Genomic DNA, 72,089 nt, shown 5'->3' on the forward strand with positions numbered 1-72,089 from the left:
AGAATATCTCCGGTGTAGTTAGACACAATTGCCTGGGTAGTGAAACGGAGAGTATATCTCCGGTGTAGTTAGACACGATTGCCTGGGTAGTGAAACGGAGAGTATATATCCGGTGTAGTTAGACACGAATGCCCGGGTAGTGAAATGGAGAATATATCACCGGTGTAGTTAGAAACAAATGCCTGGATAGGGAAACGGAGAGTATATCTCCGGTGTAGTTTAAAAAAGAATGCCTGGGTAGTGAAACGGAGAGTATATCTCCGGTATAGTTAGACACGATTGCCTGGGTAGTGAAACGGAGAGTATATCTCCGGTGTAGTTAGACACGAATGCCCGGGTAGTGAAATGGAGAGTATATACCGGTGTAGTTGACACGAATGCCCCGGTAGTGAAATGGAGAGTATATCTCCGGTGTAGTTAGAAACGAATGCCTGGATAGTGAAACGGAGAGTATATCTCCAGTGTAGTTTAAAAAGAATGCCTAGGTAGTGAAACGGAGAGTATATCTCCGGTATATTTAGACACGATTGCCAGGGTAGTGAAACGGAGAGCATATCTCCGGTGTAGTTAGACACGAATGCCTGGGTAGTGAAGGGGAGAGTAAATCCCCGGTCTAGTTAGACACGAATGCCTGGGTAGTGATACGATGTGTATATCTCCGGTGTAGTTAGACACGAATGCCTGGGTAGTGAAACGGAGAGTATATCTCCGGTGTAGTTAGACACGAATGCCCGGGTAGTGAAACGGAGAGTATATCTCTGGTGTAATTAGTCACGAATGCCTGGATAGTGAAACGGAGAGTATATCTCCGGTTTAGTTAGAAACGAATGCCTGGGTAGTGAAACGGCGAGTATATCTACTGTGTAGTTCGACACGATTGCCTGGGTAGTGAAACGGTGATTATATCTCCGGTGTAGTTGGACACGAATGCCTGGGTAGTGAAACGGAGAGAATATCTCCGGTGTAGTTAGACACGATTGCCTGGGTAGTGAAACGGAGAGTATATCTCCGGTGTAGTTAGACACGATTGCCTGGATAGTGAAACGGAGAGTATACCTCCGGTGTACTTAGACACGAATGCCTGGATAGTGAAACGGAGAGTATATCTCCGGTTTAGTAAAAACGAATGACTGGATAGTGAAACGGAGAGTATATTTCCGGTGTATTTACACACGAATGCCTGGGTAGTGAAATGGAGAGTATATCTCCGGTGTAGTTAGACACAAATGCCTGGGAAGTGAAACGGAGAGTATATCTCTGGTGTAGTTAGACACGAACGCCTGGGTAGTGAAACGGAGAGTATATCTCCGGTGTAGTTAGACACAAACGCCCGGGTAGTGAAATGGAGAGTATATCTCCGGTGTAATTAGTCACGAATGCCTGGATAGTGAAACGGAGAGTATATCTCCGGTTTAGTTAGAAACGAATGCCTAGGTAGTGAAACGGAGAGTATATCTACTGTGTAGTTAGACACGATTGCCTGGGTAGTGAAACGGTGATTATATCTCCGGTGTAGTTGGACACGAATCCCTGGGTAGTGAAACGGAGAGAATATCTCCGGTGTAGTTAGACACGATTGCCAGGGTAGTGAAACGGAGAGTATATCTCCGGTGTAGTTAGACACAAATGCCCGGGTAGTGAAATGGAGAGTATATCTCCGGTGTAATTAGTCACAAATGCCTGGATAGTGAAACGGAGAGTATATCTCCGGTTTAGTTAGAAACGAATGCCTAGGTAGTGAAACGGAGAGTATATCTACTGTGTAGTTAGACACGATTGCCTGGGTAGTGAAATGGTGATTATATCTCCGGTGTAGTTGGACACGAATCCCTGGGTAGTGAAACGGAGAGAATATCTCCGGTGTAGTTAGACACGATTGCCTGGGTAGTGAAACGGTGATTATATCTCCGGTGTAGTTGGACACGAATGCCTGGGTAGTGAAACGGAGAGAATATCTCCGGTGTAGTTAGACACGATTGCCTGGGTAGTGAAACGGAGAATATATCTCCGGTGTAGTTAGACACAAATGCCCGGGTAGTGAAATGGAGAGTATATCTCCGGTGTAATTAGTCACGAATGCCTGGGTAGTGAAACGGAGAGTATATCTCCTGTGTAGTTAGACACGAATGCCTGGGTAGTGAAACGGAGAGTATATCTCCGGTGTAGTTAGACATGAATGCCTTAATAGTGAAACGGAGAGTATATCTCCGGTGTAGTTAGACACGAATGCGTGGATAGTGAAACTGAGAGTATATCTCCGGTGTAGTTAGACCCGAATGCCTGGGTAGTGAAATGGAGAGTTTATCTCCGGTGTAGTTAGACACAAATGACTGGGAAGTGAAACGGAGAGTATATCTCTGGTGTACTTAGACACGAACGCCTGGGTAGTGAAACGGAGAGTATATCTCCGGTGTAGTTTGACACGAATGCCCGGGTAGTGAAATGGAGAGTATATCTCCGGTGTAGTTAGAAACGAATGCCTGGATATGGAAACGGAGAGTATATCTCCGGTGTAGTTTAAAAAGAATGCCTGGGTAGTGAAACGGAGAGTATATCTCCGGTTTAGTTAGAAACGAATGCCTGGGTAGTGAAACGGCGAGTATATCTACTGTGTAGTTCGACACGATTGCCTGGGTAGTGAAACGGTGATTATATCTCCGGTGTAGTTGGACACGAATGCCTGGGTAGTGAAACGGAGAGAATATCTCCGGTGTAGTTAGACACGATTGCCTGGGTAGTGAAACGGAGAGTATATCTCCGGTGCAGTTAGACACGATTGCCTGGATAGTGAAACGGAGAGTATACCTCCGGTGTACTTAGACACGAATGCCTGGATAGTGAAACGGAGAGTATATCTCCGGTTTAGTAAAAACGAATGACTGGATAGTGAAACGGAGAGTATATTTCCGGTGTATTTACACACGAATGCCTGGGTAGTGAAATGGAGAGTATATCTCCGGTGTAGTTAGACACAAATGCCTGGGAAGTGAAACGGAGAGTATATCTCTGGTGTAGTTAGACACGAACGCCTGGGTAGTGAAACGGAGAGTATATCTCCGGTGTAGTTAGACACAAACGCCCGGGTAGTGAAATGGAGAGTATATCTCCGGTGTAATTAGTCACGAATGCCTGGATAGTGAAACGGAGAGTATATCTCCGGTTTAGTTAGAAACGAATGCCTAGGTAGTGAAACGGAGAGTATATCTCCTGTGTAGTTAGACACGATTGCCTGGGTAGTGAAACGGTGATTATATCTCCGGTGTAGTTGGACACGAATCCCTGGGTAGTGAAACGGAGAGAATATCTCCGGTGTAGTTAGACACGATTGCCTGGGTAGTGAAACGGAGAGTATATCTCCGGTGTAGTTAGACACAAATGCCCGGGTAGTGAAATGGAGAGTATATCTCCGGTGTAATTAGTCACGAATGCCTGGATAGTGAAACGGAGAGTATATCTCCGGTTTAGTTAGAAACGAATGCCTAGGTAGTGAAACGGAGAGTATATCTACTGTGTAGTTAGACACGATTGCCTGGGTAGTGAAATGGTGATTATATCTCCGGTGTAGTTGTACACGAATCCCTGGGTAGTGAAACGGAGAGAATATCTCCGGTGTAGTTAGACACGATTGCCTGGGTAGTGAAACGGTGATTATATCTCCGGTGTAGTTGGACACGAATGCCTGGGTAGTGAAACGGAGAGAATATCTCCGGTGTAGTTAGACACGATTGCCTGGGTAGTGAAACGGTGATTATATCTCCGGTGTAGTTGGACACGAATGCCTGGGTAGTGAAACGGAGAGAATATCTCCGGTGTAGTTAGACACGATTGCCTGGGTAGTGAAACGGAGAATATATCTCCGGTGTAGTTAGACACAAATGCCCGGGTAGTGAAATGGAGAGTATATCTCCGGTGTAATTAGTCACGAATGCCTGGGTAGTGAAACGGAGAGTATATCTCCTGTGTAGTTAGACACGAATGCCTGGGTAGTGAAACGGAGAGTATATCTCCGGTGTAGTTAGACATGAATGCCTTAATAGTGAAACGGAGAGTATATCTCCGGTGTAGTTAGACAGGAATGCCTGGGTAGTGAAACGGAGAGTATATCTCCGGTGTAGTTAGACATGAATGCCTTAATAGTGAAACGGAGAGTATATCTCCGGTGTAGTTAGACAGGAATGCGTGGATAGTGAAACTGAGAGTATATCTCCGGTGTAGTTAGACCCGAATGCCTGGGTAGTGAAATGGAGAGTTTATCTCCGGTGTAGTTAGACACAAATGACTGGGAAGTGAAACGGAGAGTATATCTCCGGTTTAGTTAGAAACGAATGCCTGGGTAGTGAAACGGCGAGTATATCTACTGTGTAGTTAGACACGATTGCCTGGGTAGTGAAACGGTGATTATATCTCCGGTGTAGTTGGACACGAATGCCTGGGTAGTGAAACGGAGAGAATATCTCCGGTGTAGTTAGACACGATTGCCTGGGTAGTGAAACGGAGAGTATATCTCCGGTGTAGTTAGACACAAATGCCCGGGTAGTGAAATGGAGAGTATATCTCCGGTGTAGTTAGACACGAATGCCCGGGTAGTGAAATGGAGAGTATATCTCCGGTGTAGTTAGAAACGAATGCCTGGATATGGAAACGGAGAGTATATCTCCGGTGTAGTTTAAAAAGAATGCCTGGGTAGTGAAACGGAGAGTATATCTCCGGTATAGTTAGACACGATTGCCTGGGTAGTGAAACGGTGATTATATCTCCTGTGTAGTTGGACACGAATGCCTGGGTAGTGAAACGGAGAGAATATCTCCGGTGTAGTTAGACACAATTGCCTGGGTAGTGAAACGGAGAGTATATCTCCGGTGTAGTTAGACACGAATGCCCGGGTAGTGAAATGGAGAGTATATACCGGTGTAGTTGACACGAATGCCCCGGTAGTGAAATGGAGAGTATATCTCCGGTGTAGTTAGAAACGAATGCCTGGATAGTGAAACGGAGAGTATATCTCCAGTGTAGTTTAAAAAGAATGCCTAGGTAGTGAAACGGAGAGTATATCTCCGGTATATTTAGACACGATTGCCAGGGTAGTGAAACGGAGAGCATATCTCCGGTGTAGTTAGACACGAATGCCTGGGTAGTGAAGGGGAGAGTAAATCCCCGGTCTAGTTAGACACGAATGCCTGGGTAGTGATACGGTGTGTATATCTCCGGTGTAGTTAGACACGAATGCCTGGGTAGTGAAACGGAGAGTATATCTCCGGTGTAGTTAGACACGAATGCCCGGGTAGTGAAACGGAGAGTATATCTCTGGTGTAATTAGTCACGAATGCCTGGATAGTGAAACGGAGAGTATATCTCCGGTTTAGTTAGAAACGAATGCCTGGGTAGTGAAACGGCGAGTATATCTACTGTGTAGTTCGACACGATTGCCTGGGTAGTGAAACGGTGATTATATCTCCGGTGTAGTTGGACACGAATGCCTGGGTAGTGAAACGGAGAGAATATCTCCGGTGTAGTTAGACACGATTGCCTGGGTAGTGAAACGGAGAGTATATCTCCGGTGTAGTTAGACACGATTGCCTGGATAGTGAAACGGAGAGTATACCTCCGGTGTACTTAGACACGAATGCCTGGATAGTGAAACGGAGAGTATATCTCCGGTTTAGTAAAAACGAATGACTGGATAGTGAAACGGAGAGTATATTTCCGGTGTATTTACACACGAATGCCTGGGTAGTGAAATGGAGAGTATATCTCCGGTGTAGTTAGACACAAATGCCTGGGAAGTGAAACGGAGAGTATATCTCTGGTGTAGTTAGACACGAACGCCTGGGTAGTGAAACGGAGAGTATATCTCCGGTGTAGTTAGACACAAACGCCCGGGTAGTGAAATGGAGAGTATATCTCCGGTGTAATTAGTCACGAATGCCTGGATAGTGAAACGGAGAGTATATCTCCGGTTTAGTTAGAAACGAATGCCTAGGTAGTGAAACGGAGAGTATATCTACTGTGTAGTTAGACACGATTGCCTGGGTAGTGAAACGGTGATTATATCTCCGGTGTAGTTGGACACGAATCCCTGGGTAGTGAAACGGAGAGAATATCTCCGGTGTAGTTAGACACGATTGCCAGGGTAGTGAAACGGAGAGTATATCTCCGGTGTAGTTAGACACAAATGCCCGGGTAGTGAAATGGAGAGTATATCTCCGGTGTAATTAGTCACAAATGCCTGGATAGTGAAACGGAGAGTATATCTCCGGTTTAGTTAGAAACGAATGCCTAGGTAGTGAAACGGAGAGTATATCTACTGTGTAGTTAGACACGATTGCCTGGGTAGTGAAATGGTGATTATATCTCCGGTGTAGTTGGACACGAATCCCTGGGTAGTGAAACGGAGAGAATATCTCCGGTGTAGTTAGACACGATTGCCTGGGTAGTGAAACGGTGATTATATCTCCGGTGTAGTTGGACACGAATGCCTGGGTAGTGAAACGGAGAGAATATCTCCGGTGTAGTTAGACACGATTGCCTGGGTAGTGAAACGGAGAATATATCTCCGGTGTAGTTAGACACAAATGCCCGGGTAGTGAAATGGAGAGTATATCTCCGGTGTAATTAGTCACGAATGCCTGGGTAGTGAAACGGAGAGTATATCTCCTGTGTAGTTAGACACGAATGCCTGGGTAGTGAAACGGAGAGTATATCTCCGGTGTAGTTAGACATGAATGCCTTAATAGTGAAACGGAGAGTATATCTCCGGTGTAGTTAGACACGAATGCGTGGATAGTGAAACTGAGAGTATATCTCCGGTGTAGTTAGACCCGAATGCCTGGGTAGTGAAATGGAGAGTTTATCTCCGGTGTAGTTAGACACAAATGACTGGGAAGTGAAACGGAGAGTATATCTCTGGTGTACTTAGACACGAACGCCTGGGTAGTGAAACGGAGAGTATATCTCCGGTGTAGTTTGACACGAATGCCCGGGTAGTGAAATGGAGAGTATATCTCCGGTGTAGTTAGAAACGAATGCCTGGATATGGAAACGGAGAGTATATCTCCGGTGTAGTTTAAAAAGAATGCCTGGGTAGTGAAACGGAGAGTATATCTCCGGTTTAGTTAGAAACGAATGCCTGGGTAGTGAAACGGCGAGTATATCTACTGTGTAGTTCGACACGATTGCCTGGGTAGTGAAACGGTGATTATATCTCCGGTGTAGTTGGACACGAATGCCTGGGTAGTGAAACGGAGAGAATATCTCCGGTGTAGTTAGACACGATTGCCTGGGTAGTGAAACGGAGAGTATATCTCCGGTGCAGTTAGACACGATTGCCTGGATAGTGAAACGGAGAGTATACCTCCGGTGTACTTAGACACGAATGCCTGGATAGTGAAACGGAGAGTATATCTCCGGTTTAGTAAAAACGAATGACTGGATAGTGAAACGGAGAGTATATTTCCGGTGTATTTACACACGAATGCCTGGGTAGTGAAATGGAGAGTATATCTCCGGTGTAGTTAGACACAAATGCCTGGGAAGTGAAACGGAGAGTATATCTCTGGTGTAGTTAGACACGAACGCCTGGGTAGTGAAACGGAGAGTATATCTCCGGTGTAGTTAGACACAAACGCCCGGGTAGTGAAATGGAGAGTATATCTCCGGTGTAATTAGTCACGAATGCCTGGATAGTGAAACGGAGAGTATATCTCCGGTTTAGTTAGAAACGAATGCCTAGGTAGTGAAACGGAGAGTATATCTCCTGTGTAGTTAGACACGATTGCCTGGGTAGTGAAACGGTGATTATATCTCCGGTGTAGTTGGACACGAATCCCTGGGTAGTGAAACGGAGAGAATATCTCGGGTGTAGTTAGACACGATTGCCTGGGTAGTGAAACGGAGAGTATATCTCCGGTGTAGTTAGACACAAATGCCCGGGTAGTGAAATGGAGAGTATATCTCCGGTGTAATTAGTCACGAATGCCTGGATAGTGAAACGGAGAGTATATCTCCGGTTTAGTTAGAAACGAATGCCTAGGTAGTGAAACGGAGAGTATATCTACTGTGTAGTTAGACACGATTGCCTGGGTAGTGAAATGGTGATTATATCTCCGGTGTAGTTGTACACGAATCCCTGGGTAGTGAAACGGAGAGAATATCTCCGGTGTAGTTAGACACGATTGCCTGGGTAGTGAAACGGTGATTATATCTCCGGTGTAGTTGGACACGAATGCCTGGGTAGTGAAACGGAGAGAATATCTCCGGTGTAGTTAGACACGATTGCCTGGGTAGTGAAACGGTGATTATATCTCCGGTGTAGTTGGACACGAATGCCTGGGTAGTGAAACGGAGAGAATATCTCCGGTGTAGTTAGACACGATTGCCTGGGTAGTGAAACGGAGAATATATCTCCGGTGTAGTTAGACACAAATGCCCGGGTAGTGAAATGGAGAGTATATCTCCGGTGTAATTAGTCACGAATGCCTGGGTAGTGAAACGGAGAGTATATCTCCTGTGTAGTTAGACACGAATGCCTGGGTAGTGAAACGGAGAGTATATCTCCGGTGTAGTTAGACATGAATGCCTTAATAGTGAAACGGAGAGTATATCTCCGGTGTAGTTAGACAGGAATGCCTGGGTAGTGAAACGGAGAGTATATCTCCGGTGTAGTTAGACATGAATGCCTTAATAGTGAAACGGAGAGTATATCTCCGGTGTAGTTAGACAGGAATGCGTGGATAGTGAAACTGAGAGTATATCTCCGGTGTAGTTAGACCCGAATGCCTGGGTAGTGAAATGGAGAGTTTATCTCCGGTGTAGTTAGACACAAATGACTGGGAAGTGAAACGGAGAGTATATCTCCGGTTTAGTTAGAAACGAATGCCTGGGTAGTGAAACGGCGAGTATATCTACTGTGTAGTTAGACACGATTGCCTGGGTAGTGAAACGGTGATTATATCTCCGGTGTAGTTGGACACGAATGCCTGGGTAGTGAAACGGAGAGAATATCTCCGGTGTAGTTAGACACGATTGCCTGGGTAGTGAAACGGAGAGTATATCTCCGGTGTAGTTAGACACAAATGCCCGGGTAGTGAAATGGAGAGTATATCTCCGGTGTAGTTAGACACGAATGCCCGGGTAGTGAAATGGAGAGTATATCTCCGGTGTAGTTAGAAACGAATGCCTGGATATGGAAACGGAGAGTATATCTCCGGTGTAGTTTAAAAAGAATGCCTGGGTAGTGAAACGGAGAGTATATCTCCGGTATAGTTAGACACGATTGCCTGGGTAGTGAAACGGTGATTATATCTCCTGTGTAGTTGGACACGAATGCCTGGGTAGTGAAACGGAGAGAATATCTCCGGTGTAGTTAGACACAATTGCCTGGGTAGTGAAACGGAGAGTATATCTCCGGTGTAGTTAGACACGATTGCCTGGGTAGTGAAACGGAGAGTATATATCCGGTGTAGTTAGACACGAATGCCCGGGTAGTGAAATGGAGAATATATCACCGGTGTAGTTAGAAACAAATGCCTGGATAGGGAAACGGAGAGTATATCTCCGGTGTAGTTTAAAAAAGAATGCCTGGGTAGTGAAACGGAGAGTATATCTCCGGTATAGTTAGACACGATTGCCTGGGTAGTGAAACGGAGAGTATATCTCCGGTGTAGTTAGACACGAATGCCCGGGTAGTGAAATGGAGAGTATATACCGGTGTAGTTGACACGAATGCCCCGGTAGTGAAATGGAGAGTATATCTCCGGTGTAGTTAGAAACGAATGCCTGGATAGTGAAACGGAGAGTATATCTCCAGTGTAGTTTAAAAAGAATGCCTAGGTAGTGAAACGGAGAGTATATCTCCGGTATATTTAGACACGATTGCCAGGGTAGTGAAACGGAGAGCATATCTCCGGTGTAGTTAGACACGAATGCCTGGGTAGTGAAGGGGAGAGTAAATCCCCGGTCTAGTTAGACACGAATGCCTGGGTAGTGATACGGTGTGTATATCTCCGGTGTAGTTAGACACGAATGCCTGGGTAGTGAAACGGAGAGTATATCTCCGGTGTAGTTAGACACGAATGCCCGGGTAGTGAAACGGAGAGTATATCTCTGGTGTAATTAGTCACGAATGCCTGGATAGTGAAACGGAGAGTATATCTCCGGTTTAGTTAGAAACGAATGCCTGGGTAGTGAAACGGCGAGTATATCTACTGTGTAGTTCGACACGATTGCCTGGGTAGTGAAACGGTGATTATATCTCCGGTGTAGTTGGACACGAATGCCTGGGTAGTGAAACGGAGAGAATATCTCCGGTGTAGTTAGACACGATTGCCTGGGTAGTGAAACGGAGAGTATATCTCCGGTGTAGTTAGACACGATTGCCTGGATAGTGAAACGGAGAGTATACCTCCGGTGTACTTAGACACGAATGCCTGGATAGTGAAACGGAGAGTATATCTCCGGTTTAGTAAAAACGAATGACTGGATAGTGAAACGGAGAGTATATTTCCGGTGTATTTACACACGAATGCCTGGGTAGTGAAATGGAGAGTATATCTCCGGTGTAGTTAGACACAAATGCCTGGGAAGTGAAACGGAGAGTATATCTCTGGTGTAGTTAGACACGAACGCCTGGGTAGTGAAACGGAGAGTATATCTCCGGTGTAGTTAGACACAAACGCCCGGGTAGTGAAATGGAGAGTATATCTCCGGTGTAATTAGTCACGAATGCCTGGATAGTGAAACGGAGAGTATATCTCCGGTTTAGTTAGAAACGAATGCCTAGGTAGTGAAACGGAGAGTATATCTACTGTGTAGTTAGACACGATTGCCTGGGTAGTGAAACGGTGATTATATCTCCGGTGTAGTTGGACACGAATCCCTGGGTAGTGAAACGGAGAGAATATCTCCGGTGTAGTTAGACACGATTGCCAGGGTAGTGAAACGGAGAGTATATCTCCGGTGTAGTTAGACACAAATGCCCGGGTAGTGAAATGGAGAGTATATCTCCGGTGTAATTAGTCACGAATGCCTGGATAGTGAAACGGAGAGTATATCTCCGGTTTAGTTAGAAACGAATGCCTAGGTAGTGAAACGGAGAGTATATCTACTGTGTAGTTAGACACGATTGCCTGGGTAGTGAAATGGTGATTATATCTCCGGTGTAGTTGGACACGAATCCCTGGGTAGTGAAACGGAGAGAATATCTCCGGTGTAGTTAGACACGATTGCCTGGGTAGTGAAACGGTGATTATATCTCCGGTGTAGTTGGACACGAATGCCTGGGTAGTGAAACGGAGAGAATATCTCCGGTGTAGTTAGACACGATTGCCTGGGTAGTGAAACGGAGAATATATCTCCGGTGTAGTTAGACACAAATGCCCGGGTAGTGAAATGGAGAGTATATCTCCGGTGTAATTAGTCACGAATGCCTGGGTAGTGAAACGGAGAGTATATCTCCTGTGTAGTTAGACACGAATGCCTGGGTAGTGAAACGGAGAGTATATCTCCGGTGTAGTTAGACATGAATGCCTTAATAGTGAAACGGAGAGTATATCTCCGGTGTAGTTAGACACGAATGCGTGGATAGTGAAACTGAGAGTATATCTCCGGTGTAGTTAGACCCGAATGCCTGGGTAGTGAAATGGAGAGTTTATCTCCGGTGTAGTTAGACACAAATGACTGGGAAGTGAAACGGAGAGTATATCTCTGGTGTACTTAGACACGAACGCCTGGGTAGTGAAACGGAGAGTATATCTCCGGTGTAGTTTGACACGAATGCCCGGGTAGTGAAATGGAGAGTATATACCGGTGTAGTTAGACACGAATTCCCCGGTAGTGAAATGGAGAGTATATCTCCGGTGTAGTTAGAAACGAATGCCTGGATAGTGAAACGGAGAGTATATCTCCAGTGTAGTTTAAAAAGAATGCCTGGGTAGTGAAACGGAGAGTATATCTCCGGTATATTTAGACACGATTGCCAGGGTAGTGAAACGGAGAGCATATCTCCGGTGTAGTTAGACACGAATGCCTGGGTAGTGAAGGGGAGAGTAAATCTCCGGTCTAGTTAGACACGAATGCCTGGGTAGTGATACGGTGTGTATATCTCCGGTGTAGTTAGACACGAATGCCTGGGTAGTGAAACGGAGAGTATATCTCCGGTGTAGTTAGACACGAATGCCCGGGTAGTGAAACGGAGAGTATATCACCGGTGTAATTAGTCACGAATGCCTGGATAGTGAAACGGAGAGTATATCTCCGGTTTAGTTAGAAACGAATGCCTGGGTAGTGAAACGGCGAGTATATCTACTGTGTAGTTAGACACGATTGCCTGGGTAGTGAAACGGTGATTATATCTCCGGTGTAGTTAGACACAAATGCCTGGGTAGTGAAATGGAGAGTATATCTCCGGTGTAGTTAGACACGAATGCCCGGGTAGTGAAATGGAGAGTATATCTCCGGTGTAGTTAGAAACGAATGCCTGGATATGGAAACGGAGAGTATATCTCCGGTGTAGTTTAAAAAGAATGCCTGGGTAGTGAAACGGAGAGTATATCTCCGGTTTAGTTAGAAACGAATGCCTGGGTAGTGAAACGGCGAGTATATCTACTGTGTAGTTCGACACGATTGCCTGGGTAGTGAAACGGTGATTATATCTCCGGTGTAGTTGGACACGAATGCCTGGGTAGTGAAACGGAGAGAATATCTCCGGTGTAGTTAGACACGATTGCCTGGGTAGTGAAACGGAGAGTATATCTCCGGTGTAGTTAGACACGATTGCCTGGATAGTGAAACGGAGAGTATACCTCCGGTGTACTTAGACACGAATGCCTGGGTAGTGAAACGGAGAGTATATCTCCGGTTTAGTTAGAAACGAATGCCTGGGTAGTGAAACGGCGAGTATATCTACTGTGTAGTTCGACACGATTGCCTGGGTAGTGAAACGGTGATTATATCTCCGGTGTAGTTGGACACGAATGCCTGGGTAGTGAAACGGAGAGAATATCTCCGGTGTAGTTAGACACGATTGCCTGGGTAGTGAAACGGAGAGTATATCTCCGGTGTAGTTAGACACGATTGCCTGGATAGTGAAACGGAGAGTATACCTCCGGTGTACTTAGACACGAATGCCTGGATAGTGAAACGGAGAGTATACCTCCGGTGTAGTTAGACATGAATGCCTTAATAGTGAAACGGAGAGTATATCTCCGGTGTAGTTAGACACGAATGCGTGGATAGTGAAACTGAGAGTATATCTCCGGTGTAGTTAGACCCGAATGCCTGGGTAGTGAAATGGAGAGTTTATCTCCGGTGTAGTTAGACACAAATGACTGGGAAGTGAAACGGAGAGTATATCTCTGGTGTACTTAGACACGAACGCCTGGGTAGTGAAACGGAGAGTATATCTCCGGTGTAGTTAGACACGAATGCCCCGGTAGTGAAATGGAGAGTATATCTCCGGTGTAGTTAGAAACGAATGCCTGGATAGTGAAACGGAGAGTATATCTCCAGTGTAGTTTAAAAAGAATGCCTGGGTAGTGAAACGGAGAGTATATCTCCGGTATATTTAGACACGATTGCCAGGGTAGTGAAACGGAGAGCATATCTCCGGTGTAGTTAGACACGAATGCCTGGGTAGTGAAGGGGAGAGTAAATCTCCGGTCTAGTTAGACACGAATGCCTGGGTAGTGATACGGTGTGTATATCTCCGGTGTAGTTAGACACGAATGCCTGGGTAGTGAAACGGAGAGTATATCTCCGGTGTAGTTAGACACGAATGCCCGGGTAGTGAAACGGAGAGTATATCACCGGTGTAATTAGTCACGAATGCCTGGATAGTGAAACGGAGAGTATATCTCCGGTTTAGTTAGAAACGAATGCCTGGGTAGTGAAACGGCGAGTATATCTACTGTGTAGTTAGACACGATTGCCTGGGTAGTGAAACGGTGATTATATCTCCGGTGTAGTTGGACACGAATGCCTGGGTAGTGAAACGGAGAGAATATCTCCGGTGTAGTTAGACACGATTGCCTGGGTAGTGAAACGGAGAGTATATCTCCGGTGTAGTTAGACACAAATGCCCGGGTAGTGAAATGGAGAGTATATCTCCGGTGTAGTTAGACACGAATGCCCGGGTAGTGAAATGGAGAGTATATCTCCGGTGTAGTTAGAAACGAATGCCTGGATATGGAAACGGAGAGTATATCTCCGGTGTAGTTTAAAAAGAATGCCTGGGTAGTGAAACGGAGAGTATATCTCCGGTTTAGTTAGAAACGAATGCCTGGGTAGTGAAACGGCGAGTATATCTACTGTGTAGTTCGACACGATTGCCTGGGTAGTGAAACGGTGATTATATCTCCGGTGTAGTTGGACACGAATGCCTGGGTAGTGAAACGGAGAGAATATCTCCGGTGTAGTTAGACACGATTGCCTGGGTAGTGAAACGGAGAGTATATCTCCGGTGCAGTTAGACACGATTGCCTGGATAGTGAAACGGAGAGTATACCTCCGGTGTACTTAGACACGAATGCCTGGATAGTGAAACGGAGAGTATATCTCCGGTTTAGTAAAAACGAATGACTGGATAGTGAAACGGAGAGTATATTTCCGGTGTATTTACACACGAATGCCTGGGTAGTGAAATGGAGAGTATATCTCCGGTGTAGTTAGACACAAATGCCTGGGAAGTGAAACGGAGAGTATATCTCTGGTGTAGTTAGACACGAACGCCTGGGTAGTGAAACGGAGAGTATATCTCCGGTGTAGTTAGACACAAACGCCCGGGTAGTGAAATGGAGAGTATATCTCCGGTGTAATTAGTCACGAATGCCTGGATAGTGAAACGGAGAGTATATCTCCGGTTTAGTTAGAAACGAATGCCTAGGTAGTGAAACGGAGAGTATATCTCCTGTGTAGTTAGACACGATTGCCTGGGTAGTGAAACGGTGATTATATCTCCGGTGTAGTTGGACACGAATCCCTGGGTAGTGAAACGGAGAGAATATCTCCGGTGTAGTTAGACACGATTGCCTGGGTAGTGAAACGGAGAGTATATCTCCGGTGTAGTTAGACACAAATGCCCGGGTAGTGAAATGGAGAGTATATCTCCGGTGTAATTAGTCACGAATGCCTGGATAGTGAAACGGAGAGTATATCTCCGGTTTAGTTAGAAACGAATGCCTAGGTAGTGAAACGGAGAGTATATCTACTGTGTAGTTAGACACGATTGCCTGGGTAGTGAAATGGTGATTATATCTCCGGTGTAGTTGTACACGAATCCCTGGGTAGTGAAACGGAGAGAATATCTCCGGTGTAGTTAGACACGATTGCCTGGGTAGTGAAACGGTGATTATATCTCCGGTGTAGTTGGACACGAATGCCTGGGTAGTGAAACGGAGAGAATATCTCCGGTGTAGTTAGACACGATTGCCTGGGTAGTGAAACGGTGATTATATCTCCGGTGTAGTTGGACACGAATGCCTGGGTAGTGAAACGGAGAGAATATCTCCGGTGTAGTTAGACACGATTGCCTGGGTAGTGAAACGGAGAATATATCTCCGGTGTAGTTAGACACAAATGCCCGGGTAGTGAAATGGAGAGTATATCTCCGGTGTAATTAGTCACGAATGCCTGGGTAGTGAAACGGAGAGTATATCTCCTGTGTAGTTAGACACGAATGCCTGGGTAGTGAAACGGAGAGTATATCTCCGGTGTAGTTAGACATGAATGCCTTAATAGTGAAACGGAGAGTATATCTCCGGTGTAGTTAGACAGGAATGCGTGGATAGTGAAACTGAGAGTATATCTCCGGTGTAGTTAGACCCGAATGCCTGGGTAGTGAAATGGAGAGTTTATCTCCGGTGTAGTTAGACACAAATGACTGGGAAGTGAAACGGAGAGTATATCTCTGGTGTACTTAGACACGAACGCCTGGGTAGTGAAACGGAGAGTATATCTCCGGTGTAGTTAGACACGAATGCCCGGGTAGTGAAATGGAGAGTATATACCGGTGTAGTTAGACACGAATTCCCCGGTAGTGAAATGGAGAGTATATCTCCGGTGTAGTTAGAAACGAATGCCTGGATAGTGAAACGGAGAGTATATCTCCAGTGTAGTTTAAAAAGAATGCCTGGGTAGTGAAACGGAGAGTATATCTCCGGTATATTTAGACACGATTGCCAGGGTAGTGAAACGGAGAGCATATCTCCGGTGTAGTTAGACACGAATGCCTGGGTAGTGAAGGGGAGAGTAAATCTCCGGTCTAGTTAGACACGAATGCCTGGGTAGTGATACGGTGTGTATATCTCCGGTGTAGTTAGACACGAATGCCTGGGTAGTGAAACGGAGAGTATATCTCCGGTGTAGTTAGACACGAATGCCCGGGTAGTGAAACGGAGAGTATATCACCGGTGTAATTAGTCACGAATGCCTGGATAGTGAAACGGAGAGTATATCTCCGGTTTAGTTAGAAACGAATGCCTGGGTAGTGAAACGGCGAGTATATCTACTGTGTAGTTAGACACGATTGCCTGGGTAGTGAAACGGTGATTATATCTCCGGTGTAGTTGGACACGAATGCCTGGGTAGTGAAACGGAGAGAATATCTCCGGTGTAGTTAGACACGATTGCCTGGGTAGTGAAACGGAGAGTATATCTCCGGTGTAGTTAGACACAAATGCCCGGGTAGTGAAATGGAGAGTATATCTCCGGTGTAGTTAGACACGAATGCCCGGGTAGTGAAATGGAGAGTATATCTCCGGTGTAGTTAGAAACGAATGCCTGGATATGGAAACGGAGAGTATATCTCCGGTGTAGTTTAAAAAGAATGCCTGGGTAGTGAAACGGAGAGTATATCTCCGGTATAGTTAGACACGATTGCCTGGGTAGTGAAACGGTGATTATATCTCCTGTGTAGTTGGACACGAATGCCTGGGTAGTGAAACGGAGAGAATATCTCCGGTGTAGTTAGACACAATTGCCTGGGTAGTGAAACGGAGAGTATATCTCCGGTGTAGTTAGACACGATTGCCTGGGTAGTGAAACGGAGAGTATATATCCGGTGTAGTTAGACACGAATGCCCGGGTAGTGAAATGGAGAATATATCTCCGGTGTAGTTAGAAACAAATGCCTGGATAGGGAAACGGAGAGTATATCTCCGGTGTAGTTTAAAAAAGAATGCCTGGGTAGTGAAACGGAGAGTATATCTCCGGTATAGTTAGACACGATTGCCTGGGTAGTGAAACGGTGATTATATCTCCGGTGTAGTTGGACACGAATGCCTGGGTAGTGAAACGGAGAGAATATCTCCGGTGTAGTTAGACACAATTGCCTGGGTAGTGAAACGGAGAGTATATCTCCGGTGTAGTTAGACACGATTGCCTGGGTAGTGAAACGGAGAGTATATCTCCGGTGTAGTTAGACACGAATGCCCGGGTAGTGAAATGGAGAGTATTTCTCCGGTGTAATTAGTCACGAATGCCTGGATAGTGAAACGGAGAGTATATCTCCGGTATAATTAGTCACGAATGCCTGGATAGTGAAACGGAGAGTATATCTCCGGTGTAGTTAGACACGAATGCGTGGATAGTGAAACTGAGAGTATATCTCCGGTGTAGTTAGACCCGAATGCCTGGGTAGTGAAATGGAGAGTTTATCTCCGGTGTAGTTAGACACAAATGACTGGGAAGTGAAACAGAGAATATATCTCTGGTTTACTTAGACACGAACGCCTGGGTAGTGAAACGGAGAGTATATCTCCGGTGTAGTTAGACACGAATGCCCGGGTAGTGAAATGGAGAGTATATACCGGTGTACTTGACACGAATGCCCCGGTAGTGAAATGGAGAGTATATCTCCGGTGTAGTTAGAAACGAATGCCTGGATAGTGAAACGGAGAGTATATCTCCAGTGTAGTTTAAAAAGAATGCCTAGGTAGTGAAACGGAGAGTATATCTCCGGTATATTTAGACACGATTGCCAGGGTAGTGAAACGGAGAGCATATCTCCGGTGTAGTTAGACACGAATGCCTGGGTAGTGAAGGGGAGAGTAAATCCCCGGTCTAGTTAGACACGAATGCCTGGGTAGTGATACGGTGTGTATATCTCCGGTGTAGTTAGACACGAATGCCTGGGTAGTGAAACGGAGAGTATATCTCCGGTGTAGTTAGACACGAATGCCCGGGTAGTGAAACGGAGAGTATATCTCCGGTGTAATTAGTCACGAATGCCTGGATAGTGAAACGGAGAGTATATCTCCGGTTTAGTTAGAAACGAATGCCTGGGTAGTGAAACGGCGAGTATATCTACTGTGTAGTTCGACACGATTGCCTGGGTAGTGAAACGGTGATTATATCTCCGGTGTAGTTGGACACGAATGCCTGGGTAGTGAAACGGAGAGAATATCTCCGGTGTAGTTAGACACGATTGCCTGGGTAGTGAAACGGAGAGTATATCTCCGGTGTAGTTAGACACGATTGCCTGGATAGTGAAACGAAGAGTATACCTCCGGTGTACTTAGACACGAATGCCTGGATAGTGAAACGGAGAGTATATCTCCGGTTTAGTAAAAACGAATGACTGGATAGTGAAACGGAGAGTATATTTCCGGTGTATTTACACACGAATGCCTGGGTAGTGAAATGGAGAGTATATCTCCGGTGTAGTTAGACACAAATGCCTGGGAAGTGAAACGGAGAGTATATCTCTGGTGTAGTTAGACACGAACGCCTGGGTAGTGAAACGGAGAGTATATCTCCGGTGTAGTTAGACACGAATGCCCGGGTAGTGAAACGGAGAGTATATCACCGGTGTAATTAGTCACGAATGCCTGGATAGTGAAACGGAGAGTATATCTCCGGTTTAGTTAGAAACGAATGCCTGGGTAGTGAAACGGCGAGTATATCTACTGTGTAGTTAGACACGATTGCCTGGGTAGTGAAACGGTGATTAAATCTCCGGTGTAGTTGGACACGAATGCCTGGGTAGTGAAACGGAGAGAATATCTCCGGTGTAGTTAGACACGATTGCCTGGGTAGTGAAACGGAGAGTATATCTCCGGTGTAGTTAGACACAAATGCCCGGGTAGTGAAATGGAGAGTATATCTCCGGTGTAATTAGTCACGAATGCCTGGATAGTGAAACGGAGAGTATATCTCCGGTTTAGTTAGAAACGAATGCCTAGGTAGTGAAACGGAGAGTATATCTACTGTGTAGTTGGACACGAATGCCTGGGTAGTGAAACGGTGATTATATCTCCGGTGTAGTTGGACACGAATGCCTGGGTAGTGAAACGGAGAGAATATCTCCGGTGTAGTTAGACACGATTGCCTGGGTAGTGAAACGGAGAGTATATCTCCGGTGTAGTTAGACACGATTGCCTGGATAGTGAAACGGAGAGTATACCTCCGGTGTAGTTAGACACGAATGCCTGGATAGTGAAACGGAGAGTATATCTCCTGTGTAGTTAGACACGAATGCCTGGGTAGTTAAACGGAGAGTATATCTCCGGTGTAGTTAGACACGAATGCCCGGGTAGTGAAATGGAGAGTATATCTCCGGTGTAGTTAGAAACGAATGCCTGGATATGGAAACGGAGAGTATATCTCCGGTGTAGTTTAAAAAGAATGCCTGGGTAGTGAAACGGAGAGTATATCTCCGGTATAGTTAGACACGATTGCCTGGGTAGTGAAACGGTGATTATATCTCCTGTGTAGTTGGACACGAATGCCTGGGTAGTGAAACGGAGAGAATATCTCCGGTGTAGTTAGACACAATTGCCTGGGTAATGAAACGGAGAGTATATCTCCGGTGTAGTTAGACACGATTGCCTGGGTAGTGAAACGGAGAGTATATATCCGGTGTAGTTAGACACGAATGCCCGGGTAGTGAAATGGAGAATATATCACCGGTGTAGTTAGAAACAAATGCCTGGATAGGGAAACGGAGAGTATATCTCCGGTGTAGTTTAAAAAAGAATGCCTGGGTAGTGAAATGGAGAGTATTTCTCCGGTGTAATTAGTCACGAATGCCTGGATAGTGAAACGGAGAGTATATCTCCGGTATAATTAGTCACGAATGCCTGGATAGTGAAACGGAGAGTATATCTCCGGTGTAGTTAGACACGAATGCGTGGATAGTGAAACTGAGAGTATATCTCCGGTGTAGTTAGACCCGAATGCCTGGGTAGTGAAATGGAGAGTTTATCTCCGGTGTAGTTAGACACAAATGACTGGGAAGTGAAACAGAGAATATATCTCTGGTTTACTTAGACACGAACGCCTGGGTAGTGAAACGGAGAGTATATCTCCGGTGTAGTTAGACACGAATGCCCGGGTAGTGAAATGGAGAGTATATACCGGTGTACTTGACACGAATGCCCCGGTAGTGAAATGGAGAGTATATCTCCGGTGTAGTTAGAAACGAATGCCTGGATAGTGAAACGGAGAGTATATCTCCAGTGTAGTTTAAAAAGAATGCCTAGGTAGTGAAACGGAGAGTATATCTCCGGTATATTTAGACACGATTGCCAGGGTAGTGAAACGGAGAGCATATCTCCGGTGTAGTTAGACACGAATGCCTGGGTAGTGAAGGGGAGAGTAAATCCCCGGTCTAGTTAGACACGAATGCCTGGGTAGTGATACGGTGTGTATATCTCCGGTGTAGTTAGACACGAATGCCTGGGTAGTGAAACGGAGAGTATATCTCCGGTGTAGTTAGACACGAATGCCCGGGTAGTGAAACGGAGAGTATATCTCCGGTGTAATTAGTCACGAATGCCTGGATAGTGAAACGGAGAGTATATCTCCGGTTTAGTTAGAAACGAATGCCTGGGTAGTGAAACGGCGAGTATATCTACTGTGTAGTTCGACACGATTGCCTGGGTAGTGAAACGGTGATTATATCTCCGGTGTAGTTGGACACGAATGCCTGGGTAGTGAAACGGAGAGAATATCTCCGGTGTAGTTAGACACGATTGCCTGGGTAGTGAAACGGAGAGTATATCTCCGGTGTAGTTAGACACGATTGCCTGGATAGTGAAACGAAGAGTATACCTCCGGTGTACTTAGACACGAATGCCTGGATAGTGAAACGGAGAGTATATCTCCGGTTTAGTAAAAACGAATGACTGGATAGTGAAACGGAGAGTATATTTCCGGTGTATTTACACACGAATGCCTGGGTAGTGAAATGGAGAGTATATCTCCGGTGTAGTTAGACACAAATGCCTGGGAAGTGAAACGGAGAGTATATCTCTGGTGTAGTTAGACACGAACGCCTGGGTAGTGAAACGGAGAGTATATCTCCGGTGTAGTTAGACACGAATGCCCGGGTAGTGAAACGGAGAGTATATCACCGGTGTAATTAGTCACGAATGCCTGGATAGTGAAACGGAGAGTATATCTCCGGTTTAGTTAGAAACGAATGCCTGGGTAGTGAAACGGCGAGTATATCTACTGTGTAGTTAGACACGATTGCCTGGGTAGTGAAACGGTGATTAAATCTCCGGTGTAGTTGGACACGAATGCCTGGGTAGTGAAACGGAGAGAATATCTCCGGTGTAGTTAGACACGATTGCCTGGGTAGTGAAACGGAGAGTATATCTCCGGTGTAGTTAGACACAAATGCCCGGGTAGTGAAATGGAGAGTATATCTCCGGTGTAATTAGTCACGAATGCCTGGATAGTGAAACGGAGAGTATATCTCCGGTTTAGTTAGAAACGAATGCCTAGGTAGTGAAACGGAGAGTATATCTACTGTGTAGTTGGACACGAATGCCTGGGTAGTGAAACGGTGATTATATCTCCGGTGTAGTTGGACACGAATGCCTGGGTAGTGAAACGGAGAGAATATCTCCGGTGTAGTTAGACACGATTGCCTGGGTAGTGAAACGGAGAGTATATCTCCGGTGTAGTTAGACACGATTGCCTGGATAGTGAAACGGAGAGTATACCTCCGGTGTAGTTAGACACGAATGCCTGGATAGTGAAACGGAGAGTATATCTCCTGTGTAGTTAGACACGAATGCCTGGGTAGTTAAACGGAGAGTATATCTCCGGTGTAGTTAGACACGAATGCCCGGGTAGTGAAATGGAGAGTATATCTCCGGTGTAGTTAGAAACGAATGCCTGGATATGGAAACGGAGAGTATATCTCCGGTGTAGTTTAAAAAGAATGCCTGGGTAGTGAAACGGAGAGTATATCTCCGGTATAGTTAGACACGATTGCCTGGGTAGTGAAACGGTGATTATATCTCCTGTGTAGTTGGACACGAATGCCTGGGTAGTGAAACGGAGAGAATATCTCCGGTGTAGTTAGACACAATTGCCTGGGTAATGAAACGGAGAGTATATCTCCGGTGTAGTTAGACACGATTGCCTGGGTAGTGAAACGGAGAGTATATATCCGGTGTAGTTAGACACGAATGCCCGGGTAGTGAAATGGAGAATATATCACCGGTGTAGTTAGAAACAAATGCCTGGATAGGGAAACGGAGAGTATATCTCCGGTGTAGTTTAAAAAAGAATGCCTGGGTAGTGAAACGGAGAGTATATCTCCGGTATAGTTAGACACGATTGCCTGGGTAGTGAAACGGTGATTATATCTCCGGTGTAGTTGGACACGAATGCCTGGGTAGTGAAACGGAGAGAATATCTCCGGTGTAGTTAGACACAATTGCCTGGGTAGTGAAACGGAGAGTATATCTCCGGTGTAGTTAGACACGATTGCCTGGGTAGTGAAACGGAGAGTATATCTCCGGTGTAGTTAGACACGAATGCCCGGGTAGTGAAATGGAGAGTATTTCTCCGGTGTAATTAGTCACGAATGCCTGGATAGTGAAACGGAGAGTATATCTCCGGTATAATTAGTCACGAATGCCTGGATAGTGAAACGGAGAGTATATCTCCGGTGTAGTTAGACACGAATGCGTGGATAGTGAAACTGAGAGTATATCTCCGGTGTAGTTAGACCCGAATGCCTGGGTAGTGAAATGGAGAGTTTATCTCCGGTGTAGTTAGACACAAATGACTGGGAAGTGAAACAGAGAATATATCTCTGGTGTACTTAGACACGAACGCCTGGGTAGTGAAACGGAGAGTATATCTCCGGTGTAGTTAGACACGAATGCCCGGGTAGTGAAATGGAGAGTATATACCGGTGTAGTTGACACGAATGCCCCGGTAGTGAAATGGAGAGTATATCTCCGGTGTAGTTAGAAACGAATGCCTGGATAGTGAAACGGAGATTATATCTCCAGTGTAGTTTAAAAAGAATGCCTAGGTAGTGAAACGGAGAGTATATCTCCGGTATATTTAGACACGATTGCCAGGGTAGTGAAACGGAGAGCATATCTCCGGTGTAGTTAGACACGAATGCCTGGGTAGTGAAGGGGAGAGTAAATCCCCGGTCTAGTTAGACACGAATGCCTGGGTAGTGAAACGGTGATTATATCTCCGGTGTAGTTGGACACGAATGCCTGGGTAGTGAAACGGAGAGAATATCTCCGGTGTAGTTAGACACGATTGCCTGGGTAGTGAAACGGAGAATATATCTCCGGTGTAGTTAGACACAAATGCCCGGGTAGTGAAATGGAGAGTATATCTCCGGTGTAATTAGTCACGAATGCCTGGGTAGTGAAACGGAGAGTATATCTCCTGTGTAGTTAGACACGAATGCCTGGGTAGTGAAACGGAGAGTATATCTCCGGTGTAGTTAGACATGAATGCCTTAATAGTGAAACGGAGAGTATATCTCCGGTGTAGTTAGACACGAATGCCTGGGTAGTTAAACGGAGAGTATATCTCCGGTGTAGTTAGACACGAATGCCCGGGTAGTGAAATGGAGAGTATATCTCCGGTGTAGTTAGAAACGAATGCCTGGATATGGAAACGGAGAGTATATCTCCGGTGTAGTTTAAAAAGAATGCCTGGGTAGTGAAACGGAGAGTATATCTCCGGTATAGTTAGACACGATTGCCTGGGTAGTGAAACGGTGATTATATCTCCTGTGTAGTTGGACACGAATGCCTGGGTAGTGAAACGGAGAGAATATCTCCGGTGTAGTTAGACACAATTGCCTGGGTAGTGAAACGGAGAGTATATCTCCGGTGTAGTTAGACACGATTGCCTGGGTAGTGAAACGGAGAGTATATATCCGGTGTAGTTAGACACGAATGCCCGGGTAGTGAAATGGAGAATATATCACCGGTGTAGTTAGAAACAAATGCCTGGATAGGGAAACGGAGAGTATATCTCCGGTGTAGTTTAAAAAAGAATGCCTGGGTAGTGAAACGGAGAGTATATCTCCGGTATAGTTAGACACGATTGCCTGGGTAGTGAAACGGTGATTATATCTCCGGTGTAGTTGGACACGAATGCCTGGGTAGTGAAACGGAGAGAATATCTCCGGTGTAGTTAGACACAATTGCCTGGGTAGTGAAACGGAGAGTATATCTCCGGTGTAGTTAGACACGATTGCCTGGGTAGTGAAACGGAGAGTATATCTCCGGTGTAGTTAGACACGAATGCCCGGGTAGTGAAATGGAGAGTATTTCTCCGGTGTAATTAGTCACGAATGCCTGGATAGTGAAACGGAGAGTATATCTCCGGTATAATTAGTCACGAATGCCTGGATAGTGAAACGGAGAGTATATCTCCGGTGTAGTTAGACACGAATGCGTGGATAGTGAAACTGAGAGTATATCTCCGGTGTAGTTAGACCCGAATGCCTGGGTAGTGAAATGGAGAGTTTATCTCCGGTGTAGTTAGACACAAATGACTGGGAAGTGAAACAGAGAATATATCTCTGGTGTACTTAGACACGAACGCCTGGGTAGTGAAACGGAGAGTATATCTCCGGTGTAGTTAGACACGAATGCCCGGGTAGTGAAATGGAGAGTATATACCGGTGTAGTTGACACGAATGCCCCGGTAGTGAAATGGAGAGTATATCTCCGGTGTAGTTAGAAACGAATGCCTGGATAGTGAAACGGAGATTATATCTCCAGTGTAGTTTAAAAAGAATGCCTAGGTAGTGAAACGGAGAGTATATCTCCGGTATATTTAGACACGATTGCCAGGGTAGTGAAACGGAGAGCATATCTCCGGTGTAGTTAGACACGAATGCCTGGGTAGTGAAGGGGAGAGTAAATCCCCGGTCTAGTTAGACACGAATGCCTGGGTAGTGAAACGGTGATTATATCTCCGGTGTAGTTGGACACGAATGCCTGGGTAGTGAAACGGAGAGAATATCTCCGGTGTAGTTAGACACGATTGCCTGGGTAGTGAAACGGAGAATATATCTCCGGTGTAGTTAGACACAAATGCCCGGGTAGTGAAATGGAGAGTATATCTCCGGTGTAATTAGTCACGAATGCCTGGGTAGTGAAACGGAGAGTATATCTCCTGTGTAGTTAGACACGAATGCCTGGGTAGTGAAACGGAGAGTATATCTCCGGTGTAGTTAGACATGAATGCCTTAATAGTGAAACGGAGAGTATATCTCCGGTGTAGTTAGACACGAATGCGTGGATAGTGAAACTGAGAGTATATCTCCGGTGTAGTTAGACCCGAATGCCTGGGTAGTGAAATGGAGAGTTTATCTCCGGTGTAGTTAGACACAAATGACTGGGAAGTGAAACGGAGAGTATATCTCTGGTGTACTTAGACACGAACGCCTGGGTAGTGAAACGGAGAGTATATCTCCGGTGTAGTTAGACACGAATGCCCGGGTAGTGAAATGGAGAGTATATACCGGTGTAGTTAGACACGAATTCCCCGGTAGTGAAATGGAGAGTATATCTCCGGTGTAGTTAGAAACGAATGCCTGGATAGTGAAACGGAGAGTATATCTCCAGTGTAGTTTAAAAAGAATGCCTGGGTAGTGAAACGGAGAGTATATCTCCGGTATATTTAGACACGATTGCCAGGGTAGTGAAACGGAGAGCATATCTCCGGTGTAGTTAGACACGAATGCCTGGGTAGTGAAGGGGAGAGTAAATCTCCGGTCTAGTTAGACACGAATGCCTGGGTAGTGATACGGTGTGTATATCTCCGGTGTAGTTAGACACGAATGCCTGGGTAGTGAAACGGAGAGTATATCTCCAGTGTAGTTAGACACGAATGCCCGGGTAGTGAAACGGAGAGTATATCACCGGTGTAATTAGTCACGAATGCCTGGATAGTGAAACGGAGAGTATATCTCCGGTTTAGTTAGAAACGAATGCCTGGGTAGTGAAACGGCGAGTATATCTACTGTGTAGTTAGACACGATTGCCTGGGTAGTGAAACGGTGATTATATCTCCGGTGTAGTTGGACACGAATGCCTGGGTAGTGAAACGGAGAGAATATCTCCGGTGTAGTTAGACACGATTGCCTGGGTAGTGAAACGGAGAGTATATCTCCGGTGTAGTTAGACACAAATGCCCGGGTAGTGAAATGGAGAGTATATCTCCGGTGTAATTAGTCACGAATGCCTGGATAGTGAAACGGAGAGTATATCTCCGGTTTAGTTAGAAACGAATGCCTAGGTAGTGAAACGGAGAGTATATCTACTGTGTAGTTGGACACGAATGCCTGGGTAGTGAAACGGTGATTATATCTCCGGTGTAGTTGGACACGAATGCCTGGGTAGTGAAACGGAGAGAATATCTCCGGTGTAGTTAGACACGATTGCCTGGGTAGTGAAACGGAGAGTATATCTCCGGTGTAGTTAGACACGATTGCCTGGATAGTGAAACGGAGAGTATACCTCCGGTGTAGTTAGACACGAATGCCTGGATAGTGAAACGGAGAGGATATCTCCGGTGTAGTTAGACATGAATGCCTGGGTAGTGAAACGGAGAGTATATCTCCTGTGTAGTTAGACACGAATGCCTGGGTAGTTAAACGGAGAGTATATCTCCGGTGTAGTTAGACACGAATGCCCGGGTAGTGAAATGGAGAGTATATCTCCGGTGTAGTTAGAAACGAATGCCTGGATATGGAAACGGAGAGTATATCTCCGGTGTAGTTTAAAAAGAATGCCTGGGTAGTGAAACGGAGAGTATATCTCCGGTATAGTTAGACACGATTGCCTGGGTAGTGAAACGGTGATTATATCTCCTGTGTAGTTGGACACGAATGCCTGGGTAGTGAAACGGAGAGAATATCTCCGGTGTAGTTAGACATAATTGCCTGGGTAGTGAAACGGAGAGTATATCTCCGGTGTAGTTAGACACGATTGCCTGGGTAGTGAAACGGAGAGTATATATCCGGTGTAGTTAGACACGAATGCCCGGGTAGTGAAATGGAGAATATATCACCGGTGTAGTTAGAAACAAATGCCTGGATAGGGAAACGGAGAGTATATCTCCGGTGTAGTTTAAAAAAGAATGCCTGGGTAGTGAAACGGAGAGTATATCTCCGGTATAGTTAGACACGATTGCCTGGGTAGTGAAACGGTGATTATATCTCCGGTGTAGTTGGACACGAATGCCTGGGTAGTGAAACGGAGAGAATATCTCCGGTGTAGTTAGACACAATTGCCTGGGTAGTGAAACGGAGAGTATATCTCCGGTGTAGTTAGACACGATTGCCTGGGTAGTGAAACGGAGAGTATATCTCCGGTATAATTAGTCACGAATGCCTGGAGAGTGAAACGGAGAGTATATCTCCGGTGTAGTTAGACACGAATGCGTGGATAGTGAAACTGAGAGTATATCTCCGGTGTAGTTAGACCCGAATGCCTGGGTAGTGAAATGGAGAGTTTATCTCCGGTGTAGTTAGACACAAATGACTGGGAAGTGAAACAGAGAATATATCTCTGGTGTACTTAGACACGAACGCCTGGGTAGTGAAACGGAGAGTATATCTCCGGTGTAGTTAGACACGAATGCCCGGGTAGTGAAATGGAGAGTATATACCGGTGTAGTTGACACGAATGCCCCGGTAGTGAAATGGAGAGTATATCTCCGGTGTAGTTAGAAACGAATGCCTGGATAGTGAAACAGAGAGTATATCTCCAGTGTAGTTTAAAAAGAATGCCTAGGTAGTGAAACGGAGAGTATATCTCCGGTATATTTAGACACGATTGCCAGGGTAGTGAAACGGAGAGCATATCTCCGGTGTAGTTAGACACGAATGCCTGGGTAGTGAAGGGGAGAGTAAATCCCCGGTCTAGTTAGACACGAATGCCTGGGTAGTGAAACGGTGATTATATCTCCGGTGTAGTTGGACACGAATGCCTGGGTAGTGAAACGGAGAGAATATCTCCGGTGTAGTTAGACACGATTGCCTGGGTAGTGAAACGGAGAATATATCTCCGGTGTAGTTAGACACAAATGCCCGGGTAGTGAAATGGAGAGTATATCTCCGGTGTAATTAGTCACGAATGCCTGGGTAGTGAAACGGAGAGTATATCTCCTGTGTAGTTAGACACGAATGCCTGGGTAGTGAAACGGAGAGTATATCTCCGGTGTAGTTAGACATGAATGCCTTAATAGTGAAACGGAGAGTATATCTCCGGTGTAGTTAGACACGAATGCGTGGATAGTGAAACTGAGAGTATATCTCCGGTGTAGTTAGACCCGAATGCCTGGGTAGTGAAATGGAGAGTTTATCTCCGGTGTAGTTAGACACAAATGACTGGGAAGTGAAACGGAGAGTATATCTCTGGTGTACTTAGACACGAACGCCTGGGTAGTGAAACGGAGAGTATATCTCCGGTGTAGTTAGACACGAATGCCCGGGTAGTGAAATGGAGAGTATATACCGGTGTAGTTAGACACGAATTCCCCGGTAGTGAAATGGAGAGTATATCTCCGGTGTAGTTAGAAACGAATGCCTGGATAGTGAAACGGAGAGTATATCTCCAGTGTAGTTTAAAAAGAATGCCTGGGTAGTGAAACGGAGAGTATATCTCCGGTATATTTAGACACGATTGCCAGGGTAGTGAAACGGAGAGCATATCTCCGGTGTAGTTAGACACGAATGCCTGGGTAGTGAAGGGGAGAGTAAATCTCCGGTCTAGTTAGACACGAATGCCTGGGTAGTGATACGGTGTGTATATCTCCGGTGTAGTTAGACACGAATGCCTGGGTAGTGAAACGGAGAGTATATCTCCGGTGTAGTTAGACACGAATGCCCGGGTAGTGAAACGGAGAGTATATCACCGGTGTAATTAGTCACGAATGCCTGGATAGTGAAACGGAGAGTATATCTCCGGTTTAGTTAGAAACGAATGCCTGGGTAGTGAAACGGCGAGTATATCTACTGTGTAGTTAGACACGATTGCCTGGGTAGTGAAACGGTGATTATATCTCCGGTGTAGTTGGACACGAATGCCTGGGTAGTGAAACGGAGAGAATATCTCCGGTGTAGTTAGACACGATTGCCTGGGTAGTGAAACGGAGAGTATATCTCCGGTGTAGTTAGACACAAATGCCCGGGTAGTGAAATGGAGAGTATATCTCCGGTGTAATTAGTCACGAATGCCTGGATAGTGAAACGGAGAGTATATCTCCGGTTTAGTTAGAAACGAATGCCTAGGTAGTGAAACGGAGAGTATATCTCCAGTGTAGTTTAAAAAGAATGCCTAGGTAGTGAAACGGAGAGTATATCTCCGGTATATTTAGACACGATTGCCAGGGTAGTGAAACGGAGAGCATATCTCCGGTGTAGTTAGACACGAATGCCTGGGTAGTGAAGGGGAGAGTAAATCCCCGGTCTAGTTAGACACGAATGCCTGGGTAGTGAAACGGTGATTATATCTCCGGTGTAGTTGGACACGAATGCCTGGGTAGTGAAACGGAGAGAATATCTCCGGTGTAGTTAGACACGATTGCCTGGGTAGTGAAACGGAGAATATATCTCCGGTGTAGTTAGACACAAATGCCCGGGTAGTGAAATGGAGAGTATATCTCCGGTGTAATTAGTCACGAATGCCTGGGTAGTGAAACGGAGAGTATATCTCCTGTGTAGTTAGACACGAATGCCTGGGTAGTGAAACGGAGAGTATATCTCCGGTGTAGTTAGACATGAATGCCTTAATAGTGAAACGGAGAGTATATCTCCGGTGTAGTTAGACCCGAATGCCTGGGTAGTGAAATGGAGAGTTTATCTCCGGTGTAGTTAGACACAAATGACTGGGAAGTGAAACGGAGAGTATATCTCTGGTGTACTTAGACACGAACGCCTGGGTAGTGAAACGGAGAGTATATCTCCGGTGTAGTTGGACACGAATGCCTGGGTAGTGAAACGGAGAGAATATCTCCGGTGTAGTTAGACACGATTGCCCGGGTAGTGAAATGGAGAGTATATACCGGTGTAGTTAGACACGAATTCCCCGGTAGTGAAATGGAGAGTATATCTCCGGTGTAGTTAGAAACGAATGCCTGGATAGTGAAACGGAGAGTATATCACCGGTGTAATTAGTCACGAATGCCTGGATAGTGAAACGGAGAGTATATCTCCGGTTTAGTTAGAAACGAATGCCTGGGTAGTGAAACGGCGAGTATATCTACTGTGTAGTTAGACACGATTGCCTGGGTAGTGAAACGGTGATTATATCTCCGGTGTAGTTGGACACGAATGCCTGGGTAGTGAAACGGAGAGAATATCTCCGGTGTAGTTAGACACGATTGCCTGGGTAGTGAAACGGAGAGTATATCTCCGGTGTAGTTAGACACAAATGCCCGGGTAGTGAAATGGAGAGTATATCTCCGGTGTAATTAGTCACGAATGCCTGGATAGTGAAACGGAGAGTATATCTCCGGTTTAGTTAGAAACGAATGCCTAGGTAGTGAAACGGAGAGTATATCTACTGTGTAGTTGGACACGAATGCCTGGGTAGTGAAACGGTGATTATATCTCCGGTGTAGTTGGACACGAATGCCTGGGTAGTGAAACGGAGAGAATATCTCCGGTGTAGTTAGACACGATTGCCTGGGTAGTGAAACGGAGAGTATATCTCCGGTGTAGTTAGACACGATTGCCTGGATAGTGAAACGGAGAGTATACCTCCGGTGTAGTTAGACACGAATGCCTGGATAGTGAAACGGAGAGGATATCTCCGGTGTAGTTAGACATGAATGCCTGGGTAGTGAAACGGAGAGTATATCTCCTGTGTAGTTAGACACGAATGCCTGGGTAGTTAAACGGAGAGTATATCTCCGGTGTAGTTAGACACGAATGCCCGGGTAGTGAAATGGAGAGTATATCTCCGGTGTAGTTAGAAACGAATGCCTGGATATGGAAACGGAGAGTATATCTCCGGTGTAGTTTAAAAAGAATGCCTGGGTAGTGAAACGGAGAGTATATCTCCGGTATAGTTAGACACGATTGCCTGGGTAGTGAAACGGTGATTATATCTCCTGTGTAGTTGGACACGAATGCCTGGGTAGTGAAACGGAGAGAATATCTCCGGTGTAGTTAGACACAATTGCCTGGGTAGTGAAACGGAGAGTATATCTCCGGTGTAGTTAGACACAATTGCCTGGGTAGTGAAACGGAGAGTATATCTCCGGTGTAGTTAGACACGATTGCCTGGGTAGTGAAACGGAGAGTATATCTCCGGTGTAGTTAGACACGAATGCCCAGGTAGTGAAACGGAGAGTATATCTCCGGTGTAATTAGTCACGAATGCCTGGATAGTGAAACGGAGAGTATATCTCCGGTTTAGTTAGAAACGAATGCCTGGGTAGTGAAACGGCGAGTATATCTACTGTGTAGTTCGACACGATTGCCTGGGTAGTGAAACGGTGATTATATCTCCGGTGTAGTTGGACACGAATGCCTGGGTAGTGAAACGGAGAGAATATCTCCGGTGTAGTTAGACACAATTGCCTGGGTAGTGAAACGGAGAGTATATCTCCGGTGTAGTTAGACACGATTGCCTGGGTAGTGAAACGGAGAGTATATCTCCGGTATAATTAGTCACGAATGCCTGGAGAGTGAAACGGAGAGTATATCTCCGGTGTAGTTAGACACGAATGCGTGGATAGTGAAACTGAGAGTATATCTCCGGTGTAGTTAGACCCGAATGCCTGGGTAGTGAAATGGAGAGTTTATCTCCGGTGTAGTTAGACACAAATGACTGGGAAGTGAAACAGAGAATATATCTCTGGTGTACTTAGACACGAACGCCTGGGTAGTGAAACGGAGAGTATATCTCCGGTGTAGTTAGACACGAATGCCCGGGTAGTGAAATGGAGAGTATATACCGGTGTAGTTGACACGAATGCCCCGGTAGTGAAATGGAGAGTATATCTCCGGTGTAGTTAGAAACGAATGCCTGGATAGTGAAACAGAGAGTATATCTCCAGTGTAGTTTAAAAAGAATGCCTAGGTAGTGAAACGGAGAGTATATCTCCGGTATATTTAGACACGATTGCCAGGGTAGTGAAACGGAGAGCATATCTCCGGTGTAGTTAGACACGAATGCCTGGGTAGTGAAGGGGAGAGTAAATCCCCGGTCTAGTTAGACACGAATGCCTGGGTAGTGAAACGGTGATTATATCTCCGGTGTAGTTGGACACGAATGCCTGGGTAGTGAAACGGAGAGAATATCTCCGGTGTAGTTAGACACGATTGCCTGGGTAGTGAAACGGAGAATATATCTCCGGTGTAGTTAGACACAAATGCCCGGGTAGTGAAATGGAGAGTATATCTCCGGTGTAATTAGTCACGAATGCCTGGGTAGTGAAACGGAGAGTATATCTCCTGTGTAGTTAGACACGAATGCCTGGGTAGTGAAACGGAGAGTATATCTCCGGTGTAGTTAGACATGAATGCCTTAATAGTGAAACGGAGAGTATATCTCCGGTGTAGTTAGACACGAATGCGTGGATAGTGAAACTGAGAGTATATCTCCGGTGTAGTTAGACCCGAATGCCTGGGTAGTGAAATGGAGAGTTTATCTCCGGTGTAGTTAGACACAAATGACTGGGAAGTGAAACGGAGAGTATATCTCTGGTGTACTTAGACACGAACGCCTGGGTAGTGAAACGGAGAGTATATCTCCGGTGTAGTTAGACACGAATGCCCGGGTAGTGAAATGGAGAGTATATACCGGTGTAGTTAGACACGAATTCCCCGGTAGTGAAATGGAGAGTATATCTCCGGTGTAGTTAGAAACGAATGCCTGGATAGTGAAACGGAGAGTATATCTCCAGTGTAGTTTAAAAAGAATGCCTGGGTAGTGAAACGGAGAGTATATCTCCGGTATATTTAGACACGATTGCCAGGGTAGTGAAACGGAGAGCATATCTCCGGTGTAGTTAGACACGAATGCCTGGGTAGTGAAGGGGAGAGTAAATCTCCGGTCTAGTTAGACACGAATGCCTGGGTAGTGATACGGTGTGTATATCTCCGGTGTAGTTAGACACGAATGCCTGGGTAGTGAAACGGAGAGTATATCTCCGGTGTAGTTAGACACGAATGCCCGGGTAGTGAAACGGAGAGTATATCACCGGTGTAATTAGTCACGAATGCCTGGATAGTGAAACGGAGAGTATATCTCCGGTTTAGTTAGAAACGAATGCCTGGGTAGTGAAACGGCGAGTATATCTACTGTGTAGTTAGACACGATTGCCTGGGTAGTGAAACGGTGATTATATCTCCGGTGTAGTTGGACACGAATGCCTGGGTAGTGAAACGGAGAGAATATCTCCGGTGTAGTTAGACACGATTGCCTGGGTAGTGAAACGGAGAGTATATCTCCGGTGTAGTTAGACACAAATGCCCGGGTAGTGAAATGGAGAGTATATCTCCGGTGTAATTAGTCACGAATGCCTGGATAGTGAAACGGAGAGTATATCTCCGGTTTAGTTAGAAACGAATGCCTAGGTAGTGAAACGGAGAGTATATCTCCAGTGTAGTTTAAAAAGAATGCCTAGGTAGTGAAACGGAGAGTATATCTCCGGTATATTTAGACACGATTGCCAGGGTAGTGAAACGGAGAGCATATCTCCGGTGTAGTTAGACACGAATGCCTGGGTAGTGAAGCGGAGAGTAAATCCCCGGTCTAGTTAGACACGAATGCCTGGGTAGTGAAACGGTGATTATATCTCCGGTGTAGTTGGACACGAATGCCTGGGTAGTGAAACGGAGAGAATATCTCCGGTGTAGTTAGACACGATTGCCTGGGTAGTGAAACGGAGAATATATCTCCGGTGTAGTTAGACACAAATGCCCGGGTAGTGAAATGGAGAGTATATCTCCGGTGTAATTAGTCACGAATGCCTGGGTAGTGAAACGGAGAGTATATCTCCTGTGTAGTTAGACACGAATGCCTGGGTAGTGAAACGGAGAGTATATCTCCGGTGTAGTTAGACATGAATGCCTTAATAGTGAAACGGAGATTATATCTCCGGTGTAGTTAGACCCGAATGCCTGGGTAGTGAAATGGAGAGTTTATCTCCGGTGTAGTTAGACACAAATGACTGGGAAGTGAAACGGAGAGTATATCTCTGGTGTACTTAGACACGAACGCCTGGGTAGTGAAACGGAGAGTATATCTCCGGTGTAGTTGGACACGAATGCCTGGGTAGTGAAACGGAGAGAATATCTCCGGTGTAGTTAGACACGATTGCCCGGGTAGTGAAATGGAGAGTATATACCGGTGTAGTTAGACACGAATTCCCCGGTAGTGAAATGGAGAGTATATCTCCGGTGTAGTTAGAAACGAATGCCTGGATAGTGAAACGGAGAGTATATCTCCAGTGTAGTTTAAAAAGAATGCCTGGGTAGTGAAACGGAGAGTATATCTCCGGTATATTTAGACACGATTGCCAGGGTAGTGAAACGGAGAGCATATCTCTGGTGTAGTTAGACACGAATGCCTGGGTAGTGAAGGGGAGAGTAAATCTCCGGTCTAGTTAGACACGAATGCCTGGGTAGTGATACGGTGTGTATATCTCCGGTGTAGTTAGACACGAATGCCTGGGTAGTGAAACGGAGAGTATATCTCCGGTGTAGTTAGACACGAATGCCCGGGTAGTGAAACGGAGAGTATATCACCGGTGTAATTAGTCACGAATGCCTGGATAGTGAAACGGAGAGTATATCTCCGGTTTAGTTAGAAACGAATGCCTGGGTAGTGAAACGGCGAGTATATCTACTGTGTAGTTAGACACGATTGCCTGGGTAGTGAAACGGTGATTATATCTCCGGTGTAGTTGGACACGAATGCCTGGGTAGTGAAACGGAGAGAATATCTCCGGTGTAGTTAGACACGATTGCCTGGGTAGTGAAACGGAGAGTATATCTCCGGTGTAGTTAGACACAAATGCCCGGGTAGTGAAATGGAGAGTATATCTCCGGTGTAATTAGTCACGAATGCCTGGATAGTGAAACGGAGAGTATATCTCCGGTTTAGTTAGAAACGAATGCCTAGGTAGTGAAACGGAGAGTATATCTACTGTGTAGTTGGACACGAATGCCTGGGTAGTGAAACGGTGATTATATCTCCGGTGTAGTTGGACACGAATGCCTGGGTAGTGAAACGGAGAGAATATCTCCGGTGTAGTTAGACACGATTGCCTGGGTAGTGAAACGGAGAGTATATCTCCGGTGTAGTTAGACACGATTGCCTGGATAGTGAAACGGAGAGTATACCTCCGGTGTAGTTAGACACGAATGCCTGGATAGTGAAACGGAGAGGATATCTCCGGTGTAGTTAGACATGAATGCCTGGGTAGTGAAACGGAGAGTATATCTCCTGTGTAGTTAGACACGAATGCCTGGGTAGTTAAACGGAGAGTATATCTCCGGTGTAGTTAGACACGAATGCCCGGGTAGTGAAATGGAGAGTATATCTCCGGTGTAGTTAGAAACGAATGCCTGGATATGGAAACGGAGAGTATATCTCCGGTGTAGTTTAAAAAGAATGCCTGGGTAGTGAAACGGAGAGTATATCTCCGGTATAGTTAGACACGATTGCCTGGGTAGTGAAACGGTGATTATATCTCCTGTGTAGTTGGACACGAATGCCTGGGTAGTGAAACGGAGAGAATATCTCCGGTGTAGTTAGACACAATTGCCTGGGTAGTGAAACGGAGAGTATATCTCCGGTGTAGTTAGACACGATTGCCTGGGTAGTGAAACGGAGAGTATATATCCGGTGTAGTTAGACACGAATGCCCGGGTAGTGAAATGGAGAATATATCACCGGTGTAGTTAGAAACAAATGCCTGGATAGGGAAACGAAGAGTATATCTCCGGTGTAGTTTAAAAAAGAATGCCTGGGTAGTGAAATGGAGAGTATATCTCCGGTATAGTTAGACACGATTGCCTGGGTAGTGAAACGGTGATTATATCTCCGGTGTAGTTGGACACGAATGCCTGGGTAGTGAAACGGAGAGAATATCTCCGGTGTAGTTAGACACAATTGCCTGGGTAGTGAAACGGAGAGTATATCTCCGGTGTAGTTAGACACGATTGCCTGGGTAGTGAAACGGAGAGTATATCTCCGGTGTAGTTAGACACGAATGCCCGGGTAGTGAAATGGAGAGTATTTCTCCGGTGTAATTAGTCACGAATGCCTGGATAGTGAAACGGAGAGTATATCTCCGGTATAATTAGTCACGAATGCCTGGATAGTGAAACGGAGAGTATATCTCCGGTGTAGTTAGACACGAATGCGTGGATAGTGAAACTGAGAGTATATCTCCGGTGTAGTTAGACCCGAATGCCTGGGTAGTGAAATGGAGAGTTTATCTCCGGTGTAGTTAGACACAAATGACTGGGAAGTGAAACAGAGAATATATCTCTGGTGTACTTAGACACGAACGCCTGGGTAGTGAAACGGAGAGTATATCTCCGGTGTAGTTAGACACGAATGCCCGGGTAGTGAAATGGAGAGTATATACCGGTGTAGTTGACACGAATGCCCCGGTAGTGAAATGGAGAGTATATCTCCGGTGTAGTTAGAAACGAATGCCTGGATAGTGAAACGGAGAGTATATCTCAGGTGTAGTTTAAAAAGAATGCCTAGGTAGTGAAACGGAGAGTATATCTCCGGTATATTTAGACACGATTGCCAGGGTAGTGAAACGGAGAGCATATCTCCGGTGTAGTTAGACACGAATGCCTGGGTAGTGAAGGGGAGAGTAAATCCCCGGTCTAGTTAGACACGAATGCCTGGGTAGTGATACGGTGTGTATATCTCCGGTGTAGTTAGACACGAATGCCTGGGTAGTGAAACGGAGAGTATATCTCCGGTGTAGTTAGACACGAATGCCCGGGTAGTGAAACGGAGAGTATATCTCCGGTGTAATTAGTCACGAATGCCTGGATAGTGAAACGGAGAGTATATCTCCGGTTTAGTTAGAAACGAATGCCTGGGTAGTGAAACGGCGAGTATATCTACTGTGTAGTTCGACACGATTGCCTGGGTAGTGAAACGGTGATTATATCTCCGGTGTAGTTGGACACGAATGCCTGGGTAGTGAAACGGAGAGAATATCTCCGGTGTAGTTAGACACGATTGCCTGGGTAGTGAAACGGAGAGTATATCTCCGGTGTAGTTAGACACGATTGCCTGGATAGTGAAACGGAGAGTATACCTCCGGTGTACTTAGACACGAATGCCTGGATAGTGAAACGGAGAGTATATCTCCGGTTTAGTAGAAACGAATGACTGGATAGTGAAACGGAGAGTATATTTCCGGTGTATTTACACACGAATGCCTGGGTAGTGAAATGGAGAGTATATCTCCGGTGTAGTTAGACACAAATGCCTGGGAAGTGAAACGGAGAGTATATCTCTGATGTAGTTAGACACGAACGCCTGGGTAGTGAAACGGAGAGTATATCTCCGGTGTAGTTAGACACAAACGCCCGGGTAGTGAAATGGAGAGTATATCTCCGGTATATTTAGACACGATTGCCAGGGTAGTGAAACGGAGAGCATATCTCCGGTGTAGTTAGACACGAATGCCTGGGTAGTGAAGGGGAGAGTAAATCCCCGGTCTAGTTAGACACGAATGCCTGGGTAGTGATACGGTGTGTATATCTCCGGTGTAGTTAGACACGAATGCCTGGGTAGTGAAACGGAGAGTATATCTCCGGTGTAGTTAGACACGAATGCCCAGGTAGTGAAACGGAGAGTATATCTCCGGTGTAATTAGTCACGAATGCCTGGATAGTGAAACGGAGAGTATATCTCCGGTTTAGTTAGAAACGAATGCCTGGGTAGTGAAACGGCGAGTATATCTACTGTGTAGTTCGACACGATTGCCTGGGTAGTGAAACGGTGATTATATCTCCGGTGTAGTTGGACACGAATGCCTGGGTAGTGAAACGGAGAGAATATCTCCGGTGTAGTTAGACACGATTGCCTGGGTAGTGAAACGGAGAGTATATCTCCGGTGTAGTTAGACACGATTGCCTGGATAGTGAAACGGAGAGTATACCTCCGGTGTACTTAGACACGAATGCCTGGATAGTGAAACGGAGAGTATATCTCCGGTTTAGTAAAAACGAATGACTGGATAGTGAAACGGAGAGTATATTTCCGGTGTATTTACACACGAATGCCTGGGTAGTGAAATGGAGAGTATATCTCCGGTGTAGTTAGACACAAATGCCTGGGAAGTGAAACGGAGAGTATATCTCTGGTGTAGTTAGACACGAACGCCTGGGTAGTGAAACGGAGAGTATATCTCCGGTGTAGTTAGACACAAACGCCCGGGTAGTGAAATGGAGAGTATATCTCCGGTGTAATTAGTCACGAATGCCTGGATAGTGAAACGGAGAGTATATCTCCGGTTTAGTTAGAAACGAATGCCTAGGTAGTGAAACGGAGAGTATATCTACTGTGTAGTTAGACACGATTGCCTGGGTAGTGAAACGGTGATTATATCTCCGGTGTAGTTGGACACGAATCCCTGGGTAGTGAAACGGAGAGAATATCTCCGGTGTAGTTAGACACGATTGCCTGGGTAGTGAAACGGAGAGTATATCTCCGGTGTAGTTAGACACAAATGCCCGGGTAGTGAAATGGAGAGTATATCTCCGGTGTAATTAGTCACGAATGCCTGGATAGTGAAACGGAGAGTATATCTCCGGTTTAGTTAGAAACGAATGCCTAGGTAGTGAAACGGAGAGTATATCTACTGTGTAGTTAGACACGATTGCCTGGGTAGTGAAATGGTGATTATATCTCCGGTGTAGTTGGACACGAATCCCTGGGTAGTGAAACGGAGAGAATATCTCCGGTGTAGTTAGACACGATTGCATGGGTAGTGAAACGGTGATTATATCTCCGGTGTAGTTGGACACGAATGCCTGGGTAGTGAAACGGAGAGAATATCTCCGGTGTAGTTAGACACGATTGCCTGGGTAGTGAAACGGAGACTATATCTCCGGTGTAGTTAGACACAAATGCCCGGGTAGTGAAATGGAGAGTATATCTCCGGTGTAATTAGTCACAAATGCCTGGGTAGTGAAACGGAGAGTATATCTCCTGTGTAGTTAGACACGAATGCCTGGGTAGTGAAACGGAGAGTATATCTCCGGTGTAGTTAGACATGAATGCCTTAATAGTGAAACGGAGAGTATATCTCCGGTGTAGTTAGACACGAATGCGTGGATAGTGAAACTGAGAGTATATCTCCGGTGTAGTTAGACCCGAATGCCTGGGTAGTGAAATGGAGAGTTTATCTCCGGTGTAGTTAGACACAAATGACTGGGAAGTGAAACGGAGAGTATATCTCTGGTGTACTTAGACACGAACGCCTGGGTAGTGAAACGGAGAGTATATCTCCGGTGTAGTTAGACACGAATGCCCGGGTAGTGAAATGGAGAGTATATACCGGTGTAGTTAGACACAAATTCCCCGGTAGTGAAATGGAGAGTATATCTCCGGTGTAGTTAGAAACGAATGCCTGGATAGTGAAACGGAGAGTATATCTCCAGTGTAGTTTAAAAAGAATGCCTGGGTAGTGAAACGGAGAGTATATCTCCGGTATATTTAGACACGATTGCCAGGGTAGTGAAACGGAGAGCATATCTCCGATGTAGTTAGACACGAATGCCTGGGTAGTGAAGGGGAGAGTAAATCTCCGGTCTAGTTAGACACGAATGCCTGGGTAGTGATACGGTGTGTATATCTCCGGTGTAGTTAGACACGAATGCCTGGGTAGTGAAACGGAGAGTATATCTCCGGTGTAGTTAGACACGAATGCCCGGGTAGTGAAACGGAGAGTATATCACCGGTGTAATTAGTCACGAATGCCTGGATAGTGAAACGGAGAGTATATCTCCGGTTTAGTTAGAAACGAATGCCTGGGTAGTGAAACGGCGAGTATATCTACTGTGTAGTTAGACACGATTGCCTGGGTAGTGAAACGGTGATTATATCTCCGGTGTAGTTGGACACGAATGCCTGGGTAGTGAAACGGAGAGAATATCTCCGGTGTAGTTAGACACGATTGCCTGGGTAGTGAAACGGAGAGTATATCTCCGGTGTAGTTAGACACAAATGCCCGGGTAGTGAAATGGAGAGTATATCTCCGGTGTAATTAGTCACGAATGCCTGGATAGTGAAACGGAGAGTATATCTCCGGTTTAGTTAGAAACGAATGCCTAGGTAGTGAAACGGAGAGTATATCTACTGTGTAGTTGGACACGAATGCCTGGGTAGTGAAACGGTGATTATATCTCCGGTGTAGTTGGACACGAATGCCTGGGTAGTGAAACGGAGAGAATATCTCCGGTGTAGTTAGACACGATTGCCTGGGTAGTGAAACGGAGAGTATATCTCCGGTGTAGTTAGACACGATTGCCTGGATAGTGAAACGGAGAGTATACCTCCGGTGTAGTTAGACACGAATGCCTGGATAGTGAAACGGAGAGGATATCTCCGGTGTAGTTAGACATGAATGCCTGGGTAGTGAAACGGAGAGTATATCTCCTGTGTAGTTAGACACGAATGCCTGGGTAATTAAACGGAGAGTATATCTCCGTTGTAGTTAGACACGAATGCCCGGGTAGTGAAATGGAGAGTATATCTCCGGTGTAGTTAGAAACGAATGCCTGGATATGGAAACGGAGAGTATATCTCCGGTGTAGTTTAAAAAGAATGCCTGGGTAGTGAAACGGAGAGTATATCTCCGGTATAGTTAGACACGATTGCCTGGGTAGTGAAACGGTGATTATATCTCCTGTGTAGTTGGACACGAATGCCTGGGTAGTGAAACGGAGAGAATATCTCCGGTGTAGTTAGACACAATTGCCTGGGTAGTGAAACGGAGAGTATATCTCCGGTGTAGTTAGACACGATTGCCTGGGTAGTGAAACGGAGAGTATATATCCGGTGTAGTTAGACACGAATGCCCGGGTAGTGAAATGGAGAATATATCACCGGTGTAGTTAGAAACAAATGCCTGGATAGGGAAACGGAGAGTATATCTCCGGTGTAGTTTAAAAAAGAATGCCTGGGTAGTGAAACGGAGAGTATATCTCCGGTATAGTTAGACACGATTGCCTGGGTAGTGAAACGGTGATTATATCTCCGGTGTAGTTGGACACGAATGCCTGGGTAGTGAAACGGAGAGAATATCTCCGGTGTAGTTAGACACAATTGCCTGGGTAGTGAAACGGAGAGTATATCTCCGGTGTAGTTAGACACGATTGCCTGGGTAGTGAAACGGAGAGTATATCTCCGGTGTAGTTAGACACGAATGCCCGGGTAGTGAAATGGAGAGTATTTCTCCGGTGTAATTAGTCACGAATGCCTGGATAGTGAAACGGAGAGTATATCTCCGGTATAATTAGTCACGAATGCCTGGATAGTGAAACGGAGAGTATATCTCCGGTGTAGTTAGACACGAATGCGTGGATAGTGAAACTGAGAGTATATCTCCGGTGTAGTTAGACCCGAATGCCTGGGTAGTGAAATGGAGAGTTTATCTCCGGTGTAGTTAGACACAAATGACTGGGAAGTGAAACAGAGAATATATCTCTGGTGTACTTAGACACGAACGCCTGGGTAGTGAAACGGAGAGTATATCTCCGGTGTAGTTAGACACGAATGCCCGGGTAGTGAAATGGAGAGTATATACCGGTGTAGTTGACACGAATGCCCCGGTAGTGAAATGGAGAGTATATCTCCGGTGTAGTTAGAAACGAATGCCTGGATAGTGAAACGGAGAGTATATCTCCAGTGTAGTTTAAAAAGAATGCCTAGGTAGTGAAACGGAGAGTATATCTCCGGTATATTTAGACACGATTGCCAGGGTAGTGAAACGGAGAGCATATCTCCGGTGTAGTTAGACACGAATGCCTGGGTAGTGAAGGGGAGAGTAAATCCCCGGTCTAGTTAGACACGAATGCCTGGGTAGTGATACGGTGTGTATATCTCCGGTGTAGTTAGACACGAATGCCTGGGTAGTGAAACGGAGAGTATATCTCCGGTGTAGTTAGACACGAATGCCCGGGTAGTGAAACGGAGAGTATATCTCCGGTGTAATTAGTCACGAATGCCTGGATAGTGAAACGGAGAGTATATCTCCGGTTTAGTTAGAAACGAATGCCTGGGTAGTGAAACGGCGAGTATATCTACTGTGTAGTTCGACACAATTGCCTGGGTAGTGAAACGGTGATTATATCTCCGGTGTAGTTGGACACGAATGCCTGGGTAGTGAAACGGAGAGAATATCTCCGGTGTAGTTAGACACGATTGCCTGGGTAGTGAAACGGAGAGTATATCTCCGGTGTAGTTAGACACGATTGCCTGGATAGTGAAACGGAGAGTATACCTCCGGTGTACTTAGACACGAATGTCTGGATAGTGAAACGGAGAGTATATCTCCGGTTTAGTAAAAACGAATGACTGGATAGTGAAACGGAGAGTATATTTCCGGTGTATTTACACACGAATGCCTGGGTAGTGAAATGGAGAGTATATCTCCGGTGTAGTTAGACACAAATGCCTGGGAAGTGAAACGGAGAGTATATCTCTGGTGTAGTTAGACACGAACGCCTGGGTAGTGAAACGGAGAGTATATCTCCGGTGTAGTTAGACACAAACGCCCGGGTAGTGAAATGGAGAGTATATCTCCGGTGTAATTAGTCACGAATGCCTGGATAGTGAAACGGAGAGTATATCTCCGGTTTAGTTAGAAACGAATGCCTAGGTAGTGAAACGGAGAGTATATCTACTGTGTAGTTAGACACGATTGCCTGGGTAGTGAAACGGTGATTATATCTCCGGTGTAGTTGGACACGAATCCCTGGGTAGTGAAACGGAGAGAATATCTCCGGTGTAGTTAGACACGATTGCCTGGGTAGTGAAACGTAGAGTATATCTCCGGTGTAGTTAGACACGATTGCCTGGGAAGTGAAACGGAGAGTATATCTCTGGTGTAGTTAGACACGAACGCCTGGGTAGTGAAACGGAGAGTATATCTCCGGTGTAGTTAGACACAAACGCCTGGGTAGTGAAACGGAGAGTATATCTCCGGTGTAGTTAGACACGAATGCCTGGGTAGTGAAACGGAGAGTATATCTCCGGTGTAGTTAGAAACGAATGCCTGGATAGTGAAACGGAGAGTATATCTCCGGTGTAGTTTAAAAAGAATGCCTGGGTAGTGAAACGGAGAGTATATCTCCGGTGTAGTTAGACACGAATGCCTGGGTAGTGAAACGTAGAGTATATCTCCGGTGTAGTTAGACACGAATGGCCGGGTAGTGAAACGGAGAGTATATCTCCAGTGTAGTCAGACACGAATGCCCGGGTAGTGAAATGTCGAGTATGTCTCCGGTGTAGTTAGACACGAATGCATGGGTAGTGAAACGGAGAGTTTATCTCCGGTGTAGTTAGACACAAACGCCTGGGTAGTGAAATGGAGAGTATATATCCGGTGTAGTTAGACACGAATGCCTGGGTAGTGAAATGCAGAGTATATCTCCGGTGTAGTTAGAAACGAATGCCTGGATAGTGAAACGGAGAGTATATCTTCGGTGTAGTTTAAAAAGAATGCCTTGGTAGTGAAACGGAGAGTATATCTCCGGTATAGTTAGACACGATTGCCTGGGTAGTGAAACGGAGAGCATATCTGCGGTGTAGTTAGACACGAATGCCTGGGTAGTGAAGGGGAGAGTATATCTCCGGTCTAGTTAGACACGAATGCCTGGGTAGTGAAACGGAGTGTATATCTCCGGTGTAGTTAGACACGAATGCCTGGGTAGTGAAACGGAGAGTATATCTCCAGTGTAGTTAGACACGAATGCCTGGATAGTGAAACGGAGAGTATACCTCCGGTGTAGTTAGACACGAATGCCTGGATAGTGAAACGGAGAGTATATCTCCGGTGTAGTTAAAAACGAATGCTGGATAGTGAAACGGAGATTATATTTCCGGTATAGTTAGACACGAATGCGTGGATAGTGAAACTGAGAGTATATCTCCAGTGTAGTTAGACACGAATGCCTGGGTAGTGAAATGGAGAGTATATCTCCGGTGTAGTCAGACACAAATGCCTGGGAAGTGAAATGGAGAGTATATCTCCGGTGTAGTTAGACACAAACGCCTGGGTAGTGAAATGGAGTGTATATATCCGGTGTAGTTAGACATGAATCCCCGGGTAGTGAAATGGAGAATATAACTCCGGTGTAGTTAGACACGAATGCCTGGGTAGTGAAACGGAGAGTATATCTCCGGTGTAGTTAGACACGAATGCCTGGGTAGTGAAACGGAGAATATAACTCCGGTGTAGTTAGACACGAATGCCTGGGTAGTGAAACGGAGAGTATATCTACTGTGTAGTTAGACACGAATGCCTGGGTAGTGAAACGGAGAATATAACTCCGGTGTAGTTAGACACGAATGCCTGGGTAGTGAAACGGAGAGTATATCTCCGGTGTAGTTAGACACGAATGCCTGGGTAGTGAAACGGAGAGTATATCTCCGGTGTAGTTAGACACGAATGCCTGGGTAGTGAAACGGAGAGTATAACTCCGGTGTAGTTAGACACGAATGCCTGGGTAGTGAAACGGAGAATATAACTCCGGTGTAGTTAGAAACGAATGCCTGGATAGTGAAACGGAGAGTATATCTCCAGTGTAGTTTAAAAAGAATGCCTAGGTAGTGAAACGGAGAGTATATCTCCGGTATATTTAGACACGATTGCCAGGGTAGTGAAACGGAGAGCATATCTCCGGTGTAGTTAGACACGAATGCCTGGGTAGTGAAGGGGAGAGTAAATCCCCGGTCTAGTTAGACACGAATGCCTGGGTAGTGATACGGTGTGTATATCTCCGGTGTAGTTAGACACGAATGCCTGGGTAGTGAAACGGAGAGTATATCTCCGGTGTAGTTAGACACGAATGCCCGGGTAGTGAAACGGAGAGTATATCTCCGGTGTAATTAGTCACGAATGCCTGGATAGTGAAACGGAGAGTATATCTCCGGTTTAGTTAGAAACGAATGCCTGGGTAGTGAAACGGCGAGTATATCTACTGTGTAGTTCGACACAATTGCCTGGGTAGTGAAACGGTGATTATATCTCCGGTGTAGTTGGACACGAATGCCTGGGTAGTGAAACGGAGAGAATATCTCCGGTGTAGTTAGACACGATTGCCTGGGTAGTGAAACGGAGAGTATATCTCCGGTGTAGTTAGACACGATTGCCTGGATAGTGAAACGGAGAGTATACCTCCGGTGTACTTAGACACGAATGTCTGGATAGTGAAACGGAGAGTATATCTCCGGTTTAGTAAAAACGAATGACTGGATAGTGAAACGGAGAGTATATTTCCGGTGTATTTACACACGAATGCCTGGGTAGTGAAATGGAGAGTATATCTCCGGTGTAGTTAGACACAAATGCCTGGGAAGTGAAACGGAGAGTATATCTCTGGTGTAGTTAGACACGAACGCCTGGGTAGTGAAACGGAGAGTATATCTCCGGTGTAGTTAGACACAAACGCCCGGGTAGTGAAATGGAGAGTATATCTCCGGTGTAATTAGTCACGAATGCCTGGATAGTGAAACGGAGAGTATATCTCCGGTTTAGTTAGAAACGAATGCCTAGGTAGTGAAACGGAGAGTATATCTACTGTGTAGTTAGACACGATTGCCTGGGTAGTGAAACGGTGATTATATCTCCGGTGTAGTTGGACACGAATCCCTGGGTAGTGAAACGGAGAGAATATCTCCGGTGTAGTTAGACACGATTGCCTGGGTAGTGAAACGTAGAGTATATCTCCGGTGTAGTTAGACACGATTGCCTGGGAAGTGAAACGGAGAGTATATCTCTGGTGTAGTTAGACACGAACGCCTGGGTAGTGAAACGGAGAGTATATCTCCGGTGTAGTTAGACACAAACGCCTGGGTAGTGAAACGGAGAGTATATCTCCGGTGTAGTTAGACACGAATGCCTGGGTAGTGAAACGGAGAGTATATCTCCGGTGTAGTTAGAAACGAATGCCTGGATAGTGAAATGGAGAGTATATCTCCGGTGTAGTTTAAAAAGAATGCCTGGGTAGTGAAACGGAGAGTATATCTCCGGTGTAGTTAGACACGAATGCCTGGGTAGTGAAACGTAGAGTATATCTCCGGTGTAGTTAGACACGAATGGCCGGGTAGTGAAACGGAGAGTATATCTCCAGTGTAGTCAGACACGAATGCCCGGGTAGTGAAATGTCGAGTATGTCTCCGGTGTAGTTAGACACGAATGCATGGGTAGTGAAACGGAGAGTTTATCTCCGGTGTAGTTAGACACAAACGCCTGGGTAGTGAAATGGAGAGTATATATCCGGTGTAGTTAGACACGAATGCCTGGGTAGTGAAATGGAGAGTATATCTCCGGTGTAGTTAGAAACGAATGCCTGGATAGTGAAACGGAGAGTATATCTCCGGTGTAGTTTAAAAAGAATGCCTTGGTAGTGAAACGGAGAGTATATCTCCGGTATAGTTAGACACGATTGCCTGGGTAGTGAAACGGAGAGCATATCTGCGGTGTAGTTAGACACGAATGCCTGGGTAGTGAAGGGGAGAGTATATCTCCGGTCTAGTTAGACACGAATGCCTGGGTAGTGAAACGGAGTGTATATCTCCGGTGTAGTTAGACACGAATGCCTGGGTAGTGAAACGGAGAGTATATCTCCAGTGTAGTTAGACACGAATGCCTGGATAGTGAAACGGAGAGTATACCTCCGGTGTAGTTAGACACGAATGCCTGGATAGTGAAACGGAGAGTATATCTCCGGTGTAGTTAAAAACGAATGCTGGATAGTGAAACGGAGATTATATTTCCGGTATAGTTAGACACGAATGCGTGGATAGTGAAACTGAGAGTATATCTCCAGTGTAGTTAGACACGAATGCCTGGGTAGTGAAATGGAGAGTATATCTCCGGTGTAGTCAGACACAAATGCCTGGGAAGTGAAATGGAGAGTATATCTCCGGTGTAGTTAGACACAAACGCCTGGGTAGTGAAATGGAGTGTATATATCCGGTGTAGTTAGACATGAATCCCCGGGTAGTGAAATGGAGAATATAACTCCGGTGTAGTTAGACACGAATGCCTGGGTAGTGAAACGGAGAGTATATCTCCGGTGTAGTTAGACACGAATGCCTGGGTAGTGAAACGGAGAATATAACTCCGGTGTAGTTAGACACGAATGCCTGGGTAGTGAAACGGAGAGTATATCTACTGTGTAGTTAGACACGAATGCCTGGGTAGTGAAACGGAGAATATAACTCCGGTGTAGTTAGACACGAATGCCTGGGTAGTGAAACGGAGAGTATATCTCCGGTGTAGTTAGACACGAATGCCTGGGTAGTGAAACGGAGAGTATATCTCCGGTGTAGTTAGACACGAATGCCTGGGTAGTGAAACGGAGAGTATAACTCCGGTGTAGTTAGACACGAATGCCTGGGTAGTGAAACGGAGAATATAACTCCGGTGTAGTTAGACACGAATGCCTGGGTAGTGAAACGGAGCGTATATCTCCAGTGTAGTTAGAGACGAATGCCTGGGTAGTGAAACGGAGAGTATAACTCCGGTGTAGTTAGACACGAATGCCTGGGTAGTGAAACGGAGAATATAACTCCGGTGTAGTTAGACACGAATGCCTGGGTAGTGAAACGGAGAGTATATCTCCGGTGTAGTTAGAAACGAATGCCTTGGTAGTGAAACGGAGAGTATATCTCCAGTGTAGTTGGACACGAATGCCTGTGTAGTGAAACGGAGAGTATATCTCCTGTGTAGTTAGACACGAATGCCTGGGTAGTGAAACGTAGAGTATATCTCCGCTGTAGTTAGACACGAATGGCCGGGTAGTGAAACGGAGAGTATATCTCCAGTGTAGTTACACACGAATGCCTGGGTAGTGAAACAGAGAGTATATCTCCGGTGTAGTTAGACACTAATGCCTGGGTAGTGAAACGGAGAGTATATCTCCGGTGTAGTTAGACACGAATGCCTGGGTAGTGAAACGGAGAGTATATCTCCGGTGTAGTTAGACACGAATGCCTGGGTAGTGAAACGGAGAGTATATCTCCGGTGCAGTTAGACACGAATGCCTGCGTAGTGAAACGGAGAATATAACTCCGGTGTAGTTAGACACGAATGCCTGGGTAGTGAAACGGAGCGTATATCTCCAGTGTAGTTAGAGACGAATGCCTGGGTAGTGAAACGGAGAGTATATCTCCGGTGTAGTTAGAAACGAATGCCTTGGTAGTGAAACGGAGAGTATATCTCCAGTGTAGTTAGAGAGGAATGACTGGGTAGTGAAACGGAGAGTATATCTCCAGTGTAGTTGGACACGAATGCCTGTGTAGTGAAACGGAGAGTATATCTCCGGTGTAGTTAGACACGAATGCCTGGGTAGTGAAACGTAGAGTATATCTCCGCTGTAGTTAGACACGAATGGCCGGGTAGTGAAACGGAGAGTATATCTCCAGTGTAGTTACACACGAATGCCTGGGTAGTGAAATAGAGAGTATATCTCCGGTGTAGTTAGACACGAATGCCTGGGTTGTGAAACCGAGAGTATATCACCTGTGTAGTTAGACACGAATGCCCGGGTTGTGAAACGGAGAGTATATCTCCGGTGTAGTTAGACACTAATGCCTGGATAGTGAATTGGAGAGTATATCTCCGGTTTAGTTAGACACTAATTCCTGGATAGTTAAACGGGTAGTATATCTCCAGTGTAGTTAGACACTAATGTCTCGGTATTGAAACAGAGAGTATATCTCCGGTGTTGTTAGACACGAATGCCTGGGTAGTGAAACGGAGAATATAACTCCGGTGTAGTTAGACACGAATGCCTGGGTAGTGAAACGGAGAGTATATCTACTGTGTAGTTAGACACGAATGCCTGGGTAGTGAAACGGAGAATATAACTCCGGTGTAGTTAGACACGAATGCCTGGGTAGTGAAACGGAGAGTATATCTCCGGTGTAGTTAGACACGAATGCCTGGGTAGTGAAACAGAGAGTATATCTCCGGTGTAGTTAGACACGAATGCCTGGGTAGTGAAACGGAGAGTATAACTCCGGTGTAGTTAGACACGAATGCCTGGGTAGTGAAACGGAGAATATAACTCCGGTGTAGTTAGACACGAATGCCTGGGTAGTGAAACGGAGCGTATATCTCCAGTGTAGTTAGAGACGAATGCCTGGGTAGTGAAACGGAGAGTATAACTCCGGTGTAGTTAGACACGAATGCCTGGGTAGTGAAACGGAGAATATAACTCCGGTGTAGTTAGACACGAATGCCTGGGTAGTGAAACGGAGAGTATATCTCCGGTGTAGTTAGAAACGAATGCCTTGGTAGTGAAACGGAGAGTATATCTCCAGTGTAGTTGGACACGAATGCCTGTGTAGTGAAACGGAGAGTATATCTCCTGTGTAGTTAGACACGAATGCCTGGGTAGTGAAACGTAGAGTATATCTCCGCTGTAGTTAGACACGAATGGCTGGGTAGTGAAACGGAGAGTATATCTCCAGTGTAGTTACACACGAATGCCTGGGTAGTGAAACAGAGAGTATATCTCCGGTGTAGTTAGACACTAATGCCTGGGTAGTGAAACGGAGAGTATATCTCCGGTGTAGTTAGACACGAATGCCTGGGTAGTGAAACGGAGAGTATATCTCCGGTGTAGTTAGACACGAATGCCTGGGTAGTGAAACGGAGAGTATATCTCCGGTGCAGTTAGACACGAATGCCTGCGTAGTGAAACGGAGAATATAACTCCGGTGTAGTTAGACACGAATGCCTGGGTAGTGAAACGGAGCGTATATCTCCAGTGTAGTTAGAGACGAATGCCTGGGTAGTGAAACGGAGAGTATATCTCCGGTGTAGTTAGAAACGAATGCCTTGGTAGTGAAACGGAGAGTATATCTCCAGTGTAGTTAGAGAGGAATGACTGGGTAGTGAAACGGAGAGTATATCTCCAGTGTAGTTGGACACGAATGCCTGTGTAGTGAAACGGAGAGTATATCTCCGGTGTAGTTAGACACGAATGCCTGGGTAGTGAAACGTAGAGTATATCTCCGCTGTAGTTAGACACGAATGGCCGGGTAGTGAAACGGAGAGTATATCTCCAGTGTAGTTACACACGAATGCCTGGGTAGTGAAATAGAGAGTATATCTCCGGTGTAGTTAGACACGAATGCCTGGGTTGTGAAACCGAGAGTATATCACCTGTGTAGTTAGACACGAATGCCCGGGTTGTGAAACGGAGAGTATATCTCCGGTGTAGTTAGACACTAATGCCTGGATAGTGAATTGGAGAGTATATCTCCGGTTTAGTTAGACACTAATTCCTGGATAGTTAAACGGGTAGTATATCTCCAGTGTAGTTAGACACTAATGTCTCGGTATTGAAACAGAGAGTATATCTCCGGTGTAGTTATACACGAATGTCTCGGTATTGAAACTGAGAGTAGATCTCCGGTGTAGTTATACACAAATGTCTCGGTATTGAAACTGAGAGTAGATCTCCGGTGTAGTTATACACGAATGTCTCGGTATTGAAACGGAGTGTATATCCACATTGTGGCAACAAAGCAGTTTGCTGTGATTTCTTTCATTACTCAGGAAATGTTGAGGAATTTTTCAGGAATTACTTAATAAAACTTCAGTCAGTGTCTGTGACCTTCACGTAGGAAATCATAAATTCTATCAAAGTGCCTTTGCTTTCACATAGATTAGAGTCCCGTTTGATGTAGCAGTCAGAAGGTATCATACTCATCTTCTGTCAGACTGACATTTTCGTTGTGATGCAGATCAACTACCCTATAAACTCACAGCAAATTATTCTGAACAAATTCCAGAATTTAGGCAGAGAAATGGACAGTTTTAAGAATCAAAAATCAACATTGTTTAATGTCATTTCTGCTATGCTTTGTAACTCCAAAACATTAATCTAAGTGACAGGAGTCTGAACTGGGAGTCTCACTTCTACAACACTCTCCGGGACTTGTACACCTCCTCGGCTCACTAGCTGACTCTACTAACACCCACGTGACTCAGCGGTTAGAAGGCCTCCTTTCATGAGCAATATATCTCTAGGGTCAGTATAATCTGGGCTTAAACAATGTCCATTTAAAGGTACTTAGATTTGAGTGAGCACTGTGTAAGTTCTGCCCATACACAGTTGTCAGTAGTGTGGCGTGAGCCTTGGTGAGGATGACTAAGACCCACATAGTGGAGCATCCAAAGCAAGAACTGAGACACAGCATCAGACTGAGCACACAACAAACACCAGATGAAATCCCTGGTTGGCTTACGACTGAACTCTGAGCCTTTGTTCAGATGTTCCTTAAACACTCAATTCTTGGCGCCCAATTAGCAATTATCAATTATCAATTAATGGGAATGTCCTAAGCCCATAAATAGGCTGTGCCAGTTACCCATACTCTGGAGAGTTAGAACACTTAAATCTCGAAAGCTGACGTGGTCTTGAGCACCTCCCCTACAGTCGGCTCCTGACAGCCTTGGTTGCTTGGAGAGGCAGTGATGGTAATTGTGTATGAGAGTCGGATCTAGGATGCCTCTTTCTGGCACCCAGCACCTCTCCTCCAGTCCAAATCCCTCCCAGTCCGCTAGGTCTTGCCAAACACCTCAAATAGTATGCAAGTCCAGAAGGTTTTCCACTGTGACAACCTGTTCCCCTTCGGTGAACTTGGGTGGTGGCAGTGCCACGGTGGTGGGGCTAAGGGGCTGGTGCAGACAGGTTTTAATTTAGAGATGTGGAGGGTGGGGTTGATCTTTAGGGTCTTGGAGAGCTGCAAGGTGTAAGTCCCCGGGTTTACTTTCCTCAGGACTTTGAAGGGTCCAATGAACTTGGGCGCCAACTTTCTAGATTCTGCTTGGAGAGGCAAATCAAGAGTGGACAGCCAGACCAGTTGCCCAGGCTGTAATGTGGGTCCCAGACATCTCCCTCATTTTACCTTGGTCTCCGTTCTCTGGGTAGTGGCCAGTAAAATCTCTCTTGCTCTCTCCCATTTCTACTTGCAGTGTTGAACAAGACCTTCTGCTGCAAGGACCCCAACTTCGGCTTCTTGTTGCAGAAAGAGAGATGAAGGATAACCAAACTGGCACTCAAATGATGACATCCCATGTGCCAAGTGCTTTAAAGTGTCATGGGCGATCTCTGCCCACATCAAATGGTCACACCACTCATCAGGTCTTTCCAAGGTCAGGCTTCACAGGGTTCATTCTAAATCTTGGTTGGTCCGCTCTGTCTGGCCATTGGACTGTGGGTGAACCCCAGAGGGAAGGCTTGCTGTTGCCTTTATCAGCTTACAGAATGCCTTAAAGTTGATGTGAATTGTGGACCCATGATCCGAGACAATGTCCACCAGGAATCCATGGACCTTGAAGACATGGTCCGAGACAATCTCAGCCGTCTCCACTGCGGAAGGTAGGTTCTGCACAGCATTGAACTTGCAGGCTTTTGAAAACCAATTGACAACCACCAATATGACCAACTTCCCCTTGGATGACAAAACCTGTGACAAGGTCTATGAAGATGTGTGCCCAAGGTCCTTTTAGAATGCGGAGGGGGTGGAGGAGCCCTTGAAGTCGGGTACAGAACTCCTTGTTCCGGGTGCCCACCTGGCATGCCTGCACATACTATTGAACTTCTCTCATTATTCCGGGCCACCACTTCCTCCTCTTGATAAATTTGAGGGTCCTAGCAATCCCTGGGTGTGCGGTCAGCCTTGACTAATGTCCCCATTTCAGTACCTGGGACCAGATGGAACTTGAGATGTACAGCTGTCCCAGAGGAATCTCAGGAATCTCCCCTTGCATTTGGGCCTTGTGAGCAAGAGTGTTGATTCCCCAATGAATTGGCACCATCACACTCCCGCCCCTCCGGCTCGGGGCAAAATGGTGGTAGGCTGCTCAGGTTCGTCAGACTGGTGGGAAAAAGCAAAGACCACCTGACCTGCCTGGAATTCAGCCTTTTGGCCTCCTGATTATAGGCCAGGTTCTTACGGTCAGTCCACATGATAAAAAAGTTCTTGGCCCCCTCCAGCCAGTGACACCATTCCTCCAAAGCTAACTTAACTACAAGAAGCTCCCAATTCCTGATGTCATAGTTCCTCTCTGCCGGGGATAGCCACCTGCAGAAGAATGCAGTTTACTGTCTGTAGGTGACACATTGAAACAAGACAGCACCCACTCTGATGTCTGAGGTGTCCACCTCCACAATGAAGGGAAGGTCCAGGTTAGGAGAAACCAAGATGGGAGCTGATGTGAACCACTGTTTAAGCTCTGAAAAGCAACCCTTAACCTCTGAAAATCTTCAGTAGTCTAGACAAAAGGGCCTGTGGGAGTTTTATTTAGCGCCATCAGTGGAGCTGCCACCGAGTTTAAGTTCCTGATGAACTTCTGGTAAAAGTTAGCAAACCCCAGGAATCATTGAACCTGTTTGCTATTGGTTGGTGGTGTTCAGTTTCTGACTGCCTGGTTTCTGATAGGGTCCATCTCGAGATTACCATTAGAAATGATAAAACCCAAAAATGAAACAGTTGTCATGTGAAACTCAGACTTCTCCAACTTGATGCAACATCCATGGTTTAGAAGCCACTTTAAAATGTCCCTGATGAATGAACCACTACAGCGCATCTTCAACATGAGCCTGGAACAGAGAAGAGTACCCAGACAGTGGAAAACATCCTGTATTGTCCCGGTACTGAAGAATCCACAACCAAAGGAGTTGAATGACTTCAGACCTGTTGCCTTGACGTCGCACGTGATGAAGACCATGGAGCAGCTGATAATACAGAATCTGAGGCCACAAACCAGGCACGCCCAGGATCCTCTTCAGTTTGCGTATAAGGAGAAGGTGGGAGTGGAGGATGCTATCACGTATTTGCTGCACAAATCACTCTCTCACCTAGAGAGGGTCAGTTGTGCTGTGAGGATTACATTCCTTGACTTCTCTAGTGCCTTTAACACCATCCAGCCCAAGATCTTAAGGCACAAACTAACGGAGATGGGAGTAGACTCTCACATGGTGGATTGGATAGTGGACTACTTGACAGATAGACCTCAGTATGTGCGGTTGGGAGACTGTAGGTCTGACACGGTGGTCAGCAGCACAGGGGCGCCACAGGGAACCGTACTCTCTCCGGTCCTGTTCACCCTGTACACATCAGACTTCCAATATAACTCAGAGTCCTGCCATGTGCAGAAGTTCGCTGATGACACGGCCATAGTGGGGTGTGTCAGGAATGGACAGGAGGAGGAGTATAGGAAACTGATACAGGACTTTGTGATATGGTGCAACTCAAACTACCTGCGTCTCAATATCACCAAGACCAAGGAGATGGTGGTGGACTTTAGGAGATCTAGGCCTCATATGGAGCCAGTGATCATTAATGGAGAATGTGTGGAGCAGGTTAAGACCTACAAGTATCTGGGAGTACAGTTAGACGAGAAGCTAGACTGGACTGCCAACACAGATGCCTTGTGCAGGAAGGCACAGAGTCGAATGTACTTCCTAAGAAGGTTGGCGTCATTCAATGTCTGTAGTGAGATGCTGAAGATGTTCTATAGGTCAGTTGTGGAGAGCGCCCTCTTCTTTGTGGTGGCGTGTTGGGGAGGAAGCATTAAGAAGAGGGACGCCTCACGTCTTAATAAGCTGGTAAGGAAGGAGGGCTCTGTCGTGGGCAAAGTACTGGAGAGTTTAACATCGGTAGCTGAGCGAAGGGCGCTGAGTAGGCTACGGTCAATTATGGATAACTCTGAACATCCTCTACATAGCACCATCCAGAGACAGAGAAGCAGTTTCAGCGACAGGTTACTATCTATCAGGCTTTACAATTCTACCGCCAGGACTTAAGAACTTTTTAAAGCTATTATTAATGCTTTTTGAGATGGTGATTTAGATGCATATCATATTTTTTTTTACTGAGTTAAGTATTGTATGTAATTAGTTTTGCTACAACAAGTGTATGGGACATTGGAAAAAAGTTGAATTTCCCCATGGGGATGAATAAAGTATCTATCTATCTATCTATCTATCTATCTATCTATCTATCTATCTATCTATCTATCTATCTATCTATCTATCTATGTGAGCAACATGCTCCTCCATGGACTTAGAGAAGATTAGGATATCATCCAGGTCGACAAAGGCACACTTATGGAGAATATCCCAGAGCATTTCATTTACGAAGGCCTGAAAAACATCTAGGGCGCTCACAAGGCCAAAGGGCATGACCTGGTATTTGAAGTGCCCTGTCGGTGTATTGAATGCCATCTTCTACACATCACCCTCCCTGATATGGACCAAGTTGTAGGCACTCTGGAGGTTTAATTTTATAAATACCTTCGCCCCTTGGAGCATCTTGAAAGCCGTATTCATAAGAGAAAGGGGGTGGCGATTCTTGGTTGTTATGCGGTTTAATCCCCTGTAAATCAATGCTCGGCCGCAGGCTCCCACCTTCCTTTTGTATGAAGAAGAAGCCTGCACTGGCAGGAGAAGTGGAGGGCCGAATGAAGCCCGTGGCAAGAGCTTCCTTTGTATACTCCTCCATGGCACTGCTCTCTGGGCCTGAGAGCATGTAGAAATTACCCGGCAGAAGGTCTATGGCACAGTTGTACGGTTGGTGTGGTAAAAGAATTGAGGCCTTTCCCTTGCTAAGTTCTTGTATAAAGAGAGATTTCGATCAGTTTGGGTGTTGCTATCTCCTCCTTTGAGGATGACTCCAGAGACTTTTTTTTTGGTGACGGGGTGATTCGACAGGTTCAGAGTCCTTTCTCTGAGATCACAAAGTTCATCCATGGAAACTGGCCCAATCAGAGTCCAACTCCCATCTGTATCCTCAGGCAATGACAGAAAGGCAGTACAGAGGGTTCTTACATCCCCAGGAATGGGCTTCAAGGATCTGCATAAAGGTATCTTTCCCTTCCTTGAGACCTAGCCCCTGGTTTCCCTCAGTTTAGCAGCAAGTCTCCCAAACCGCTCAGGCATCTCCATGGTCTTCTCCTAACCTAGAGGTTCCCTCTCCCTAGTTCCTGGTGGATTCCGACTGGACTGTGTTGGGACTCGCACTGTCCCATTGACCACAACCGGCTTGTCCACTCTTGAAGACTGGACTGGGCCTCCAGAAGGTCTCAGGTTCCCTTGTACTGAAGCCCACGCCCTTATAGGTCATTGGTCACTAGAGTGTCTGGGTGTTGGAAGAGTACACCGTAAACAAAGCCTCGTACAATGACTGGACCACGCATTAATCCTCCCTCTTTCCAGTCCACAGATGGGTTATACTGGGACAGCCAAGGATTACCTGAGGACCAGAAGTATGAGCAGAGAGTCAATAATGTAGAAACTAATGTCTTCCACAGGATCCCCTATCCTCAGCTACAACACCACAGTCTGTTGCTGAATCTGCCCGGATCTAGCGGTCAGCCATCTAAGAGATGCAGGCAACAGCTGGCATGACTCTCACAGTGGTATGTCGTACTGACAGGGGGTTTCTAAATCCAGAAAACTACCTGCTGCCCCAGAGTCTACAAGAGCCTTCACCTGCCTCAGGTTCTTACCCCAGGGGAACTTCACCTTCAGCACGAAACCAGAATCCACGGGATTGTGCCTAGTGGCTGCTACCATCACTGTTCTCCCGACACGGGATGGTCCAGCAGTTCCCCAGGTGGCTGCAGCTTCGGGTATTTGGCCAGCAGGTGAGCTGCTTCCCCACAGTAAAACCAGCAACCGTGACTCCAACACCAGGACCTTTCATCAGTGGAGAGTCTAATGTCACCGACCAGCATGGGTTTGACTGGATCCTCAGCAGGTGACGGGCTGGTCGTGGCTCGAGGTTGGAGAGTGGAACTACAATACGTAGGGACTGGACTCAGACAGGCTGTCTTTGACCTCCTGAAGGGGTCCCACTTTGGCTCTGCCAGATGATTGTCAAGTCAGTTGGACTAGTCGATGAGAACCTCTAAGTTCTCTGCTGTCTCTCCCAAGGCAATGGTATCCTTCAGTTCATCTCAGAGTCCTTGGTGGTATAGAGTGGCCAAGGCCTCCCAGTTCCAACCACTCCCTTGGGCCAAGGTCCGAAATTCAACAGTGTAGTTAGCTGCTCTCCTTCCACCCCATCGAATCTTCGTCAGCTGGTCCTAGGCTCAGCTGGCTCTGGTGGGGAGATGGAGCATCTTCCTTGCGGCAGCCATGAATTCCTCCAAATCCAAACAAATCTCTGACCTGCGTTGGCAGCGCACCGTGGCCCAGGCCAGGGCTCTTCCAGTCAGAAGAGAGATAATGAAGACCACCTTTCCACTCTCCAAAGGGAAACAGTATGGCTGGAGTTCAAACACTAATGAGCACTGGACGAGGAAGCCCTGGTAAGAGCCTGGGAAGATGAACTGGCTCCATAGCGTGACCGACAGCCTCACCCGAGCAACCTTGGTTTCCCTACTGCAACAGTTGGCGTACAGTGACTTGGAGGTCGTGTATCCAAAGCAAGGATTGAGACAAGATATCAAAATAGACCGAGAACTGAGCACAAAACAAACTCTAGATGAAACCACCAGTAAGGCTTACAATTGAGCACTGAAACCATGTGCAGATGTTCCTTAAATACTTGGTGCCCAAAACATGTCCTCAGCCCTTAAAGAGGCCACACCAGTTATCTGTACACCGGAGAGTTAGAGCATTTAACTCTCAGAAGCTGGCATGGCTGAGAGCACCTCACAACAGGTAGCCCAGAAATGACCAATTGTACACCAGCATAAAGTTATCAAGAAAGTACAGTCAACAACTTTCAACTTTATCGAACAATTAACAGAGAAAGAAAAAGAAAGATAAAATGGTCCATTACAGTTAAACTAGTCCGAATGTTCACATAAACATTGGAGCTCATTTCTGTAGTAGCTGGGAGAAGCTTTACTCATGGCACTGAATACGCCTCATCAACCACAGGTAGAACTTCCTGTCTTGGAATCCTCTGTCTCATGAAGCACTCCTTGCAATCGGGTCTCCCCTTCAGATGGGATCCTCCAGGTATCTTCCCTAGTGCTTTTCCCTCTGCACCTCCCACTAAAACACCCCAAGCCTGTCCTTCAGAAAACTCATCCCACCTAGCTCCAGGGAATGTTCCCTGCCAACCCACTTCTGATTGGCTGATACACCATTCTGAAGTTGGAGAGCATGGCCCAAAGCCAAAACACTCTTATCAGCAGAACACACTGATTTTTCAGAAAACTGCTAAAATAAAATGCTTCACAGCATAGCAGTAGAAATCTTACACTTTGTTTTTACTTAAAGCGAGGTGCGCACGTGTGACCCAGTGGTGTGATGACATATGCCGTTCATTTATAATATAACTATAATGAATTATCTAAACAACAAATAATGATTAATCAAACTATATATTTACAATATTATTTAAATATTACAGATATATTAAATACACAACAATTTCCAATACTCCAGTACAAAATAATTGTTAGTCTGGATCAAAAGAAACACTAAGATAAAGAACACGATAATTAAAAACACAATAAATACAAGTACATATGATAGCTTATATATGTAGATTGATTATATGCCCACAAAGTGACGCGCTAGGCACAGGAGTGTCTGTACATAAGGTGACTCTGACAGGAAATGATAATGTAGTGGTAGGGGGTTAGTGAGTGGAGGTGTTGACCAGCCTTACCACTTGGGGAAAGTAATTGTCTTTGAGACTGTTGATGCTGGCGTAGATGCTACATAGCCTCCTCCTTGATGGGAATGGGACAAACAGTCCATGTGCAGGTTATGTACCATCCTTCGTGATGTTACTGGTCTTTTTCTGGCACCTTTCTGTATATACTGTGTTAGGCTGGTGCTAGTAATGTCTTGGGCAGTTTTGACTACCCACTGTAGAGCCTTCCTAACGGCCACAGTGCAGTTCCTGTACCGAGCAGTGATGCAGCTTGTCAGGGTGCTCCCCACCATGTATCTGTACAATGATCTGACACCAGGCTACAAGCTCTTCCAGCTCTTCTCTGTGGGCAGTCCCATTGCTGCTGATGAGTCCCACCACTGTTGTGTCGTCAGTGAATAGACAAAGTGACTACTTGGGTGTTTGGTTGTGCAGACACGTGTGAGCAGAGCATACAGCAATGGGCTCAGGACACAGTCCTGGGGGTGGGGGGGGGGGGGGGTGCCCGTGTTGAGGATGATGGGTAGGGGAGCAGTTGTACATCCTGCCTATCTGAAGAATGTTGGTTAACTTCTTACTTGGTGTTGAAATTTGGTACTTATAAGAAGGAAATATTGAGAGAGAATATAGTGCCAAGTTCTGAAATTAATACTAGAACACAAAAAGCCTTACTGGCTTGTGTACCGTCTGTTATTCAGAAAGTCTTTGCAAATTAACAAAAAAAATCTGATGTTAGAAGGATTACAACTTTACGACTGTCAGTTAGTGTTTATTGCTTGATGACTGGCAGATTACCATCGAGGAGGCCTTTTACTGCCTTACAAGTAGCAACATTCCAGACATAGCAAGAGATTAATTTTATTGGGCAGCAATTAAAGACAACTATTATCATCAACTTTGGCTGTGCCTTTCCTTTATCTCAGCTCTTTGAATGACCTTATCGGTTAGATCAGGACCACAGCAGAGCTGCTGCTAAAAGAAAACCATTAACATATTGTAAGTATATATATTCCAATTCACAAGGCCATGCTTAGGCAATTTCCCTTCAAACTCTGTCCAATTACTTACAAGAAGGGATTTAACCAATATAAGTGCATATTTACATATGATATTCCATATCTTCCAGATTATAGAACTAGATAATACAGCAAGGCTGAAATTAGCTTTCATGATTATACAGAGATTTTAATCTCAATTGACTGAAATGATAAATATTCTTCTGTATAACAGGGCTGTTATGGCATTTCCTTTTTATTTATTTTTATCTATATATATATATAGATAAAAATAACAACCAACAGCATCTTTAGCTAACTAAAATTTTTACTGACATTTTCTCTATCATAGGTCAGACCACAATTACAACAGAGGAGATAATTTAACTCCTGTGAGATATCAATGGGCATCCACCTACTTGAGATTCACGTCTGTACTTTTTTGCATTTTTCCTTTGTCATATCCTCATCCAAGTCCTTTATAAATGGCATTATAATGAGTGTCAGATGTAGCTCTGCTGGAGGTAAATGCTGCTGTATCAGAGGTTTGTTGGTTTACCCTAAGCCAGAGATTTAAGCACAAAAATATCTAGGCTGACTCTAGTCAGATATTAAATCTTTCTCTCTTATGTAAATGTAAAATATGCCCTTGGTCCCAGTGCTGGAAAAACCCCTGGGAACCTGGTAATTTCAATACTTCATTAAACATCACAAGCAACACACACAAAACGCTGGGGAAACTCAGCAGACCAGGTAGCATCTGTGGAAAAAAGTACAGTCAACGCTTTGGGCCAAGTCCTCTTGGCAGGACTGAAGAAAAAAAGAATATGAGGAGGTCTCAGTCCTGCCCAAAATGTTGACTGTACCTTATTTCCACAGATGCTTCCTGGCCTGCTGAGTTCCTCCACATTTTGTGTGTTGCTCAGACTTCCAGCATCTGCAGATTTTCTCTTGTTTGTGAAGCATCACAAACACTATTTTCTGAGTCACTGTCACATTACAGATTCTCGGAATTTGCTGTGGACAAAATGGTGGCCATACTTCCTGCATTGCATCTGTGATTACTCGACAAACCTAGACAGATCATTGAATGTAAAGTGCTTTAGTGAAAAATAAGACTGTGAAAGATCCTGTTCAAATGAGTCATTTATTTCACGTTCTCTGAAAACATTAGGACTGTGTAGTGTACTGAACACCTCATAAGCATTGACATGAAAACATTTCTCATGATAATCACCAACCTGTAAACTTCCTTCTAGAAAGGTTTATTATAACATCTATACGGAGCTCAGATTTTAATTAGCAAGGTTGCTTGCAATGCCAATCATAAATGGTGAATTCTGTTGTTTGTTCAGATTGCTAGTAATGATGTTTCCCTTTGCTAAATCACCATCGAATGGAAACAGTTAAAAACGTTTCCACCTTTCAATGCATTGAGCAACCCCACTCCAAAGCTTGGCATCAAGTTTAGGCAATTATTGAGAAAAGGGCTGTGGCATTAGCACTCCCTGAATGGTTTCAGTATAATGTCAAATAGCCACAGTGTGATGGAAAGCTTGTGCATGCAACCATCTTCAAACTGGCATCAAATGCTGGCTGGGGAATATTGGGGAACACCAAGCCATGTGTTATTACACCTTTAATATTGGCAGCTGAGATCAGCTACTGAATGTTGGGGAACACCAAGCCATGTATTATTACACCTATAACATTGGCAGCTGCGGTCAGCTACTCAATGCAAGCTATGTCTGGAAGTGCCCTTATCTGTGCAGAGAGATATAAACAGCAACAAGTGTCGCAAGGCAGACTATGGACTGTAGATTGCTAATCTTTGCAGGAAGGTGTATGATGTAAATGAAACTGCTGTCTTGAATAAGCATTCCTGTTAAACTCAGAAACATTTTCATTGCTGACTTCCCTGCCACATCACACTAAAATGTAAGTTGCACAGTCTAAATAGAAATAATAATCTTTGTTTACAATGTAATCCTCCTTACTAATTTTTGTTTCAAGTTCTGGGAACAGCAGAGGGCTGTGTCAGCTAATAGGTTTTTGAAACTTTAATTATGTAAGTGATTTAGAAATGGGGGATGATGACTAACAAGGGCAAGAGAGTCAGGAAACACTAAGCTGAAACTTAGATAATGATGTTGGACTTTCCAATTAGTCACTTTGGTTAAATTAAATTATATTTAATATATTTGCACATAAGTGAATTTTTCAATCTAGGAGTTCAGATATAAAGTTTTATTTAAGTTAATAAGCTATCAAAGTTATTACAAGTCACACTAAATAGCTCTCCCGATCCCACAAATAACACCTCCAGCTTCGTTAAATTATATCACAAATACACAAGCACTGAAGCCCCTAACTTACAAATGGTACATATGGAAGCATTCCAGGAAGAAGGCTTTGTACAAATGGATGAATACATGGACTCACAGAGTGAGTCCTATAGTGCCAAAAATGCCTTTAGAGCCCAGGTCCATGCTGAACAAAATACCAATCTTACTTAGTCCCATTGCCTGCATTTGTCCAAATCGCTCAAGACCTTTCCTATCGACCTGCCCAAGTGCCTTTTAAGTGTTATTAATGTATCTGCCTCTACTGGCAGCCCAATCCATATAAAGACAAACTTCTGTGCAAACAATAAGTTGGCCCTCAGGTTCATATTTAATTTCTGCTCTCTCATCTTAAACCGATGCCATCTATTTCTTGGTTCTCCAAACATGGGGAAAAATACTCTGTATTCACCATATTTATGTCACTCAAGATTTTATGTAGCTCTATAATATCAGCTTTATTGAAAAAAGTGCTTCCCGGCATATATGATGAATAAACACTTCTCGGGCTTCCAGCCGGGTACAGTTATCAATTTTAACCGATTTTTCAATGACAAACTCTGCCATCTTCATCAGGGATGATGCCTGGGTGTGTCTAGTCCAGTGGTATTTATACCCCATTGTCCATCCCTCCTGAACGGTTAGTCCTCACCAATCAGGTTTCCGCTGTACCAACTTGCTTACAATCAAAACTGGAATTCAAGACAAGACTGGTAGTATAGGGATGAGGCTGGCGTTTATAACTACTGGCAAACACAGCTAACGTGTTGAATAGACTGTAACTTCCCTTTCAAAATTGTGCTTATGAACCTCCTGTAGGTCCTGGCATTCTTGTGGTGTTCCGGGGGATTCGATGAATCGGAGTCTCGAAGTCGCAGTCCAGTGGCTCACATCTAAATAAAGGCAGAGAGGCCTGAGCAAGAGAGTGAGGAACGAGGCAACATTTGGCCTTTGCTGGAGTGGAGTTGGGGTCAAATTGAAGTGGCAAGGCCCAGGTTCAAGAGCAAGGAGGAAGCCAATGCTGGAGTGGACTTGGGGCGGAAATGAAGCGAGAGGACCCGGGCTCAAGAACGAAGAACAAACCAGTGCTGGAGTGGTCAAATTGTAGCGGCAAGGCGTGGGTCTGTGAGCAAGGAACAAGCCGAAGTTTGGTCGATTAAACACAGGATCAGATTGAAAAGGTCAGGATATCGAGGACAGAAGAAAGGTTTAGTCATCTCTGAGCTGAACTGAGGCTGTGGCCTGCAACTAACGGGCTTCTGTACTGGATACAGCATATATGTCAAACTCAAGGCCCACGGGCCAAATCCTGCCCACGGTGGAATTATCCTTGGCCCGCGAGATAATATCTAATTACTATTAAAGCTGGCCCCAGTAATCGAAGCGCCTATGGCGTATGATATGGCTAATGCTGAGTTTATTCAGGTACCAGGTTTTCAGGGTTTTTAGTGTTTACTCGGCAGTCTTGCTCGGCAGTCTTCTTCATAAGAAATGGAATTTGTAAAGTGAAACACTTTGTAGTTATAGCAGAGACTGAGACACGTGAGAGCAGGCTGAAAAAACGGAGGCAACGAAAGCTGCGTTCGCATGCGTCGGGCTGATCCAGCCCGCATGAAGCTGCATTTTGCTCAATCCGGCCCGTGACCTAAAATGAGTTTGACACCCCTGGGATACAGTGATGAACTGGCTTCATAGCTGTGGACTCATTTTCATGAAGTTTATTTCTGAGTGTTATTTGTTTACTTTTTATTCTTTGCATGATTTATTTTTCTCATACATTGAGTATTTGACAGTCTTTTTAACGGCTCTATAGCTTCTTTGTTTTTTGTGACTGCCTGCAAGAAGACAGATGTCAAGGTTGTACATATTATACATACTTTGATAGTAAGTGTACTTCGAGCTTTGATTAAAACTTTGAGCAAACATTGTGTCTTCCACTGGGCATTGGCTGAAGTCCCCAGTGGTATGTAAAAAAGGGAAATCTCCAGGTTCCTAATTACCTTAATTTAAATTCTAACAGGAGAGCTTTATTTGTGTTGTAATATAGTCATTGAATGTATAACAATATAACAATAGTCCCCAGATTGTAAAGTAGGTTATGAGAAACTGAGGGTAATCTATTCATTGTGGTAATCCAAGATTGAACATGTCTCTGCAGATGAAGATTTGATGCAAAGTCTGGCAATCAATGCAGTGTGCTCCTTGGTTTGTTGTACTAGTGGCTGTGATGCAGTTTACCCTCTACGTACCCAGACTGTCCACGATATGGCCTACCAATGACCAACAGCAAAAGGAAGCAATTGAAATGTTCCAGCAAGTTCTGGCACTGGTTCACAAGGGCAAGGACAGTGTTGTAATTGTGAGATATTGAAAAGGTAATAAACACTGCAACCAGTCAACATATATCAATAACTGAAACACAGGTATTCGATCATCGCTATGGCAGAGCTTTGTATACAGCAGGGAAACCTATTGCACTCATAACAAGAACAGACTACACTGGCAACATCTGAGGTCAGAACTGAACCTGGCTCACTGGAGTTTTGAGCTAATAACTCAATCTGCTGTGTTGTAGGGAGAATCAGACATTAGACAAATAGACTAGATACAAAGAAAGGCAGAATGGGAATGAGAGAAGCCAATGAAATAAAATGCTGATAACACTGGGAAACAGTAATTGATCATTCAAACATTAATATATGCTTCTAACTCATATACCAACTGGCCCAATATTTATGTCCTGCATACATACCTATACTTTTTTCAGGTGAGCAGATTAAGATTTGGGTTTGAGACTCTACCACTCAGGGCAGATTTGCAGAGTAAAAGTCACTGGAAAGAGAGGATGCTGGTGTCTGATTACCTCATTATCTTGTGCTGTAGGTGACTGGGCTTTAGGGACTTTGTTCATTTAATAAAGGGGAAATCTGAAAGTCATCTCCCTGGATCTGGCCAGATGTTGGTTGTCTAAGACTAAAATAATCGCTGCCTCTCTGAATGAATGTAAGGACTGGACTACATAGAAACATAGAAAACCTACAGCACAATACAAGCACTTCGGCCCACAAAGTTGTGCCGAACATGTCCCTACCTTAGAAATTACTACGCTTAACTATAGCCCTCTATTTTACTAGGCTCCATGTACCTATCTAAAAGTCTCTTAAAAGACCATATCATATCTGCCTCCACCATCGTTGCTAGCAGCCCATTCCACGCACTCACCACTCTCTGAGTAACAAACTTACCCCTAACATCTCCTCAGTACCTACTTCCCAGCACCTTAAACCTGTGTCCTCTTGTGGCAACCATTTCAGCCCTGGGAAAAAGCCTCTGACTATCCACACAATCAATGCCTCTCATCATCTTGTACACCTCTATCAGGTCACCTCTCATTCTCCGTTGCTCCAAGGAGAAAAGGCCGAGTTCACTCAACCTATTCTCATAAGGCATGCTTCCCAATCCAGGCAACATCCTTGTAAATCTCCTCTGCTCCCTTTCTATGGCTTCCACATCCTTTCTGTAGTGAGGCGACCAGAACTGAGCACAGTGCTCCAAGTGGGGTCTGACCAGGGTTGTATATAGCTGCAACGTTACCTCTCGGCTCCTAAATTCAATTCCACGATTGATGAAGCCCAAAACACCATACACCTTCTTAACCACAGAGTCAACCTGCGCAGATGCTTTGAGCGTCCTATGGGCTTGGACCCCAAGATCCCTCTGATCCTCCACACTGCCAAGAGTCTTACCATTAATACTATATTCTGCCATCATATTTGACCTACCAAAATGAACCACTTCATACTTATCTGGGTTGGACTTCATCTGCCACTTCTCAGCCCAGTTTTGCATCCTATCAATGTCCCGCTGTAACCTCTGACAGCCCTCCACATTATCCACAACACCTCCAACCTTTGTGTCATCAGCAAACTTACTAACCCATCCCTCCACTTCCTCATCCAGGTCATTTATAAAAATCACAAAGAGTAAGGGTCCCAGAACAGATCCCTGAGGCATACCACTGGTCACCGACCTCCATGCAGAATATGACCCGTCTACAACCACTCTTTGCCTTCTGTGAGCAATCCAGTTCTGGATCCACAAAGCAATGTCCCCTTGGATCCCATGCCTCCTTACTTTCTCAATAAGCCTTGCATGGGGTACCTTATCAAATGCCTTGCTGAAATCCATATACACTACATCTACTGCTCTTCCTTCATCAATGTGTTTAGACACATACTCAAAACCTACCTATACAACGTACTTAAAGAAATTGGAAAAGTGTCATCCATGTTGTCTCTGCAAAATCTACCTCCCAAAATTCCTGGGAAACAAGATCCGTGTCTTCTCACAGGTCAAATTCCCTAGCTTTAAGGTCCTGAGTGAATCATAGTCTTCCAAATTGTCATTCTGATTTAAACACTATCACAAGTAGATGTTGTCTGGCGAGCAGAAGAAAAAGAATTCAGCACGTGCCCAAGGCAGCTTGAAGAACTGTAGCATGGCCACTTGCTGCTGGCTGCTGGGATCCTCGGATCCCTGACCGTTCAAAGCGGAGAAGGAGCATTCAGGAGGGCATTGAGAACTTCCAGGCCGTACACAATGTAAACATTAGAAGTCACACTTCCACATGATTCCCATCCCATTGGGCACCTCTTGCCCTCCTTTGAAAGTGTGCAGTTACCACAATGCACTCAATAGCCACCTCAAAAATCACAGAACTGGTGTGGGAGAAGTCACCATCAATCATAAGGGATATTCTAAGAAAAGGAAAGGATGATTGGAGTATGGAAGTCCAATTATACATGATTAGTGCATAACTATTAACTTATTAGAGCATGATTGCATGATTAGAATTTAGCAGTAAACTCCAAATTTTGACTGCAGCAGAGCAGAAAATTGTGCACATTGTGAGTATGTTGTTACAGTAAGTTTTGTTATGTCTGATTTGGGCACAGCAGGAAATGGTCAATTGGTTGACTCTAGTATATCATGAACTGCATTTTGTGGATGAAAGAGATAAAAGAGTAAATTTTGTGGCAGGAAGTGGTGCAGTACATAATTCAGAGATATCAGTTAAATTGTGAAGTGAATGTACAGCGGAACATTGTCCACTGTTTCACGGTGGTATAGGAATAAATTATGGTGGATGATTGGATTAAAGCAGTAAATTGTGGTGTGAATACCAGAAATATAAAATGTTATGACTGGGTATGAGGAGGACTTGTAATGCACAATCAGGACAGAAGAGTGAATGTGTATGTGTGACAAGAGGTGAGGATGGTAAGGACCCCAGTGCTGGAGTATCAAGACATGATTTCAAGACTGAGACAAGAACAGACTTCTTGATGAGATGCTAGACAAGAACCTGATGAAGCTAGATGAGATTCCAAACAAGACAGAAATCCTAAACGCAATTGCAGACTGGACCGAATTTGAGCTGATCTTTGAGCACCGCAGGTTCAGCTGCTCTTTAAATATCCAAATCTTGGTGTCAAAACATGGTCGCCAATTAGCAGAGTGGACCAGAATCTTCAAAGGGACTGCAGCAGCTAACCATACTCTGGGGAATCGGAGCACCTAAATCCTAGAGGCTGGCACTGGTGGATGCATCCCATTACAGTGCGATGCATGTAATGTATTCTGCACTGTATGCTTGTGAGATAGTATAGCACAAACATATACAGAGCATGACTGCTGTATGGTACACAATATACATACCGTATACACAGAAAAGTAAACTGTACACTGCGTGCATATTCGGCATTTGTGCATTGCAGTGCTTGCAGGTTAGCCTATTTTACTTTTTTATGTAAAAGCTTGAAGCTTTTAACTGAACATCTTTTATAGAGCAACTGCAGAATTACCGTGGTCAACAAAATATATTGTGTCAAATTACATGCAAGATTGAAGCACATGTTTGTTAAGATTGAAACACATGCACAGCACAGAGAATGAATAATAATTATTGGAATATCAGAGAGATTTCATACCCATTTCTTATCCTCTCCAGGATCCGAATCACACTGCAAGTCAACGACATTTATTTAGGATCATAGACACGGGGAAGCCTGCCAATGTGGGAAATCCAAGGCAACCCACACAAAATGCTGGAGGTACTCAGTAGGCCAGGCAGAGTTCTATGGAAATTAATAAACAGTTGACATTTCCTTCCCTTTCTCCCATGGTCCACTCTCCTCTCCTATCAAATTCTTTCTTCTCCAGCCCTTGACCTTTCCCATCCACCCACCAGGCCCTCCTCCTTCCTCTTTCCCCACCTTTTTTATTCTGGCAACTTCCTCCTTTCTTTTCAGTGCTGAAGAAGGGTCTAGGCCTGAAACGTTGACTCTTTATTCATCTCCATAGATGCTGCCTGACCTGCTGAGTTCCTCCAGCATTTTGCATGTGTTCCTCCTCTTTCATGCAAATACTTCATTTATACCAAATGAAAGGCAAAAAGAAACACAGAAGTGGCTTGGAATCAAGGATACATAAAGCAAGTAATAAATCCTTGAACCATGGATTCACGCATTCTGCCTCCTCTTCGAGTGTTCCTGAGTGTGAAGTTTCAGTACTTTTCCCATGGTGCAAGCTAGCAGCTCCAAAGTGCTTCTCTTTGGCACACATCAGCAAAACTTACCAAAGGGTATGGAAAGGAGACCTTGTTGTGAAATGGACAAATTCACTGGTTTTACTGACTTTGGTCAAAGTCACATTGTTGTCAAGAGTTCCCTATGTTTTAGTCCACAGCTGGTCCGTGCTGTGCAAGGATTGATTACTAGTGACACTAAGAACCCAGAATGAAAAAACACTCCATTTCTCAGACCTGACAACTCTCACCTGGATAAGCAGATAAATTTAATCTGGGATATAAATATCAAATAAAAAATAAATGCAATCTATTACTTTTTCGATCATTTATCAAACATTAATGTAAAAGGTTATGGCTGATTTGAAGCTAATGTGCCTTCCATGATGGTGGCTTTTCAGATTTTACAAACATTGATCTTTGTTAATCTGGAAAATTAAACTAACCGTTTAACTGAAAATTTGAAACAAAAACAGAATATGATGGAAACACTCATCAATTTGTCCCAACAAAGGGTCTTTGACCTGAAGTATTGAGTCATGGTATCATATAGCACAGAATCAGGCTCCTTGGACCTCCACATCAATGCCAGCCTTTTTGTCCATCAATAACATGGGTTGAGTACCCTTTATCTGAAATGATTGGGGCCAGAAGTGTTTCAAATTTCAGGTTTTTTCTGATTTTGGAATATATAATGAGACAGCTTGGGATCACCACAGCTTGTGAATCTGAATACACATGCTACTGGTAAGCAGTCTTTGTTCATCACACATGTGTACTGTTGCAGCCCTTAAGCCTGTTCGATTTTCATCAGTGTCAATCTTGGCAAACTGATCAATGAATTTCTCTGCTGCTTCATAATCAGCAGACACTTTATCATCACAAATCTTCAAAATAAAAATTCTGTGCCTTTACTTAACTTTCTGCAATCAGCCTGCTGAATATTCTCAATTACATTCAATTTTCAGTTTCGTGACAGATCTTTCTTTGTTTCATGATCAGCATACTGTTAAGCGGCATATGTTCACTCTGCTTTTGCATTTTATGCCCTGTTTCTCTATTTTTCATTAACTTCTATTCATTATATATGAGGTCCCTTCTCAGAACTGTCTGTGATGTGCAGAGAAACGTACATCATCCGGGAAACTTCCCAGCACCTTGTGGAATTCTCCATTTGTGACCTCATATGCTCAAAAAACATTTGGATTTTGGAGGTTGTAGGTTTTGGAATTTTGGATAAGAGGAACATACCTGAAATCCCATGTAACCAGTTGTCCATATCCTTCTGTGTCTTGCCTACTTAACTGCTTGTTTAAATAATGTATCTCTTAAACTCAGTGATTGTGTGATTCCACCTCATTTTCTGCAGAGAATTTCAGATATCAATTACTCTCCATAAACATAACTTGCCCTCAAATCCTTTTTAAAACTCCTTCCTCTCATCTTGTGTTTGATACCAGCACCATGGGAAAGAGATTTCTGACTTTCTACTGACTTGTTTTGTTTTTCCACAGATGTTACTTAATCTCTTTAGTGTTTGTAGCATTTTCTATTCCTAACAATCGCTTGTTATTTTACATATATTTATCTTAAATATTAAACAAATTAAAGCAACATGAAATATTGTAATGAGCACACCAGACAGTAGTAAAAAGCAAGTGGATGGTGGAAATAGAACGTGGAATTTCATTGTAAAATATTTTCCCCCTCTAAAATGTGAAGGCAATTAGCATACAAGAACCTGTAGCTGTTGATCATTTCAAAGTGCAAAGTAAGTTTATTATCAAAATTCATAAATGTCACCATATACAACCCTGAGATTTACTTTCCTGTGGGCATACTCAGCAAATCTCTAGGATTGTAACTATAACAGGATCAATGAAAGATCAACCAGAGTGCAGAAGACAACAAACTGTGCAAATGCAAATATAAATAAATAGCAATAAATAACAAGACCATGAGATAACAAGTCCTTAAAGTGAGATCATGGGCTGTGAGAACGTCTCAATGGATGGGGCAAATGAATGTAGTTATCCCATTTTATTCAAGAGCCTGATGGTTGGGAGGTAGTAACTGTTGTTGAACCTGATGATGCAAGTGCTGAGGGTCCTGTTCCTTCTACCTGATGCCAGTGGCAAGAAAACAGCATGACCTGAGTTGTCGGGATCTCTATTGATGAATGCTGACGTTCCGAGGCACTGTTTCATATCGATGTGCTCAGTGGTTGGGAGGGCTTTATCAAAGATGTACTAGACCGAATCCACTACCCTTTCATAAGATTTTTCATTCAGTGACATTAGTGCTTCCATACCAGGCCGTGATGCAGCCAGTCAATACACTGTCTACTACACATCTATAGAAGTTTGCCAAAGATTTAAATGTCATGCCAAATCTCCACAGACTCCTAATGAAGTAGAGGTGCCGCTGTGCGTTATTCACAATTGTACTTGCATACTGGATCCAGGATAAATCCACTCAGGAAATAAAAGCTGTTAACCTTCTCCACCTCTGATCCTCCAACGAGGACTGGCTTGTGGACCTCTGGTTTTCATCTCCTGAAGCCTACAACCAGTTCCTTGGTCTTGCTGACATTGAGGGAGAGGTTGATGTGAGGACACCACTCAGCCACATTTTCCATTTCCTTCCTGTGTGCTGATTCATCACCACCTTTGATTTCGTCCATGACAGTGGTGACATCAGCAAACTTGAATATGACATTGGAGCTGTGCTCAGCTACTCAGACATAGGTGTAAAGCGAGTAGAGCAGGAGGCTAAGCACACATCCCTGAGGTGCTCCTGTGTTGATGGAGGTTGTGGACGAGATGTGTTACGAATCTGAACTGACTGGGGTCTACACAAGAGAAAATCTATGATCCAATTTCACAAGGAAATATTGAGGCCAAAGTCAGGAAGCTTATTGATTAGTTTTGAGGGGATGATGGTATTAAATGCTGAGCTCTCATTGACATAGAGCATCCTGATATTTGCATCTTTGCTGTCCAGATGTTTTTAGGCTTGAGCAAAGAGCCAATGAGATGGCATCTGCTGTGGACCTGTTGCTCCAGTAGGGATCAAC

The sequence above is a fragment of the Hemitrygon akajei genome, chromosome 4, assembly GCF_048418815.1.
Source record: "Hemitrygon akajei chromosome 4, sHemAka1.3, whole genome shotgun sequence".
Lineage (NCBI taxonomy): Eukaryota > Metazoa > Chordata > Chondrichthyes > Myliobatiformes > Dasyatidae > Hemitrygon > Hemitrygon akajei.